This window comes from Bufo gargarizans, chromosome 10 (assembly GCF_014858855.1).
Source record: "Bufo gargarizans isolate SCDJY-AF-19 chromosome 10, ASM1485885v1, whole genome shotgun sequence".
In the NCBI taxonomy this organism is placed as follows: domain Eukaryota; kingdom Metazoa; phylum Chordata; class Amphibia; order Anura; family Bufonidae; genus Bufo; species Bufo gargarizans.
In genome coordinates, this window is record NC_058089.1 from 94,545,884 (window position 1) to 94,617,972 (window position 72,089).

Sequence of the window (72,089 nt, forward strand, 5' to 3'; positions counted from 1 at the left end):
CTTCTATTGGAGGTGAAAACTTGGTCAGGACTCTACCCTCTAAAGGAACAACTTTTAGCAAATGAAGCAGTGGAAAAATGGCCCAAGAGTCATTGAAAAGGGTTTAGGGGGGGGGGGGCTGGCTTGATTCTTACTATGGGGCTCTTACTTCTCTATGTACGCCACTAACGGTACACATTCAGATTGGGTCACTGTCACTAGTGGGGTACCACAGGGGTCAGTGTTGGGCCCTATCCTCTTCAATATTAATGATCTTGTAAAAGGCTTGCACAGTAAAAAATGTATATTTGCAGATTACACTAATACAAACATCTGCATCCGTTATGAACAGATCCGGTTATATTATCTTTAACATATGTACCCAAGACGGATCCGTCATGAACTCCATTGAAAGTCAATGGAGGACGGATCCGTTTTCTATTGTGGCAGATTGTGGCAGAGAAAACGGATCCGTCCTCATTGACTTGCATTGGGGGTCATGCCGGATTCGTCTTGCTCCGCATCCCAGGACAGAAAGCAAACTACTACATGTTGCGGTTTGCTCTCCGGTCTGGGAACACAACTAAAACAGAACGGAATGCTCCAAAATGCATTCCGTTCCGTTCAGTTTTATCCCCACTGACAATGAGTGGGGACAAAACTGAAGCGTTTTTTCCGATATTGAGCCCCTATGACGGATCTCAATACCGGAAAACTAAAACGCTAGTGTGAAAGTAGCCTAACACTGACAAATGTAAGGTTATGCACATGAGAAGGAATAATGCAAGTCACCCGTACATACTAAATTGTAAAACACTGGGTGACACTGACATGGAAAAGGCCCAAGGAATTTTAGTGAACAGCAAACTAAGCTGCAAAAACCAGTGTCAGGCAGCTGCTGCCAAAGCCAAAAAGATAATGGGTTGCATCAAAAGGGGCATAGATGCCCGTGATGAGAACATAGTCCTACCACTTTACAAATCACTGGTCAGACCACACATGGAGTACTGTGTACAGTTCTGGGCTCCTGTGAACAAGGCAGACAGCAGAACTCATCTATTTATCCCCAGGACTGTGACTGTGACGAGGGGACATCCTCTGCGTCTGGAGGAAAGAAGGTTTGTACACAAACATAGAAGAGGATTCTTTACGGTAAGAGCAGTGAGACTATGGAACTCTCTGCCTGAGGAGGTGGTGATGGTGAGTACAATAAAGGAATTCAGGAGGGGCCTGTATTTCTGGAATGTAATAATATTACAGGTTAGGGTGGGATGACATCATGTTTTATGCCTGTTTTATGTATACAGTAGGTTACAAAAAAAAGGGATACAAAAGTGCAGCGCACCACGTTCTTGTATCCTGCCCAGTCCAGTAAAAAAAGTCAACTTTTTTTTTTTTTTTTTACAATGTAACTCTATGGTGAATGGATGCCACTGTATGGCATCAGTCTGAGGCATCAGTTTAAGATATACTTTTTTTGTATATGTTAAAAGAATAGGAAAAACGTGATGTGAACCGAACCTTACAGTTACTAGAATTCAGGCCTCATGCACATGGCCGTGCGGCGGCTGGGACGGATCGAGACCCATTCAACTTGAATGAGTCCGTGATCCGTCCATACCGCAAAAAAACAGAACATGTATTTTTTTTTACGGTGCGGAGGCACGGAATGAAACACCACGAAGCACTCTGTAGTGTTTCCGTATGGTTCCGTGCCTCCGTTCCGCATCGCAGCTCTGGATTGCGGGCCCATTCAAGTGAATGGGTCAGCATACGTGATGCAGGGAGCACACGGCCGGTGCCCACATACTGCAGACTCGCTGTTTACGGGCCGGGCAATGGCCGTGTGCATGAGGTCTCAGGAGAAAGGTCGTTGATCCAGGGAGTTATTCTGATCGCCTGATTGGAGTCTGGAAGGAATTTTTTTCCCCTTAAGTGGTGAAAATTGGCTTCTATCTCACAGTTTTCTTGTTTGCCTTCCTCTGGATCAACCTGCAGGATAACAGGCCGAACTGGATGGACAAATGTATTTTTTTGGCCTTATACACTCACCTAAAGAGTTATTACGAACACCATACTAATACGGTGTTGGACCCCCTTTTGCCTTCAGAACTGCCTCAATTCTACGTGGCATTGATTCAACAAGGTGCTGATAGCATTCTTTAGAAATGTTGCCCCATATTGATAGGATAGCATCTTGCAGTTGATGGAGATTTGAGGGATGCACATCCAGGGCACGAAGCTCCCGTTCCACCACATCCCAAAGATGCTCTATTGGGTTGAGATCTGGTGACTGTGGGGCCATTTTAGTACAGTGAACTCATTGTCCTGTTCAAGAAACCAATTTAAAATGATTCGAGCTTTGTGACATGGTGCATTATCCTGCTGGAAGTAGCCATCAGAGGATGGGTACATGGTGGTCATGAAGGGATGGACATGGTCAGAAACAATGCTCAGGTAGCCCGTGGCATTTAAACTATGGCCAATTGGCACTAAGGGGCCTAAAGTGTGCCCAGAAAACATCCCCCTCACCATTACACCACCACCACCAGCCTGCACAGTGGTAACAAGGCATGATGGATACATGTTCTCATTCTGTTTACGCCAAATTCGGACTCTACCATTTGAATGTCTCAACAGAAATTGAGACTCATCAGATCAGGCAACATTTTTCCAGTCTTCAACAGTCCAATTTTGGTGAGCTCGTGAAAATTGTAGCCTCCTTTTCCTATTTGTAGTGGAGATGTTGAGTGGTACCCGGTGGGGTCTTCTGCTGTTGTAGCCCACCTTTCTTTCCCATTCTGACATTCAGTTTGGAGTTCAGGAGATTGTCTTGACCAGGACCACAACCCTACATGCATTGAAGCAACTGCCATGTGATTGGTTGACTAGATAATCCCGTTAATGAGAAAAAGGACAGGTGTTCCTAATAATTCTTTAGGTGAGTGTATATTATGTTACCTCTACAGCCCTGTATCCCTCAGTGGACATTACAGCCACCATAGAAAGAGGACTATGGCCGCCATAGATTCTACTGGAGAAGACTTGAGAGAGAGAAGGCCATCACTCTCATCCTTGCCTGAATCCATCCTTATCTATGACTGCTATAGCTGTAGATGTACTACAACTCCCATTTTGCACTACAGTAAAGAGAGACCCTTATTCTTCTGTCTCTGGCCTGGTTACTGACTCCTGCACCATATGCCCGCCTTTGCACTCTACAACCCCTGCCTTGCACCCATACAAACACTTAAAGGGGTTGTCTGGGTTCAGAGGTGAACCTGGACATATACCCATTTTTACCCAGGCAGCCCCCCTGATATGAGCATCGCAGCGTTTCATGCTCCGATGCTCTCCCTTTCCCTGCGCTGAATGTTTTACACTGCTAGGCAGACGCTTCCTCCTAGCAGTGTTCCCGGTGACGTCACAGGCTCAGAGGGATCGGGCTTTAGCGCTGCCCTAGCCGTTTTACAGGCTAGCATGCTCCGATGCTCTCCTTTGCCCTGCGCTGAATCGCACATGGCAATGACACTTTTTGGAGATCCGGTGACCAGGGCCGGTGCAAGGATTTTTGCCGCCCTAGGCAAGATAAAAATTGACGCCCCCCCTATCAGATCCGGAATTGCGGACCCGGATCTGCAATTCCGATCCTGAAAAAAATAGTACATGTCCTATTCTTGTCCCCAATAGCGGACAAGAATAGGCATATTCTCTTAGTGCCGGCAATGTGGGGGTCCACAAAATGCGGAACGCACATTGCCGCTGTCCGTGTTTTGTGGATCTGCAAAACACACACGGATGTGTGAATGGACCCTAAATGTGAGGTAAATTAGTTTCCAATGTAGTATTAATAATTAAACAATTACATAATAAACACATTGCATTGTCTACTTACTACCAGGACAATAAGATGATCTGGTCTCTGGCTGCAGTCTGGCTCTTGGTCTGTCTCTGGGGACTCCCTTGTCACTCTCCCCCCCCCCCCCTCCCTTGTCACTCTCTTCCCCCCCCCTCGTCACTCTCTTCCCCCCCCCCTCCCTTGTCACTCTCTTCTCCCCCCTCCCTTGTCACTCTCTTCTCCCCCCCTCCCTTGTCACTCTCTTCTCTCCCCCCTCCCTTGTGTCTCTCTTCTCCCCCCCCTCCCTTGTCACTCTCATTCTACTCCCCCCTTGTCACTCTCATTCTACTCCCCCCCTTGTCACTCTCATTCTACTCCCCCCTTGTCACTCTCTTCTCCCCCCCCTCTCTTGTCACTCTCATTCTACTCCCCTCTTGTCACTCTCATTCTACTCCCCCCTCCCTTGTCACTCTCATTCTACTCCCCCCTCCCTTGTCACTCTCATTCTACTCCCCCTCCCTTGTCACTCTCATTCTACTCCCCCCCTCCTTGTCACTCTCATTCTACTCCCCCCCCCCTGTCACTCTCATTTCCTCCCCCTTGTCACCTCTAATGTAGCGTGGCCAAGCTCTGTTCGGTCCGCGGTACAGGAGCTTTTGTTTCCTGTACCCGGCCGGACTGACAGGAAGTGCTCACTTAGTGTGCACTTCCTGTCAGTCCGGCCGGGTACAGGAAACAAATGCTCCTGTACCGCGGACCGAACAGAGCTCGGCCACGCTACATTAACAACACAGCAGTCAGCAGGCGCAGGCTCTCCATAGGGTAATCTAGGTGGAGGCTTCGGCCTAGCAGTGAGCTCGGTGATGTTATCAGTGTAAAAAAAATACAGCGCAGGGAAAGGGGGAGCATCAGAGCAAGAAATTCTCCAATGCTCATGTCAGGGGGGCTGGCTGGGTGAAAATATGTCTGGCTTCAGCTCTGAACCCGGACAACCTCTTTAAACAACACGGGCACGCCAACTACCATCAGACAGAAGCCCCATAACCAGGGTGTGCCCTCCTATCACTGCACAGCCCAGTGCTAGTGCCACTGCTATCCTCCTCTCCAGCTCCTCCTGGGCTCGCTGGCTGCAAAAAAAAAAAAAAAACATGTGGAAAAAAAATCTAAAAATAGCAGATTTTCCATCAGATTTTTTCCAGCCATACGCTGAATTTAAAGGGGGATTCCCATGGCGTCTTTTCATACTTACCTGCTGCCAGCGTGCCGTTCACTTCCTGGATTCTGGCTGGGGGCGGGCTTCATCTTGATTGACGTCTTCTCCCGGCCGGGCCGGCCGCTGGACTGAACGCGCACGCGCCATGGTGACTTATCCCTGGCCAGTATAGTACAGAGGCGGCGTGCTCGTTCGTGGCTCTGTACTATTCTGGCCAGGAAGAAGTCCCCCATGGCGCGTGCGCGTTCAGGACAGCGAGCGGCCCGGCCGGGAGAAAAGAAGGAGTCTTCTGCGCAAGTGTGGCCACAGGGATTCTGGAGAAGAGCGGTGGCCGTAACCAGGGGAGACCGAATGACAACAACGAGGTAAGTGGGGATGAATTTTCTCCTAAAGGGTGGGAATTGGGTAATCAAATATATTCACAAAAATGATCACTGTCAAATGATTAAAAGATTTAACAGTGATGATTATAATGGGAATACCCCTTTAATTCCGCAGCTTGTGCAATGTGTTGCATTAATGACAAGGGTTTCACCCCCTACAATAAAAAACGTCAATAAAAAAAAAATCCGCAGCAATATGTGTGAAAAAACCTGCATGAAGCAGGTGCAAAATCTGTTGCGTGCTTTGCCCATAAAGCGCAGCTGTCATGGGACTGAAGCTCCTGTGTATTGTGATGGCACGTTACAGTAATAATAGCGGTCAGCACACTGAAGAATCCGCAGAATGCAGGCTACACCCTGGCTTCGCTATGACTACACACCGCCTTCGCGGCCGCACTTGTTTGGTCCTCCGCCGCCGCCGTACAGCTGTAACGTATTGGCTGCACACAGCGGATCAGCACTGCTATAGTGACCCCGTTCTGTACACAGTCGCTCAGGTAACCGGGGGCGCGAGTGACGGGGGCTCCGGGGCTGGGACGACGGGTGAGTAAAGTGACTGCGACTTGTGGTTATCGCATCGGACGGAAGCTGTGTCCGTAACTAGTGCCAAGGGAACCTGGCGCAGTTGCCCATGGCAACCAATCACTTGACTGCGCTTTAGCTCACAGAGTGCTGGCAGTCTGGTCGGTTGCTATGGACAACTGCTCTATTCCCCTCAGTGTGAGACTGGTGGCCGGTCCCTAATACTGGGAATCCTAATGTGGAGTCAGAAACTACAATTTGTACGGTTTATTCCATCTTTTACTGCGGCCTTGACCATTTGTGGCAAAGCGGTGGTGATAGGAGGATATATTGAGGAACACGGCTGTTTTATGTTGTGTTTTTTTTTACCTTTAAGGTATATGTATTTCACAGAAATGCGTTCACGTGTTGCAGAAACCGCCTCAGTCACGTGTACGGAATTACAGGCCTCATTCACACGGCTGGGTCCATATTTCGGTCCGCAAACCACGGATGAACAAAATACGGATACCTTCCCCGTGCATGATTCCGTATTTTGCTCGCTTCGATCAATGGAAAGGACCGTTCTCATCCGCTATACGCACAAGACTAGGACGACCGATGTTTTATCATTTGTGGAATGGACAGACGGATTTGGAAGAAATACGGATGTGTGCCCGGCCCCGTAGAAATGAATACGTCAGCGGATAGCACGTGGGTGATAAATACCGCTGTGTGCATGAGGCCTTGGCGTATGTTCACACCACGTTAGGAGCGCTCCCCGATCAATATGTCAGCCATTGGCCTTAGGGGTTGTCAGGGAATATCTAACATTTAGATGATACCTGCCTCTGCTTTTGAAAGGGTCACCCTTAGCCGCTCTGGTGTACTGGCCATGGGTTCGCCTTCCGGGGTCCAGCTTGCTTACTGCCTCCCCAGCATGGGTATGGGCCTCACTGTAACCAACCACTGGCCTCAGGGGTGGCGCTGACTGGTGGTGCCGGTGGTTTGCAGGCTGAGGAGGAAGTAAACGAGCCTCACACCAGAAGATGGACACACGGGCGTGCAGGACTGAGCTGGCAGGAGCCGGCGGCGGGCATCACCTGAATGTTAGGTGTTCCTGGAGAACCCCTCCAATGCAGAATAAAGTATACAACACGATATATCTTTTATGTGGCACAATAGGACACGGCCGGAAAGTGCATGCCTGGCTCCAGCTCTGAATCAACATTTTCATAGGATCAGCAGTTTGGATACAGGGTGGATATAGTATGGATAAGGGGTGGGTACAGTGTGGGTACAATGTGGATAAAGTATGGGTACCGGGGGGATACAAGATACAGTGTGGATACAGGATACTTTATGGATACAGGGTGGATACACTATGGGTATAGGATATAGTATGGGTATAGGATACAGTATGGGTATAGGATACGGGGTGGATATAGTGTGGATACAGTATGGGTACAGGTGGATACAGGGCACCTGAAGACTGACTCGGACGAGGTTGCAGGTGATGGGAACCCGTCAGGAGGTTGGTGCCACCCGATCCGCAGTCTCACACTTACAAACAGCTGTTTTATCCTGAAATGTTAGTTTGGAAAATGAGGCTGGAAAGGGGAGAATAGTCATGGGGGTGACCCCCGCACGGTTTGGCTTGGTTCAGATGTCCCTCCCTATATTTGTATCGGCAGAGACTCGTCGGTCCAGCTGAGGGCCCCCAGGTGACTATTCTTCCTAGTCTCGCTCATCTGGGTACAGCCCGGCTGTTTGTATCCGGGGGTCCTGCCGGGATTTCGTGCTGCTTGTGGACAGGATTTCCTGGCATGTAGTGAATGATGACAAGGTTCAGCGACGTCCGTTTAGGCCTCATGGCGGTATTACAAATGGATCCCTAATCCAGCACCCGGAGATTGCTAAGGGACCATAATGCGTCTCTGATTTTATATGGGGTACCTGGAACAGAGCGGCGGTGTGGTCACAACACGAAATCTACCAGTACAAGAAATGCTCGTCACTTTTGAAAACCGCCATGTGTTCTAGATGCATTTTAAAACTACAGGAGATCCTGTGTGGCCCAGTAGTCGCCTCCACAGATGGTTCTCCAGCCACCAACAAGTTTTGGGGATGACACTGTAAGGCTCCATTCACACGTCCGTGGTGTGTTGCGGATCCGCAACACAGCCGCCCGGAACCCCTATAGAAATGCCTATTCTTGTCCGCAGCCGCGGACAAGAATAGGACATGTTCTATCTTTTGCGGAGCTGCAGACCCGAAGATTGGGGCCACGCTCCGCAATTGCAGATGCAGACAGCACACTGTGTGCTGTCCACATCCATTCCGTCCCCATAGAGAATGAATGGGTCCGCACCCGTTCCGCAAAATTGCGTAACGGATGCAGACCCATTTTGCGGACGTGTGAATGAAGCCTAAGGGAATAGGGATGTGTTTAGCCTGGGTGACAATCTTATGGCGGCATGCCCTAGTTATACGGGGTAACAGCGTATGTCAGGGCGGTAATCCGTGTTTTTTATGTGTTGTTTCCTGCACGTGTAGTCCGTATCTTCTCAGTAAAGGGCCTGGGAAGTCTCCAGGGCCACCCACTGCAAACACAAATGGACCAGTTTCCAAACTGGTTTCCTCCAGGTCTCTAAGAGACCGTACACAGAAATGTCCTGACCTCGGAGCAGAGATCACGTTTAATAAAGGGAGTGGAGAAGAAGTCGGCGTACAGGACGAGTCCTCCTACCCCGGCACGTATGGATTGTCCTCCTGTCCTCAATATTGCTCCACTGAGATCATGGTGGGTCAGTCATGGGGATTGAGGAAAGTTTAGAGCGATGTTTGGGAAATACACCTCGTGGGACAGGCGCGTTTCTTGGACTGACGGCTACCTATGTAGCCACAGGGTTTGTCTAGCACAGCAGCCCCTGCTGGCTATGCTGCGCTTTCTTACCTGACCTACTGTCCCTGACCCGTGTGAGTCTCGTAATGCCCAGGTTATAGCACCGTGTAAGGCCTTGGCTGCGCAGAGGGGTCATTTATTAAGACCTTCCTTTTTGACAGTCCTTTTACTAACATGTACAATGGCGTTACCACCTGAAGAGTCACCTAATTTAGGACGGCACGTGCGCCTCATTGTAAATTAGGCGCATCTTTGATGGTCCATGTGTATGCTGGAAAATCAGGGGCTGGCATCGTTTTTTTTATTTTTTTATTTATTTATTTATTTATTTATTATTTTTTTTATCAACTTTTTTGCACCCTTTTCTGGTGTAAAATAAGTAAATTTGCCTGACCCCAACTCCCTCGACACTCCTTTGTGTTAAACGTGACAAAAAAAGCCTCAAAAAGGGGTAGTGTGCAAACTTGACACCAAAAGAAGGCGTAAAGCTGTTAGCAAATGACCCCCAGGGACTTTTTGTAACCGCACTCATTGATTTTTAACTACTGAGTGGCCGCTGCAGTCCAGAGATTACATGCAACCCGATGCAGTCTCTTGAACCGCAGCCGCGGCTCGATAGTTAAAGAGTTTGTGCCACGTCTTCACAGGATGAGAGATAACTAACTGATCAGTGGGGGTCCCATTCCCCCGTCCGGATGGAGCAGTAGGCCGAGTATGCACCCTGCAATTCCACTCATTCTCTATGGGACCGCTGGAAGTAGCGGAGCGCTGTAGTCCGCTGTCTTCAACAGTCCCATAGAGCATAAATGGAGCGGCAGGGTGCATGCTCGGCCCTGTTCTCAGGATGATGGGGGTCCTAACGTTGGACCCCCATTAGTCAGTTAGTTAGCCCCTATCCTGTGTATAGGGAATAACCTGAAAACTTGGCACAACCACTTTAAAAATCAGTCCGTGGCGCTACAAAATTTTGCAGTTTAGTCCTAGCCTCCAGAGCCTATAGATACATTGAGGTAAAGGTGATGTATGTATTTTGAGGTCCCGAAAACGTGGATCCGCAAAAAATACGTATGACGTCTGTGACAACCATGTTGCATCCGCAAAGCCCACAAGAATAGGACATGTTCTATCTTTTTTGTGGGACTGCAGAACAGACATGCTGCCTTTTTTTCCGCACTGAATCCGGACCCATTCGATCCAATGGGGCTGTGCAGATGAGCGATGTTTTTCACGCATGACTTGTGCGTTGCGTGAAAATCGCAGCAAGCTCTATATTCTGCGTTTTTCACGCAGCGCAGGCCCCATAGAAATGAATGGGGATGCGGTGCGATTTTCACGTGTGGTTGCTAGGAGATGAAAGCAACCCCGGACCCCATTAAAGTCAATTTACTGTATTATTTTCCCTTATAACATGGTTATAAGGGAAAATAATAGCATTCTTAATACAGAATGCATAGTAAAATGTCGATTGAGGGGTTAAAAAAAGAAATAAACATTAACTTGCCTTATCCGCTTGTTCACGCAGCCGACATCGTCTTCTTTTTTCCACAACCTTTGATGCAACCCGCTGATCGCCCCCGCTGATCCTTCTTCCAGAGGAAGCCTTGGCCTGGGAAATGTAGTATTTACATCAGGGATGCACAACCCTTTCTGGTTGGGGGCCACGTTGTGAGCCTGAACCAATTCCAAGGGCCGAAAATAAAACTTAAAGGGGTGATGCCAACTGAAATACTATTTTTATGGCATATTGAACATACAGTATATATCATAAATGTCTAGTTACACTTCTAGTACTCCCATCTAATGGGAAAATACATGAAAGATACATGTGAGCAGCCACAAGACATAGACATACATGTCTGTTACCAGATGATTGGGGGCCGCACAGAATGGTATCGAGGGCCGCAGGTTGTGCACCCCTGATTTACATGGTTGGCCATTTATGTCCTACAATCAAGGTGGATTTGATTTAAATCATAGTTGTCTACATAAAGACTAATTCTTGCTGGTATAACTTATAATATGCAAGTAGATGAAGATTTTTAAAAAATATACACTTTTTATATTAGTTTGATTAGGTTGATTCTGCATTCATAGGTTTGTAGAAGTTAGGATTAAGGTCTTGTTCTCAACTCTGTTCATGTTATAACATTTGTGCTGTGAAGAAGAGGCCTGTGATCTCTGCTGAGTCCAATTCAGTTTTGAGAACTGCAGAAGTAAACCAAGCATCTGTGATAATATCTTGTAGGCAGAGAAACTGCCCAATAATCTTACAAAAACCTCTGGAAGAGCATGACATTGTGAATGGATTAATGGAATTTATTTACCAAAAAAATTACACACATAGAAACATAGAATGTGTCGGCAGATAAGAACCATTTGGCCCATCTAGTCTGCCCAATATACTGAATACTATGGATAGCCCCTGGCCCTATCTTATATGAAGGATAGCCTTATGCCTATCCCATGCATGCTTAAACTCCTCCACTGTATTTGCAGCTGCCACTTCTGCAGGAAGGCTATTCCATGCATCCACTACTCTCTCAGTAAGGCTACTTTCACACTTGCGTTCAGAGCGGATCCGTCTCAGACGGATCCGCTCATATAATGCAGACGGTGGCTCCGTTCAGAACGGATCCGTCTGCATTATATTGTTAAAATATTTCTAAGTGTGAAAATAGCCTCAGACGGATCCGTCCAGACTTTCAATGTAAAGTCAATGGGGGACGGATCCGTTTGAAGATTGAGCCATAGTGTGTCATCTTCAAACGGATCCGTCCCCATTGACTTACATTGTAAGTCTGGACGGATCCGCACGCCTCCGCACGGCCAGGCGGACATCCGAACACTGCAAGCAGCGTTCAGGTGTCCGCCTGCTGAGCGGAGCGGAGGTTGAACGCTGCCAGACTGATGCATTCTGAGCGGATCCGCGTCCACTCAGAATGCATTAGTGCTGGACGGAAGCGTTCGGGTCCGCTTGTGAGCCCCTTCAAACAGAGCTCACAAGCGGACACCCGAACGCTAGTGTGAAAGTAGCCTAAAGTAATACTTCCTGATATTACTTTTAAACCTTTGCCCCTCTGATTTAAAACTATGTCCTCTTGTAGCAGTTTTTCTTCTTTTAAATATTCTCTCCTCTTTTACCTTGTTGATTCCCTTTATGTATTTAGCAGTTTCTATCATATCCCCTCTGTCTCGTCTTTCTTCCAAGCTATACATGTTAAGGTCCTTTAATATTTCCTGGTAAGTTTTATCCTGCAATCCATGTACCAGTTTAGTAGCTCTTCTCTCAACTCTCTCCAAAGTATCAATATCCTTCTGGAGATATGGTCTCCAGTACTGAGCACAATACTCCAAATGAGGTCTCACTAGTGCTCTGTAGAGCGGCATAAGCACTTCACTCTTTCTATTGGTAATTCCTCTCCCTATACACCCGAGCATTCTGCTAGCATTTCCTGCTGCTCTGTGACATTGTCTGCCTACCTTTAAGTCTTCTGAAATAATTACTCCTAAATCCCTTTCCTCAGATACTGAGGTTAGGACTGTATCACTAATTGTATATTCTGCTCTTGGGTTTTTACGCCCCAGGTGCATTATCTTGCACTTATCAACATTAAATTTTAGTTGCCAGATTTTTGACCATTCCTCTAGTTTTCCTAAATCCTTTTCCATTTGGCGTTTCCCTCCAGGAACATCAACCCAGTTACAAATCTTTGTGTCATCAGCAAAAAGACACACCTTACCATCGAGGCCTTCTGCAATTTCGCTGATAAAGATGTTAAACAATATGGGTCCCAGAACAGATCCCTGAGGTACCCCACTGGTAACAAGACCCTGGTCTGAATATACTCCATTGACTACAACCCTCTGTTGTCTGTCCCTCAGCCACTGCCTAATCCATACAACAATATGGGAGTCCACGTACAGCCTTATTCTACATAATTAAAAAACTAATCTTTATTTCATGATGGAATAACCTTTGGATGGTAATATATTTTCCTCAAAAAGCATTTTATATAATAAAAAAAAATCTGATTTAAATAAAAATATATTTTTTAATTTATTATTATTATTATAATATATATTTTTTTAAATCATTTGATTTTTATCCACCCTGTCTACAATGGTGTATCGGGCCAGAACGGGGGTCACTTGTATAGGGCGGCTCTCTTTTGTGGTTCATAATGGGGGGGGGGGGGTTAGCAGGGGAGCCCTGTGTTGTCCATCTATGAAAAATTCTGCCATTCTTGCTTTTCTGTCTGGTAGTATGTGCCCATTCTGATCCTTTCTATTCTGTCATATCTGCAGATGTTCAGAAGATGACGCCGAGCTGTGAATAGAAGTGGAGGATCTGGAGCCCAGGATGGGACCCGGGGGAAACGCCTTGCTGTTTGCGGTCTGGGCCAGAGCAAGCACTTTCATCTGCGCAGGATTAGCCCTGTACTGAGCATCATGGACGCCTACCAGTGATTTTTATACCCACTATTATAAATTACATATACTATAAACTGTTGCTGCTACGGATATTCATGAATCATTATATCCAGAAAGGTCCTGATGCTTGTAAGCCAGAACACTCCGTTCTGGAGGAAATATCAGTAACTTGTCTTCAGGTCACTAGGCTCTCGCAGGCCCCCAACCAAGTCCATTCTGGTACGTTCTTTTTAGATAGCGTTGTGTGAGCTTATTACAGTGGAAATCCAATGGGGTCCAATATGAATATCATGAACGGAAATGTCTGACTGTTACTAAGGCGACTTTCACATCTGCTCTCAAAAACACAGCGCAATTCATTGTCAATGAGCGCACCAGAATACATTCCGTTCTGGTTTGTTGTATTCCCATGCCTGACACATAACCACTGCATGCCGCGTTTTTGTGTGCGGCATGGGAAACGGAAGAAGCCGCATCCAGCACCAAAAATCATGTAAGTCAATGGTTCCGCATCAGTTTTTTTCAGGACATGACCGGCTGCGTCCATTCTGAATGGATCTGAACGTATTATATTGAAAATAAAGAAACCGGACCCGGCACTAAAACCATTGTAAGTCAATGGCGTCAGATCCAGTTTCTTCATTTTTAATATAATACAATCCGATCCGTTCACAATGGGCGCAGCCAGCTGTATTATAAAAACGTGAAGTGTTTTGCTGTGGTTTTGAGATCCGAAAACCGGATAGCAAAAGCGCAGATGTGAAAGTAACAGAAGTGCTCGTGTTAGAAGCTACACTCATCCAAACCGACAGCAGTGCAGCCTGTAATGTCTGAAGGGTTCTCCGGGACTAGAAAAATAAAGCTGCTTTCTTCCAAAAGCAGCCCCACCTATTGACCTATCCTCAGGACATGTTACCAATATCAGCTTGGCGAGGGTCCGACAAACCCACTGATCAGCTGTTTGAAGGGTTAGCGCTGCTTCCTCTTCAAAACTGCCTGCACGTCATCTCGCTTGTAGAGGCGGCGCAGTGTAATTACAGCTGCTCGTCTTATTCAAGTGACTTGAACAAGCAGTTGTAATTACGCTGCGCCGCCTCTACAAGCGAGACGGTGCGCAGGTAATTTTGAAGCTAAAAATACGCAGAGCGCCGCCACCCCTTCCCACAGCTGATTGGCGGTGGTGCTGGGAGTCGGACTTCTGCACCATACTCCTTACAGTGCACTATGAAGTAACTGTATGTCATGGTGCATGTAAGGGTTAAAGGGGTTGTGCAGTGCTAAAATATTGATGGCCTATCCTTAGGATAGATGCCCTTTACCCTAAGTTCAGACCTGAGCGTTTTACAGCGCGTTCCTACGCGCTGTAAAACGCTCAACACGGAGAAACCAATGATTCCCTATGGGAATGGTTCTCATCTGGGCGTTTTACAGCGCGTACGATCGCGCTGTAAAACGCCCGACGCTCAAACAAGTTCTTGAGCTTTTTTTGGGGCGTTTGTCGCGCGTTCCCGCACATAGATATTCGGGAACGCGCGACAATGTGTGCACGCCTGTCTCTGTATGCGCAATTGTAAACGCCCGTACAATCGCGCATACAGAGCGCTCGTTTCAGAACGCTCAGGTCTGAACCCCCTGTAAAGGCGCCAAGAGTTCTTGTATTGGGAATTGTCAATTTACATCTTAAAGGGCAGCTGTCAGCAGTTTTGTACCTATGACACTGACTGACCTGTTACATGTGCACTTGGCAGCTGAAGGCATCTGTGTTGGTCCCATGTTTATATTAGGTGAGACAACAGGGGCGTTGCCGTTACACCTAGAGGCTCTGCTCTCTATGCAACTGCGGCGCACTTACTTTCTGTATATGGTCAATGCCATTTGCTGAGGTGAGACAACCCCTTTAATTCCAATCCAAGCAGTTGTGTCAGGAGCTCAGCCCTGTCTGCCCTGATCGGTCAGGTACAATGGCAGTGCCCGCAGGATCACTATCACATATGACATTGTGGGGGCTCAGATGATACAGTAACCACAACTGTTTATGTACGTGAATGGAGGAAAAAAAACACTTTTATGTGAAATGTTGTTAGAAGCTAATTGGCAGGCGTTTCAGCCATGATTGTTTGTCATCTGTGCACAGAATAGGGGATACACGTGGGTCTGACCGCCGGGACCCCCACGATCACTAGCTCTGATGACTGTGTACTCTGCATAGAAAATGGTCATCGTATGGATTAAGAACCTTTTATCGTGTCGTAGATGGTCTCATATTGTCCTGGTAACTGGAGATTGAAAGGCAGAAATCGATGGCCGTTTAGTAAGAGACGTCCTTCGGTTTCCGTGGGGGCTCTCATTCACTTGCTACTGAAACGTAATTGCATATGGCGGACATAACGTGACGAAAATCATAATTTTTTTTTTATATGTATGCTTCGTTAAAGTAACAGCACCTGTCCTTTCACCTAGATGACCATCTGCAAGAAGCCGTCTGGTAAGACCGTGCCGGTCAAGGAGGGGGAGGACGCCGGGACCGAGCCCCCTCAGCATTCCCGGAGAAATGGCTGGAGTTGGCCTCCACACCCCTTGCAGTTTGTGGCCTGGTTCACTTTCCTTCTGTTCACCATCATCGGATTTGGCATTCTTGTCCCCCTTTTGCCTCGGCATTGGGTAGCCGCTGGTTATGTTGTATCCTTTAACTACAGATGCCTAGGATGGCTTTTATATCTGCAAAAAAAAAGATGATGAGGTTAAACAAGTCGAATTTAGTTGGGGGACGCAGAGGTAAGGTCAGAAGTTCTGCCGGAAGTGTGCCTACAGTAACATTCAGGACTGTCCTGGGACTGCTTATTCCCTGCGAGGCCTTCAGCAGGTTTTATGACCTCGTGTTCTCTGGAATCTAGGCTGCTGTAAATGGCAGTTTATAGTCTGCGGACAGATCCGTAAGTCTCCCTGTTATTATCAGGAAGCTAAATGCTGTGCCTCAGTTAAAGGGGTTATTATGCCATGACTGATGATAAAAAAAAAGATCCGACATATAGTACGTCTTAACAAAGCTAGAACCAGCCCTGTACGTGACATGGATCCAGAGATCGCCACATTCATTGCTCCAATACCTCTGCTAGATTATCTTTAGCCTGGCAGCTCGGGGGGGGGGTCCTCTCTGCTGCAAAGAAAGGCTACTTTCACACTTGACATAACTGAACGGAGTGCACAAGAATGCATTCCGCTCCATTTGGTTGCGTCCCCATCGCTTCAGGCAGCGTTTTTCTGTACGGCATGGGGTGCGGAACAAGGCTGATCAATCCTGACGCACAATGTAAGTCAATGGTGTTGGATCAGTTTTTTCGGACACAAAAGAAAACTGATCCAGTCCCTCATTGACTCACAATGGTTTTAGTGAGGGATCCGTCATGGCTATTTTATGGATAATACAATTGGATCACTGACATATGAAAGGGGCCTTATAGTCGCCCACCACCGTTTCTTAAAAAAAAAAAAAAAAAGTGTGAACCCCCACATAACATACATCGCTGTGACATTATTCTTCCTTAGTCCTCTTCATCCAGTTTATGGGAGTGCTGTTCATGTTACATTTAATTGTCCATTTTCTGGCTGTTACCATTGACCCAGCAGATGAGCACGTACGTGCCAAGGGCTCCCCTGGTCCGCTACCTGTATTCGATAGGACCAAGCATGCTCATGTCATTGAAAACATGCATTGTTACATCTGTGAGGTGGATGTGTAAGTAGAAGTTCTCGTGTCTTGTACGTGTACTGGTCTTACAGGCGAGATGGACTGCGCACAGCATTGCACCTTACTTTGGTGAGTTGTACAGCGCCTTGCGAAAGTCTTCACCCCCTTTTTTCTGTTTTGTTGCATTATGACCCAGATTTAAAATGTCATTTTTGAAGCGTTTGCACCATTTGATTTACACAGCATGCCTATCTCTTTGAACATGCAAAATATTTTTTGCTGTGACACAAACAATAATTAAAGGATAACTGTCATATATATTTTTTATTTTTATTTGCTAGTTATTAGAGCTAGGCATGTATACCTGAGTTAGTCTGTCAATGATTGTCAAAAGATCTGTAATTACCTTATAATAACAGCTTTCATTAATGTCCCGTGTCCCTTTCCACTGCTCCCTTAAAAGACCGTTGCTAGGGCTTTTCTGTCTTCCCTTTTAGTATAAACAGAAGACGGAGGGGCGGTCCTTCACACTGCATGCCTGCATTAGGCTTCAGAGTGAGGAGGCGTGTCTCTCAGTAATCCAATCTGATTGGCTGACAGGGAGCTGCTGGCTACAGCAAGTGTGTATGGGAAGTTAGGGAAAGCAGTTTTGGCCTCAGAGAACTGACAGAGGAGCCAATTCGAGAAGATCCTCATATTGTAAATGTTTAAACAGCCAACTAAGGGAAAAACTCAAGGAAAACAGTGGTAGGCCGAATGCACACGGCCGAGAGCGGTCCGTAGGTATGCCGGGATGGATTCCTGTTCAGAGCAGGCAGCGCACAGCGTCATTGGTTGCTATGACGCCGTACGCTTCATGCCGCCGCTGCTGTACAGTAATACACTCGTATAGTGTATTACTGTACAGCAGCGGCGGCATAAAGCGCACGGCATCATAGCAACCAATGACGCTGTGCGTGCCTGCTCTGAACAGGAATCCAGCCCGGCATACCATGGACCGCTCTCGGCTGCGGAACACTGCCGTGTGCATTCGGCTGGATGTGAAGATGTGAAGAAACTAAAGATTGCTGTATGCATAATGCTGCTGCTGCAGCAGTAGCCTATGCTGAAATAGATTATTTTTTTTGAATGAAAACATGACAGTTACACTTTAAGACCAATACATTGAATGTGCATATATATATTCACCCCCCCCCCCCCCATCAATACTTTGTGGAGCCACCTCTTGCCACAGTACAGATGGAAGTCTCTCCAGGTATGTTGCTAGTAGCTTTTTAAATCCAGGTGTTAATGCAACAAAACAGGAAAAATGCTAAGGGGAGTGAATACTTTTGCAAGGCATTCATCACAATAAAAACGCCTGAACTAGCAGGTTTATCGCACTTGTCATGTGATGACGTTATTATTGTGGAATGTTTGTCCCAGATTTCCTAACTCTCCATGACTTCTGTTGTACGTTATGGGGGTTTATTGGCAATATTAGTGCCTGAGAGAGCAGGGAAATCTGTATCTAAAGCTGGCTAAAGGTTTAAAGGGTTTGTCCAGCCCTTACTAAGTAGTGGCTTAGCCCCCCCTCCCCGAGGATGTCACTAGCGGATCGGTGGGTGTCTGATATCCTGAACCCCTGCCGGTTAGATGCTCGGGTGTAGCTTTGCCGTCGAAAGTACAGAGCCCCATCAACTTTGCAGTGGAGGTTGCTCGTTACTACAGCTCTGCCCCTTTGAAGTCAGAACCCTAGCGATCTGCTGGGATCACCTATCCAGAGGATAGGCCATCATTTAGAAAAGGCTGGACAACCCCTTTAAAGGTGTGATCATGATTTGTAAGGAAGAGTCCACACGTAAGATTTTTAGTATTGTGCGAAATATAGTTTACCCCTATGCATTTTCATGGTTTATAATGTCTATGGATACAGACCCAGAAACATTATGCAGCCAGTTATTTTATCAGAATTGTTCACTTTTGCTTCAGTAGACACAATGAATATCATTAAAGGTTATGTACATGTTGGGTGGGGCGGGCAATTGTTTTAATGATTGCATTTTATTAATTTTGGGAGAAAAATTATTATTTCAATTGGTCTTTAAATTTAATTTTTGAGCTGTTCTGTTCTGTCAAATGGTTTATCTAGCTGTTCAAATCGTACTTTCTTTTTGTGCTGGTCTTCTAATAACCCTCATCTCTAAAGTCCTGAAAGATCATATTGAATTGAACCATAATGAGTGTTTATAAGATAAAAAGCCATCAGTTGAGCTGCCTGATGAAACAGAGTGAAAATTCAGGACCTGCTACTAGAGAAACCCGAGGCTGCACAAAGGCAAGGGTTCCACATTTTTAATAAAGGCCAATTAAAAACCTGTTTATTTTTATTATTTTTTTGTTTTTTTACTCAAAATGAGTACAATGCAATAATAAAAAAGAAATTGCCCCCAAAGGTGTACATAGCTTTTAACTATCCGAAATGGCTACAGCCAGCTTAAGAAATGGCTGCTCAATGCTCTCTCTTGACTCCTGTCCATTTTATTTTGCCCTATCTGAAGGCTGCAAAAACTGGTGATAGATTCCCTGATGACACCGCTGGGTCACTTGCATGAATGGACCCGGTCACTTTGGTGAAATGAATATTGAGCAGGATAGAAGAAGGGTAACACAGCTAAAGTTTAAAAAAACAAAGTAGAAGATAGTATTTGCCGTGTATTCTTGATCGTTGGGTTGCTGTATTATTCCTGTTAATGAGTCGATCGGAAATACGTCCGTCTACACAGAACTCCTTTTGTTTTTTGTTGATGTGCATGAGCTGTATGTCTCTCTGTAAATTTGTTAATTCATACTTCCGGTTATTCACATTTTCCTATTTTTACTCCACAGAGGCGACAAGTCAAAGCACTGCAGTTTATGCAATAAGTGTGTCAGTAATTTTGATCACCACTGCAAATGGCTCAATAACTGTGTGGGAGGAAAAAATTACTGGTAAGATGACCATCATGCCTCTAATGGAATATGTAGATAGCTGAGCAAACTCTGACCACTCCTCAGGAGATGCAGTTTGGGGATATAGGGGCAAATCCATCACTCCCCCTACATGTGTTTTTAATGTAAAAGTGACTTTTCCAATGCAATTGTGATTGCTTTGTTTTAGTCATAGCTGTCATTTTACACCGCCTTTGCCAGGCTTACGAAAAAGGGAAGTGATGAGCACAGGGCCATCATCCCCTCCACATTTCTCATTAAACCCCCTGCTCTCAGCACTGTACGCTGGAGCGATAGGCAAGCATGGCTGGTGCAGCGGGCACCATGGCCTGCGGGTTTCCGCTGTTTCAAACAGCAGAGACCTACGGCTAATGACCACGACCGGCAATAATGCCGACCGTGGTAATTTAAACCCTTTAGATGCCACGTGATAAAGAAGCTTGCTCTTCTGGGCTTCTTACTGGCATCCTCTGCGAAAAATTAGGATGCTGGTAATTGATTATAAATATGCTGGTTCTCTCTGAAGAGACCCAGGGTATTGAAGCTGCAGTTCTTATTTTGGCCAGCAGGTCAGGCAGGGCAACATAAGAAATGAGCAATTCTGTACCAATATGGATATATAATAAAAATATTGGTACAGAGTTAAAAGAAAAAAATACAGCGTATTGTAGCCTCAAACACTAGCAGCAAAACCATAAAACGGTAAACAACAACTTTTAAATATATAAAAAATTATAAAAGTGTAAATCGCCCCCCCTTTCTGTAGAATAAATAACAAAAAATAAACATCATTGGCATCACCGCATCCGAAAAATATTTTTTCCAATACCTCGAATGGCTTAATTAAAAAAGGGGTTAAAATGGCAGATTTGCCATTTTTTCAATGCTTCTCTTACCCCAATTTTTTTTTTTTAGAAAATGTGATTAAAAAGTCACACACACTCCAAAATGGTATTAATTTAAACTATAAAAAACGTAGTGGTCAGAATAGGGGTCAAAAGTTTAAATTTTGACACTATTTAGACATATAAAACATATACATATGTGGTATCATTGTAATCGTACTGACCCAGAGAATGAAGGGCACGGGTCAGTTTTGCAGCAATGAGAACGCCATAGGGACAAAACCCGTAAAATGATGGAGAAGTTGTTGTTTTTTTTCCCCGCTTCCCACTGCCTTGTATGCCATATTAAATGGTGCCATTAGAAAGTACAATTTGTCCTGCAAAATATAAGCCCTCATACGACTATGTGAACGGAAAAATAAAAAAGTTATGGCTCAAGGAAGATCAAGGCAGGACAGCTCAATGGCAATGTGTCATCAGAAAATGACCCATTATTTAAATAATGTTTTTATGTTAAATATTTATCTATTTTTATGTAATTAAAAAAAAAAAATCCTAAAATCCTGCAGTTTTTGCACTGGCCACTAGGCAAAAGGCTGCATTCACATGAGAAAAACGTCCGTCGCACTTCCGAGAGGACGGGCAGTGTAACAAAGAGGAAGTAGCGCTCGCATGGAGCGCCGCCTCCTCTTCAAATAGCTGATTGGCATCTGAGGCTGCTACTGTCATGTGCATGTCTCTGCACCGCTGGCATGGATGGCTTTCTGCATCCTGCCTTGATGCCAGCTAACACTTTAAAGTGTCTCACATCTAAACACTCGGGGCTGGAGGGATCTGTGACATACAGTAATGATATACAGTATATCCTATGGGGTTGGCATCTGCTGTATAGAGCATCTACCATATTATTTTCAAACCCTATGAAGCATCCTTATGTTACTTGGATTAGAAGGTAAACCATAAGCATGCAGGTTTTGCCATGTCTAGTTGTGGTAGTGGTACCGGCTCCTGCAGTGATTGCAGATATTTCTTGGGTGTAATTAGAAGACTTTACAAATGCTCTTGTTCCTTCCACTTTTTAGGCTGTTTTTCAACTGTCTTATATCTGCTTTTCTGGGCACTGTGGTGCTGAGCACAATTTCATCCTATGTATTTGTTGTATACTTCGTTGACCCGGCAGCGTTAAGGAGCGACCAGCATTTCGAAGGTGATTATTTACATTATTTTTTCTTTTTTTTTTCTTTAATTTGTAACTGTAATAAAAGACTTGTAAATTAAAGACATTCGAAATGTAAGGATATATATATCTCTATTATTTTATATATGTATCTCTATTATTTTATATATATATTTTTTTTTAAGTGGTTCTCTGAGCCTTTAATATTGATGTTGTCTCTCTTCCTGCTCGCTGCTTCTATGTCAACGGCGAGAAGGGCAGCGGCCTCCTCGCTTCAAGTCAAGGTAACCACGCCCTCTCTTGCCTTTGAGTGACAGCCCACAATTCGGCTTCGCTTTCCGAAGTCTCGTGCATGCGCGGTGCCCTCTATTTTACTGCGCGATCCCATGCCCTGATATGTGCGAGACTTTGGAAAGCGAAGCCGAATTGTGGGCTGTCACTCAAAGGCAAGAGGGGGCGTGGTTACCTTGACTTGAAGCGAGGAGGCCGCTGCCCCCTTGACTTCGAGTTGACAAACATACTGCCCAAACACCGAAGTGACGCCTATGTGTCAGTAAGGAATAACATTATCTCATGTGGTAGGCAGAAGAAAATCTGAAAATAAGAGCCTGGAGCCAGCGCGCGACTACCAGTCTCTTACCACACGTATTATAGTACCAAGTATAACGACACTAGGAATAAAAAGGCGACAACTGATCATTTTAACAATAGCAATTTAATGGTCAATGAAGGGACTTAATAATAGTTACATTACAAGAGGGAATGAAGGCATATGTTAAAATTAGGCAATTAGTAGTCAGTTAGGCTGATTGGAAAATGATGGCATTAGTGATCACTCCTCCCCATACTGTAGAGGAGATCGCTGTATGTAATAACAGCGGTTTCATCCACTGAGGGGCAGGCGATTGTTGAAGGAACACTTCCCGACAATCATCTGCCTGATCACCTAAAGGCTATAAACATTCAGCTCCTAAGGGTACTTTCACACTTGCGTTTTTCTTTTCCGGCATAGAGTTCCGTCACAGGGGCTCTATACCGGAAAATAACTGATCAGGCATATCCCCATGCATTCTGAATGGAGAGTAATCCGTTCAGTTTGCATCAGGATGTCTTCAGTTCAGTTGTTTTGACTGATCAGGCAAAAGAGAAAACCGTAGCATGCTACGGTTTTATCTCCGGCGAAAAAAAACTGAAGACTTGCCTGAATGCCTGATCAGGCATTTTTTTCCATAGGAATGCATTAGTGCCGGATCAGGCATTCAAAATACCGGAATGCCGGATCCGTCATTCCGGTCTGCGCATGCGCAGACCTTTAAAAATGAAAAAAAAAAAAAAAAACGGATCCGTTTTGCCTGATGACACCGGAAAAACGGATCCGGTATTGCAATGCATTTTTCTGACTGATCAGGCATTTTTCTGACTGATCAGGATCCTGATCAGTCAGAAAAATGCCTGATCAGTCAGAAAAAATGACATCCGTTTGCATACAGTTTGCCTGATCAGGCAGTCAGTTCAGGCAACGGAACTGCCTGCCGGAATCAAACAACGCAAGTGTGAAAGTACCCTAACAAAGTCATTGCTTTCCGCCCTCCTGACGTTGAATGGAGCTGAACAGATGCATGCGCGCTGCCCCTCCAATCAAACAGGAGAACATAGAGCCCCTATTCAGCAGGAATCCCATCAGTCGGACTCCTACCAGTTAGACCCTTATTCCCCCTACCCTGTGGTTAGGGGGATAAGGATTTTCAATGGGACAACCAAATTAAAGTGCAGTTTTTTTTTTCTGCAAACCACTAAAGTGTTCCGTGGCATCCATTTAGATTTGCAAGACCAGCAGTTTAGGCAGGGTGCTCCTTACGGAGACCAGTCCTGTATGGAGACCTTTTGGAAATGCTCCATGGGAAAACGAATACGCAAAGAGGCATCTCCCAAGAAAGAGAACCATCCAGCCAGTGCCGCCTATTGGAAATGTCTCCCTATGAGTGAAGATCCAACTTTCCAACAAGCCTTGGGATTTGACAAGGGAAACTAGCCAGACCAGTATCCATCCATAGACGGCTGTTTCCCTTGTAAAGACCAGATGTAGAAGACACATTGGAAATAATCTAATTTTAATCGTCTCATCTTAACAATATTACAATGCAGTTACTTTTTTGGGGCTCAGTTGTTTTCTTAAAATCCCCGATTAGAAGCTCTAGGAGGACCGGTGCGCTGGAGTCCTGATCTGCGGCCCCCTCCACCCTCCGGCGTATATTTGACAGCCTTCTAACTATACAGTGTATAGGGAGGAAGCTGCCGATTTACGTAGGGAAAGCCAGGAGCTTATCAGTACAGTGACTCCTGAGAACGTGCCTTACCCACTGGAGCGGCTCGTATAGGTATTAGTAAGGGACCTAGCATTCGCATCAGGGTCTCTGTCACTAGTGTATGGGGCTCCATAACGCTGGCACAGAAAGCTGGCAGTAAGATGCGGGCTCTGCTGCCCTTCTATGCCCATAGGTAGGTGAGAAGATAGACTGTGCTTTTACCGCTAGGTTTTCGGTCACGATGTGCATGACAACCCTGTGTCCTATGCACGTCCGATTTATAAAGTGTGAGCTACTGGATCTAGTTGTGTTTGCAGATGGTAACCTCGATCATTCATGTTTTGCAGCCATCCAGAACCTGTCAGACACGTGGTACGTGTTCCTTCCCGCAGCCCCGGTGGAGACTCAAGCGTCTGTCATTTTGGGCCTAGCAGCTCTCGTTTCCGTGATGGGACTCATTACTATACTGCTGATAGGGCAGCTGCTCTGCTTTCACATCTACCTCTGTACGTATCCGTCTTTTAAGACTCTACACCCGTCAGGATTGTTTTCTGTAACAAAAAGCAAGATTTCATATTAACTAAATAATACATATCAAAATCGCTTTCTTTTTCGTGTCGGGGTGCACTCAAACACATCCACATCCTGAGTATACCCCGTGTATCATTTTATAATCCGCCAACATTTCCTTCGCCTCTAGATAAATGTCCACTAGCAAAATAAGGTACTTTGGGGGTCACTTACTATCCAGATCCCGGTAAATGGAACAGGAGTTTCCCACAGCTTTTGAAGGGGGTTGTCTCACTTCAGCAAAACGCATTTATCATGTAGAGAAGGTTAAATGGGTTATCCCATGAAGAATGAAAAAAAAAAAAAAAAAGTTATATCCTATAGTCTATGACAATAGCTTTCTAACAAAGCTAGAACCAGCCCTGTACCTCACATGGGTCCAGAGATCTCCCCGTTCACTGGTCCAATTGTTCGACTACGTTTATTTCAAGCTGGGCGTGCGTTTTCTCAAGGAGGGTGTCCTTTCTGCAACAGCTGATGGCAGTTGAAGGATGGAACTGAACAGCAGGTGGCGCTATACAGATTGATTTCAGTGAATAACTCAGTGGCTATGCTACATTTTTAATTACATGCAATTACAAAAGTATTCAGATCCAGGTACTGGTTTGAAAAATTTAAATTATTTTTTGTGGGACAACCCCTTTAACACAAGGCACTTACTAATGTATTGTGATTGTCCATATTGCATACTTTGCTGGCTGGACTCATTTTTCCATCACATTATACACTGCTCGTTTCCATGGTTACGACCACCCTGTAATCTGTCAGCGTTGGTCTTTTTTGCACACTATAGGAAAAAGCACCGGCCTCTCTGGTGGCCAGGATTGCAGGAGTGCAATTGCGCTTTTTCCTTTAGTATACAAGACGGCCATCGCTGATGGACTGCACGGTGGTCTGAACCCCTGGATACAAGCTGTGTATAATGTGATGGAAAAAATGAATCCAATCACAGTACAGTAACTTGCATCAACTTTCTCTACCTGATAAATGCCACTTGCTGAAGTGAGACAAGCCCTTTAATGGTTAAAGAGGACCTGTCACCGCTCCTGACATCCCTGTTTTAATAGCTTCATGCGTTCCCCATGTACTAACCATTCTGGAGCATCTATTCTTATGGCTCTGTTGTGCCATTCCTTTATTATTTCTACTAGAAGTTATGACTGAATTGCTATTCGCCTTCAGTAAGGGTACAGAGGGGGGTAACCAGTTGAGGGGGTGTACCTGCACAGTCTCACTCTATCCAATCAGTGCTGCCCCTTACTGAAGGCTAATAGCAATGAATTCATAACTTCGAGTAGAAATAATAAATGAATGGCACAACATACAGATATAAGAACAGATGCTCCAGAATTGTTACTACATGGGGAACGTATGAAGCTATTAAAACAGACATGTCAGGAGCGGTGACAGGTGCTCTTTAAAGAAGGCCTGTACAGATACAAAACTCCATATCTTACATATGTATCCCTGGAGTATTCTGGTGGGTTGTTTTTGGTAATGATGTGATCTCCCTCTCCTAAGTCTTCACCTTTGAATCCACTCTTGGCTTTGGCTTCAAGAACTGCATAGAATTTCTGAATGTAGAGACCCAGTCCTACAGCATACACGCCCTAAAAAGTCACTTTTGCTGCCCGCCACTTGATTGGTAATACCATATGGCACGCGCTGCTATCCAATTTAAACTGTAACCTCTTACATACCATTATCCATTGTTTATTAAAAGTAGGCTAGATGTATTACATTGTGCATGCATATTATAAAAGACAAACATATTGTGGAATTAGTATTATTTATCACCTATTATGAAGTAGAGATTAACCCTTTCGCTACCAGCGATGTGCGAACATGGCGCCCGCTCGCACGTGCAGAGACCTGCTGCTAATTACTGTGACCAGCGATAATGCCGATTGTGGTAGTTACAGGCTTTAGATGCCGTGATCAAGTGAGATCACTGCATCTAAATGCCCTGCTGCCAATATGGGCTGTCGGTAGTTGCTCTTGAATACTAAGAGCAGGCATCCTTAAACTGCGGCCCTCCAGCTGTTGCAAAACTACAACTCCCAGCATGCCTGAACAGCCTACCGGTCTCAGCCTACAGCAGGGCATTGCGGGAGTTGTAGTTTTACAACAGCTGGAGGGCCGCAGTTTGAGGATGCCTGCTAAGAGCCCCCTGCTGCAATAATTATTTTGGCCACTAGATGGCAAATAAGAAATTAGCAATTGACAGTCATAAAATCATTTAAAAAATCCCTGATTGTACAAAATGAAAAATTAAAGAACTGAATTTATAGGCTCGTATATGAGCTTTAAAATCATTATAAATGTATATAAAAGTTTAAATCGCCCCCCTTTCCATACAATGAAAAAATACCTAAATAACCTAATTGCCTGAAGTCTTGAACTCATGGACATCACCGGACACTGTGTTTCCTCCTTTTTAATGCTCTGCCAGGTAGAGTTGTTTCGATACCAAAATTTGGTTTCGGTTTCTATACCATAAAAAAGTTTTGCAATATTTGATACCATGCAAAAAAATCAAACGCCAAAAAAAGCCACGTGCACTCCGCGTTTTATGGAACATCCGGCCCATAATCGCAAATTGCGAATCGCACAGTTTTTCTTTTTTCTTTTACGGTGTTCACCGCATAGGAGATATTTTGTAATAGTTTGGACTTTTCCGATGTAGCGATATGTAATACGTTTATTTATTGTTTATATATTTTATATGTAAAATTGGGAAAGGGGGGATTTATACTTAAAGGAACCTGTCACCGGGATTTGATGTATAGAGCTGAGGACATGGGCTGCTAGATCGCCGTTAGCACATCCACAATACCCAGTCCCTATAGCTCTGTGTGCTTTTATTGTGGAAAAAAACTATTTGATCCAAATGCAAATTACCCTGAGAGGATTCCTGTACGTGAGACGAGTCCAGCGTGAAGGAGCGCAGCACCGCCCCGCATCCTCAGAATCTCCTCCTTGCTCCCCAACGTCAGACAGCCAGAGCGCTGTAATCTCGCAATGCGTGAGCTAGCGCATGCGCATTTCCTTTTCTTAGGCTGGTGCCAGCACAGGGATGGAACACTATGAGGACACTGTGCATGCGCTAGCTCGCGCATTGCGAGATTACGGCGCTCTGGCGTCAGGGAGCAAGGAGGAGATTCTGAGGATGCGGGGTGGTGCTGGGCTCCTTCACGCTGGACTCGTCTCACGTACAGGACACATCTCAGGGTAATTTGCATATGGATCAAATTTTTTTTCCCCCCACATTAAAGGCACACAGAGCTATGGGGACTGGGTATTGTGGTTGTGCTAGCGGCCATCTAGAAACCCATGTCCTCAGCTCTATACGTCAAATCTCAATGACAGGTTCCCTTTAATATTTTGGTGTGGTTTTTTTTTTTTTTTTGTTTTTCAGTTTATTTACTATTTCCCCCCTTAGGGGCTAGAACCTAGGATCTTTTAATCCCTTGTCTATTCACCGTGATAGAGCTCTATTAGGGCTGTTTCACACGAGCGGATGCCGTGCGTGACATCCTCTCCGTGAATGACAGCCAAGACCCGATGCAGACTGCAGAAGCACGGAGCAGTAACATGATTGATAATGCTCCGTGCCTCTCTGTGATCTCTTTACTACGAAATCACTATGACAACTTTATCTCGCTGTGATTTCGTAGTAAAGAGATCACAGAGAGGCACGGAGCATTATCAATCATGTTAATGCTCCGTGCCTCTGCAGTCTGCATCGGGTCTTGGCTGTCATTCACGGAGCGGATGTCACGCACGGCATCCGCTCGTGTGAAACAGCCCATAGGGTGAATAGGACTTCACACTCTCTCTGCTGCCCTGTGCATAGTACACGCAGCAGCAGGGAGGTTACCATGGACGGCTTCAGTAGCGTCCTGGCTGCCATGGTAACCGATCGGAGCCCCAGGATTACACTGCTGGGGCTCCGATCAGAAGCTGCTACTGTACCACCAATGAGAGGAGGTGAGGGTACTCTGTGGCCAACGCCACCAATGATTTTATTACTGGGGGGGGGGGGGGGGCACACTGCACCTCCAATGATAATTAATGTTTAATATACAAATACAGCCGGTGGCAGAAACACATTGCCGACACCCTGCATCTGACAGTGCGCTGCAGTTAACCCCTGGTGCATTTGGCTGGATTTGAGCACACAGTATGTCACTGAAAACCCCAGAATTCATCCGGCTGCTTCTGTCCTGTGTCACATCATCAATAGACACTAGGGACCCAGTGCCACTGGCAGCCATGCATGCCCAAGCCATCACTCTGCCTCTGCCATGTTTTACGGATGTGGTATGCTTTGGATCATGAGCTGTACCATGCCTTCACCATACTTTTCTTTCCATCATTCTGGTAGAGGTTGATCTTGGATTTATCTGTCCAAAGAATGTTCTTGCAGAAGTGTGCTGTTTTTTTTATATATATATATTTTTTTTAGCAAAGTCCAATTTAGCCTTCCTGTTCTTGAGGGTTATGAGTGGCTTGCACCGTGTAGTGAACCCTCTGTATTTACTTTCATGCAGTCTTCTCTTTATGGTAGATTTGGATATTGATATGCCTATATCCTGGAGAGTGTTGTTTACTTGATTGGCTGTTGTGAAGGGGTTTCTCTTCACCATGGTAATTATTTATGCGATTGTGTTTTCTTCATTTATCCCAGTGTGGAATAAGCTTAGCACCTATGAGTATATAATGCACCAGCGGCAGAAGCAGGAAATGAAGTCGAACAGCAGGGAACCGGAGGCTGGAGGAACACCCCCCACAATCCAGGAGCAGGTAAATTATTTAAAATGTTTAATACTGATGATCTATCCTCAGGATAGGTTGTCAGTATCAGATCGTGGGGTCCGACTACCAGCACACCTGCCGATCAGCTGTTTGAAGATACCGCAACATCTCCAGTCTTTTCCTAGGCCAGTGACGTCACATTCATCGGTCATATGGCCTATGGGCAGCTCAGTCCCATTCAAGTAATTGATTGGGCCTGGGCTACAATACAAAGGACAGCGCTGTCCTTGGTAAACTGTGAGGAGACAGTGCCGCTCACTACAGCTGATGGGCAGGGGTGCCGAAAGTCAAACCATGACCAATCGGATACTGATGAACTATCCTCAGGATAGGTTATCAGCAGTGGGGGGATTCACATTTTTAACAGGTTCCCTACTCAATAGCAGACACACTACATCACGACACATGTTTACGTATACATACATCATATATATGCAACATACATACACATTATTTATATATATATATATATATATATATATATATATATATATATATATATATATATATATATATATATATATATATATATACACACGCATAACACTGATCTAAGGAGCTAAACTATCAGCGGTGCGCGAAGCAATGGAAGTGAACATCTCTAGCTGTCCTGCGTGCACCAGAGCACCGGATCGTGGTTCTTTTGATCCAGTTTTAATTTTAACAACCGGATCTGGAGAACTGGAGGGAACTGGCTGAATCCCATGCCTGGTTATCAGTATTAAATACTCCAAAAAGCTTTTTAATTGCATAATTTATGAATAGGAGCAAATAGGGAACTGAAATGTTGCTTCCCTGGTGCTGTTAGGTGGTACAGAGAGCGCGGACAATGAGATGGCGTAAATGATGCCTGATTTCTAACTGCACCAAAATTAATTTAATTTCCGTTTTTATCTAGTTTCTCTCCCTTTTTGTGCCCTGTGTCATCAAGTTATCTTCCTGCTTTTCTCCTCAGAATGAAAACTATGGTGGAAGCCTCGTTTACACAAATCCAGATGTTCTAATTGAAGGCCCCTCATCTGGATCTCTGAATACAGAGTGAGTATACTGAACCCTTTTATTTCTTTATACAGTGGGTCTGACAGATAATTCACTATGTGGTCGCTCACTAGGTTGAAGGTACTTTTCCATAGGAAGAGTGGCACCACTAAGAAGATTAAAGAAAATGTGGGTTGTCTATCTTGCCTGTATGTATCATTAAGATGCCAAGGTTTTTATTTTATTTTTTATTGAGAATTGTAAATTCTTAACTTAAAGGGGTTGTCCAGGTTCAGAGCTGAAACCGGACATGCCCACATTTTCACCCAGGCTGCCCCCCCTAATATGAGCATCAGAGCATCTATGCGGCTAGGGCAGCGCTAAAGCCCGTCCATCAGAGCCAGTGATGTCACTGGGCAGAAGCCTCCACCTGGCAGTGTAAAAACATAAACAAAAAAGCTCTTGTCCTGCGTGATCCAGCGCGGGGCAAGAGAAAGCATCAGGGCATGAAATGCTCTAATGCTAATATCGGGGGGGGGGCTGCCTGGGTGAAAATGGGGGTATTTAAAGGGACTGTCCCACAGGATAGGTGATAAATGTCCGAGTCCTAAGGCCCTCATGATTTTTAGAACTTGGATCTCAATCCGCCCTTTACTCCTCACTGCACGACTGTAGTTAGGAGTAGTGGTCACTTATGGGCCCTGCCGCACCAGCCGGTGTGTATGAGGCCAATGGAAATGGCAGTGTGCTTATTAGCAACCAAGATCTAATAAAGTTCCAATAACAGACGTCTAAGGCTACTTTTACATCTGCGGTTTTGTGTTCCAGTTTTGAGATCTGGCAGAGGATCTCAAAACCAGAGCGAAATGCTTCAGTTTTGTCACCATCACACTAATTCGAGAGACAATACAAATATAGGGTAAGGAACAGTTCCCCAACACCACCAATTTTCCAATCTTTGCCCCAAAAATGTATTAAAACATTTTTGGGAAATATTTTTCCAAAGGTTTTTTTCCCCAAAAAATCCTACCACCACATGTTTCAACTATCTTTTAAATACAGTCCACACTCAGCACCTGGAAAATACCACTATTTATCCTATGCCCCCACTATTTAAAAAAAAATCTCACATTCACCACATAACGCACCGCACCGCACCGCACCATCCCGAATTATATATATGATGGAGATGACAACCTCATGAAAAGCTCATTGAATGCACACTTGCTCACCCCCTGGCACACACGGAGAAGCTGACACACACTGATAAATGAACATATAAAAACATGGAATACCATATCCTGCAAACAGCAGCATCCACTCCATGTTTTTACTGCCACTCTCTTCTACTTTTTCCCAATTGGTAACGCCCCGCCCCCCCCTGGGGTGAAGTATCTCTCCTTTTAAAAGCCAGGACATACCACTTTGCTGCAGGCCACTGAGGAAGAAGCATTGTGCTTCGAAACGTGTCTGGTTTCCTACAGCATCGCAAACACAGAACTTGGAGACAAGGATAAACAGACACCTGCCGATCTCTCTAACCCTGGGTTCACACCTGAGCGTTTTACAGCGCATTCAAACGCGCTGTAAAACGCTCAAGACATGAAAACCAATGCTTCCCTATGGGAATGGTTCACACCTGGGCGTTTTACAGCGCGTACGAACGCGCTGTAAAACGCCCGACGCTCAAACAAGTACTTGAGCTTCTTTGGGGCGTTTTGACGCGCGTTTGTGGCCATAGGACACTGCAGTCAATGACACAAACGCGCGTCAAACGCGCGTTTACTATTACAAAAAACGCGCATAAAAACGCGCGACAAAAACGCGCGTAAAACGCGCGTTTGAGAAACGCTCAGGTGTGAACCCAGCGTAAGGCAGTGTTTCCCAACCAGTGTGCCTCCAGCTGCTGCAAAACTACAACTCCCAGCATGCCCGGACAGCCTTTGGTTGTGCGGGCATGCTGGGAGTTGTAGTTTTGCAACAGCTGGAGGCACACTGGTTGGGAAACACTGCTCTAAGGAACGCATCAACCCCAGGACTCGCATTGAACCCGCTCTTTTTTATTTATTAATTTTTTTACTCCAAGCCGCCGCTCCCGCCCACGTGGGACACCACGTCACGGGCAAACAGGGCCGGCGAACAACACCGCAGCAGAACGGGTAACATAACATCAATAGGGTGCATCTGCATCAAGCACCTGTCTGCGCTCCTCCTTTATTAATGTTTGCAACATATTTTATTCTATCAGCATAGCTTCATGCAGGAGTGAACACCACAACCTGTATTGCCACAAAGTTACAAATATAGGGGTAGTTCATTTGTTTATCCTGCTACGTATGTACTTACACTTTACCCCCAGCAAATCCGGCACATCAATTGTTTCCGGCTGCAATCATCTTCAGCTGTAACTATCTTTAGCTACAACAGCTCCCCCTACTGGACAACAACATTAAACCAAAGACTCTAGCAGCATTGACTATGTGAACTTTGTCCTAGTACACTTTTATTTCTCACCTCACATCAAGTGGACCTAAGATAATTTTTTTCCCCCTTTTGTTATATATATTATAAATTTATTTTAATTTTTCTTATTTATATATACCTTTTTTTTTTTCAACAACAATTTCATAAATATCAATAAATTAATTAATTTTTAATAGCAACAATTATGATGTGATCATTATATACTAATTCAAGGGCACAACCCACACCTAAAATACAATCTTACTACCAACCCCTCCAACGGTATAGTCATCAGGTAGTGCACCTACCCAAATTCATCAGTACGGTACAACTACCATCTCTGCCAACCAGCGCATATTTAACCCCCCACATCTATATTTTTGCAGTTTTGTCACCATGCATTCTGAATGGCGAAAAAACCCATTCAGGATGCATCAGTTCTGGTTCATTCAGTATTGTGCACCGGACACAATACCGCAGCAAGCTGCGGTTTTGTGTCCGGTCGGCGAAATGGAACAAACTGGATCCGGCACCAAAAACAATGTAAGTCAATGGTGCCGGATCCATTTGACTTAAAATGATTTTAATGCCAGGTCCGATTTGTTCCGTTTTGATTTAATACAACCGCATCCTAACGGAACGGATGCATCCTGGTGCATTAAATCAAACAGAACCATTTTGCTCCGGTTTTGAGATCCTCTGCCGGATATCAGAACCGGAATACAAAACCACAGATGTGAGAGCAGCCTAACGCAACATCCGCGAAAGGTTGGGGCAAAAAAGGTGTGAATGAGATGAGACAAAAAAAGTTACATCCTTTACATCTTTAGAGGGGTTAAAGTTGGGGCAGACTTTGCAAGATGCAGAGATGCATTCATTACCTATGTCTTCTAGGCAGCATTTTTATGCTGTGTGATAGTATATTATATGCAGTCCTGTGTAATCATGTATCTTGCTAAACGACAGTCTCTGCTCTGTTACATCTGATGCCTCAGAGAGAAATCCTTGTAATAGGATGATCTTCCGTTATTGATGAAGGTGCTGCTGCTTGTGCCTACAACTAATAGTCATTTTGCTGACTGGATGCCAGTATTATTGAACGTGATGGGTGGCGATAATAGGAAATATGTTATATTCTGACAGCTGTGCATCTGAAGTAAAAATGTGTCCAATTAAGGGGTTCTCGGGGTATTTCATAAAATCCCAGTGCTGTGTAGGAAAGATGGTTTTGTCAGCACAGTCTGCCGCTGTATCCACTATGCTCAGCTCGGCTGTGGGCTGTTCAGCTGCAGCTGGATGTGTTCCCAAGTCTTCCTGTTTAAGCTGCAGCTGGATGTGTTCCCTAGTCTTCCTGTTCAGCTGCAGATGGATGTGTTCCCTAGTCTTCCTGTTCAGCTGTGGCTGGATGTGTTCCCAAGTCTTCCTGTTTAAGCTGCAGATTGATGTGTTCCCAAGTCTTCCTGTTCAGCTGCAGATGGATGTGTTCCCAAGTCTTCCTGTTCAGCTGCAGATAGATGTGTTCCCAAGTCTTCCTGTTCAGCTGCAGCTGGATGTGTTCCCTAGTCTTCCTGTTCAGCTGCAGATGGATGTGTTCCCTAGTCTTCCTGTTCAGCTGCAGATGGATGTGTTCCCTGTCTTCCTGTTCAGCTGCAGATGGATGTGTTCCCTAGTCTTCCTGTTCAGCTGCAGATGGATGTGTTCCCTAGTCTTCCTGTTCAGCTGCAGCTGGATGTGTTCCCTAGTCTCCTGTTCAGCTGCAGCTGGATGTGTTCCTAGTCTTCCTGTTCAGCTGCAGCTGGATGTGTTCCCTAGTCTTCCTGTTCAGCTGCAGCTGGATGTGTTCCCTAGTCTTCCTGTTCAGCTGCAGCTGGATGTTGTCCCGAGTCTTCCTGTCAGCTGCAGCGGATGTGTTCCCGAGTCTTCCTGTTCAGCTGCAGCTGGATGTGTTCCCGAGTCTTCCTGTTCAGCTGCAGCTGGATGTGTTCCCGAGTCTTCCTGTTCAGCTGCAGCTGGATGTGTTCCCGAGTCTTCCTGTTCAGCTGCAGCTGGATGTGTTCCCGAGTCTTCCTGTTCAGCTGCAGCTGGATGTGTTCCCGAGTCTTCCTGTTCAGCTGCAGCTGGATGTGTTCCCTAGTCTTCCTGTTCAGCTGCAGCTGGATGTGTTCCCGGGGCTTCCTGTTCAGCTGCAGCTGTGTACTGGAAGACTCTGGGACACATTCAGTCAGGACCTGAGCAGAAGAGCCCGCAGCCATTCTGAGTGCTGTGGAGACAGCGGCATAACGGATGGGTAAGTACTGGCGAAACCTAACCAAACGTTCATTGCCTTTCATTTATACAAGTGCATTTTTTGTATAGTTGCATCTATGGCATTTCCAACAATATTCTGTTTTTGCAGCTCACCAGTGCCCATGAACGCTAATCACTGGAGACCCTGAATTTGACTTGAAGACATCTCCAGCAGAACAGAAGAAGCCAAAGAAGGTTGACACCAATTTTTATTTCTCTGTGCAATTGATCATGTTGAACCTATAATTGAGCTCTATATGAAATTTAGGGCTGGTTAATTTATTTTAATTTTATTTTTTTAACCTTCACTTTAGAAGAGTTAACACTATGGCCATGACCCAGTCGTACATCATTATGATGGCGCAGGCACAGAAACCGTTCTGTACCTGTGTGATTAACAGAAGGAGCCTGACCGTGATTGATGGCTGGTTTCTTGCTGTAATGGATATAATCAAAGAAATATCTGATCCTGGTTGTCTTTTAATCTCTTAGATGCCACATTCAATAGCAACCGTGGTATCTAAGGAGCTTAAAAAAAAGGGTGGGACTAATTAGACCAATTACCCCAGCGCCAGCGGCCTTCTCACTGTTTACCGCAGGACCCAGTGACGTCACGACTAGTATCACTGGCCTGGGCGGGGCTAAGCTGTGTTCACCTGAATGTAGCTTAGCCCTGCCCCGGCCAGTTGATACTAGTCGTGATGTCACTGGGCCTGCGGTAAACAGTGAGAAGGCCGCGGCGCTGCTGGAGCGCCACTGCCTTCTCAAACAGCTGATCGGTGGGGGTCCTGGGTGTCGGACCCCCGCCGATCAAATGCTGATGATCTATCTAGAGGATAGATCACTTTAAACAAAGTGCATATCCCCTTTAATAAATTAGGCGCATCTCACGCCAATGCACTCTTGATAAATGTCTCTATCTGCTCAGCAGTGGGATAATATTCCTGACATATTGTATATGAGAATCGCTATGTCACGATGGCACAGCACACGTTTTGATAGCTAGGCTTCATTACACCCTCTCTAATCATTGCAAAATGAAATGGCTTAAATATCTACTATACACAAAATGTAAAATTATTGAGGGTACGGCAATCCATTTACAGTATATTGGCGGTGTCTAAAATTGGTACTTAATTTAGAAGTTCAGCTGGATCCAGTCTTAAGTACCCTTAGTGACACCTCCAAGATAAAAGGGAAAAAAAGATCATATACGTATGATTTATGAGAAATATTTTTGCTGAATTTGTTTTGCCGTGAAAGAGCCCATTCTTTAATGGGGTGGAAACGGCGGGTTAACAAAAATATGATGTGTGAGAACTACTTTTATCAAGAAGACAAATTTTATAGTGTTTTCCCCGTCGCCTCCACAACGGCACTTACAGAAGGGTCTCCCTGCCCCCAGGACAGGAAACAACGCAGGAGCACATGATTTAAAAAGACCTCCTCTCCTTACCTATTCAGTCATTGTTTCCTGTCCTCGGGATGCGTGGGAGACTCCCCTGGAGTGCCAGTAATGTACTTTTATTCGCCCAGCCTTAGCTCTTTTCCCCACAGATTGTGGGAGGGCTGGTGCAGGGAACGGGTACCCCGGAGATGCACTGCCTCCCTTACGCGTTCCTTGGAGTAAGAGTCCATTCACACGACCGTTTTGCTGTTCCGCATCCGTTCCGATTAAAAACGGAACGTTATGCGGATCCATTCATTTTTAATGGAATCAGCAAATAATCGGACAGCACTCATGGTGCTCTCCGATTCCGTGATTCCGTTCCGTGGGTTCCGTTATTCGGATCCTGTCCTACTATTTGTCCGATTTTGCGTTCCGTCATCCCATTCTAGTCAATGGATCCGTCGAAAATCTGGAAGAGCTGCTAAAAGCATCCTCATGTCATCCAGATTTTCGGATCCGCAAAAAACAGGAATGTTTATCTGGAAAGGTAAAAATACTGACGTGTGAATGGACCCTAAGCCCTGCGTGCAGGCCTCCCCGGGCTCGCAATATTCCCAGGTAAGGGGAAATCGTGCAGGATTTGACACGTCACCAGGCGAGGTTCTCCTTGGGCAAGAGAATCTCGCGATAATGCTGCTGCTTCCTGGGGGAATAAGATCGCGACTGCAGCAAAATTTAAATGCAATGGAGCTTGCTGAACAAGTGTAGCGCTCACCGGCTGCAGTCATGCTTGCCCCGGTGACACTGACGCCGCAGGAAAGCCTGAAGATCCCGCTGCCTCTGCCCTCAGCCCAGTAAGCCTCCTCCCCAGTGGGACTTATTTATATCCCTTCTTTATTGTGTGCTTATAATCTGCACTGCAGATCCTTGGGTTGTATTTATTGGTGGCAGTACATTTCCACCCTGGTGAAGGTGGTGGTCTTTTAAATTTTCGTGGCCCTATAGTCCTTTTTTCATTTAATTCTTAGGGCCGAAAAAGTGGTTACAGAGGAGTCTCCTTCCTTACTTGATTCCATGAGAGCTATGATTGAGGAAGTTAATGCGGCAGTGGACTTGAGAATTGCACCACAATCCCCACGTCCATCCACGTCTCAAAGATCCCATACGTTTGATTCGGCATTTGATCTGGATGAGGGGGAGCTAGTATCTGATCTGGACTCTGCTTCCTCAGATAACGGCTCGGGTAGACCTTTGTTTCTCCCGGAAGAAACAGACTGTCTTCTAAAGACAATTAGAGCCACTATGGATATTGAAGAAGTGAAGGAAGCCCACTCCATTCAAGATCAAATGTTCAAGGGACTGGGAAAAAGAAGGGTCTTCCCTATCCATAATAACATTAAACCGTGATGTCCAAAGAATGGAGGGATCCTGAAAGGAGAACGGCTGTAACAAACTCCTTTAAAAGAAAATATCCTTTTGCAAAGATTAAGTCTAATCTGTGGGACTAAAACGCCAAAAATGTATGCCCCAGTTGCCTGCATTTCTAAAAAAAAAAAACTCTCTCCCGTTTGAGGATATGGGTCTCTTACGAGATCCCATGGACAAAAAATGTGAAAGTTTATTAAAAAAAGGCCTGGGAGACAAATACGGCTATGTGGCGCCCTAGTATCTAGCTGTACAGCCAGAACACTATCTGGCTTAATAATTTTTTTTTAGCTGATGCGTCTGCTGACTTAGTCAGATTTTCCACCTGGTCAGCCGCTCTGTCTAATGCGACTCGTAGAGCGATCTGGCTTCGGTCATGGTCGGGTGACGCAAGTTCAAAAAGCCGCCTGTGCTCAATTCCCTGTGAGGGAGCGAGATTGTTTGGCTCAGGATTAGATGATATCCTAGAGAAGGCCTCGGATAAGAAAAAAGCCCTCCCCCTTGAGAGACGTTATTTTCATCAGAGGGGATCCTTTCAGAACCAGAAAAAAAACAAGGCTGGATCGGAAGAAGAAATAAGGATCAAGGAAGTGGAAGCCTAAAAGCTCCTCCTGCCACACTCAATGACGCCCGGAGTCATGTAGGAGGTAGGTTAACATACTTCACCTCGGCCTGGGAACAAATAGGCCTCCCCGGGGGTATTAACTACTCTAAGAGGAGTTTTTATCCCCTCCTCCAGATCGATTTCTAATGAACAGGAAGCTGCCTCTAAAAGAAAGACAGTTGTGTCTAGAATCAGAAATCTCTTCCCTGGTAGAAAAAAAGAGTTCTCCTTCCAGTCCCAGAAGATCAATATGGCAAAGGTTTCTATTCTCCGATAATTCTAGTACAAAAGACAAACTGATCTTTCCATTTGATAATAAATTTCAAATCCCTGAACAAATCCATCATCTACAAGAAGTTCAAGATGGAAACTATAAAATCGACCATCAACTTACTCCCGCAGAATTGTTACATGGTAACGATGGATCTCCAGGATGCTTACTATCATGTTCCGGTATGTCCAGGTCATCAGAAATATTTGAGAATCGCTGTCTTCATAGGTGATTTATTATCTAAGCCATTTTCAGTTCAGAGCTCTTCCATTCGGACTCTCCTCAGCCCCAAGTATATTTTCAAAGATAATGTCAGAAGTCACAAAATACTTACATCTGAAAGAGATTCTAATTGTACCATATCTGGACGACTTCCTAATCGCTTCATCCTGCGATCCCACCTCTCTCTGGTTCAGAAATGCTTTACCATTCTGGGCTGGATTATAAACTTCAAGAAGTCAAACCCCAGACAGAAGAAAAATCTTCCTGGGAGTACTCTTAGACTCTGGTCTACTAATGTCCTTTTTACCCATAGAGAAGAGGAACAATCTACTTCAAAAAGTCTCTTGCTTCTGCAGCCAAAGGACTTCCTCCATCAGGAATATCATGACTGTCTTGGGCCTTCTGACGGCTGTGATCCCGTTGGTCAGATGGGCTTAGTCACACAAGGATCCTTCAGGCCTTCATCTTATCCTCCTGGGATGGAACAAATTCCGCCCTAGAAAATCGTGTTTACATTCCCAATACCGTAAAAAAGTCCTTGATGTGGGGGAGAATGGGAAAGAACTTGCAGACCAGGGTTAATTGGCGACAGGGGAGACAAATGATGATAACCACAGACCCCAGCAGCTCAGGATCATGCAGAGGGAAAGATAGTTCAGGGCCGATGGGGAGAAGACATGTTACAGGCTTCCTCCAATCTAAAAGTAACTCTGCCATCTACAAAGTTATCACTTCCCTTCACACTCCCTCATCTCCAAAACATATAAAGGTGGTATAAGACAACACCACAGCTGTTGCTTACCTGAACAAGGGGGGGGGGGGGGGGAGCTACTCTCTGGGGTCAGTGTCTTGGGACATTTTTCTTTGGGCAGAAAGAAATCTTATATCCATGTCAAAGGAGAAAACAAGCAGACTTCCTCAGCCGCAGAACTTTGAAGGAGGGAGAATGGTCCCTAAATTCTCATATATTTCAGCTGCTCTATTAGAAATGGGGAGTACCAGACCTAGATCTATTCGCCACAAGGGACAACAGACAGACCAAGAGATTTTGCTCCCTCTCCTGTCAAGACAAGCCTTTATGGATAGATGCTGTATCCCAGCCATGGCCGAATACTCTACTATATGCGTTCCCTCCCTTCATTTTGATTCCAAGAACTCTAATGAAGGTGGAGGAGGAAGGGGCTCAAGTAATTTTCATTGCTCCATTTTGGCCAAGAAGGTCTTGGTTCCCCCTGCTGCTCCTGCTGTCTGCGGGAATATTCTGGACCTTTTACTTCGATCCCGGACCTTTGCCATCAGGGTCCGGTATTTCATCCAAAGATAAACCAGCTCAACCTGGCAGCTGAACGCCTCGCCTTGAAGAAAAAAGGGTTGTCTGATGAGGTCATTGCCACATTGATATTGAGTTGTAAGCCTATAACATCCAGAATTTATTTAAGAACCTGGAACACTTTTCTATCATTCTTAAGGCTGGGTTCACACATGAGCGTTTTACAGCGCGTTCCTACGCGCTGTTAAACTCTCAACAGGCAAGAACCAATGATTCCCTATGGGCATGGTTCTCACCTGAGCGTTTTACAGCGCGTATGAACACTCTGTAAAACACCCTACGCCCCAAGAAGTACAGGAGCTTCTTTGGGGCGTAATGTCGCACGTTCCCGCACATAGACTTCCGGGAACGCGCGACAATGGGCGTTTGCTTGTTTCCGGAGCCGCGTATGTAAACGCCCGATAAAATCGCGCATACAGAGTATGCTCAGGTGTGAACCCAGCATTAATAATAGCCTTTATCTAGACATTCCTCAGATTCTTAGTTTCTTGCAGGCAGGATTGGATAAAGGTCTCAGGCCCACTATACTCAGAGTACAGATATCAGCCTTAAGTGCTTTCCTAGATAAAAAAAAACTGGCAGACTCCCCACTTATTAAACGTTTTTTTAAAAAGGGCTACGAGAAGGTTGCCTACCTGTCCATTCCGTCATTCCACCCTGGGACCTAAACTTGGTCCTCGCAGTCCTGATGGAGCCTCCATTTGAACCAGTGGATCGGATCCCGTTAAAACTACTCACCTAGAAAACTGTTTTTCTTGTAGCAATAACAACCGCAAGAAGGATTGGGGAAATCCATATCTTAAGTCCTGGACGATAACATAATTCTTAGGCATTGTCCTTCCTTTCCAAGGTTGTCTCCAGGTTTCATTAGGAACAGGAAGTATCGTTGCCTTCCTTCTGTCAATTTCCGACTACTTAAAGAGATACAAAGTTCCACAATCTGGATGTTAGAAGAAGCGTGTTATCCTACCTGGATGCCACAAATAGTTTCAGACAGTCAGATCATCTCTTCCTCTAATACCAGGGTCCTAACAGGGGACAGGCGGCCAGCAAGTCATCCATAGCAAGATGGATCAGGGATGTTATTACCTATCTCCAGAAAGATCTTCATCCCCCTGGCGGAATAAGAGCTCACTCAACTAGGGCTGTGTCATCCTCCTGGGCCGAGTCGGCTTCAGCTTCTCTAGACCAGATCTGCAGAGCAGCCACGTGGGCAAGACCTATGAGTGCCGACCTCACTGAGGGCAGGATAAAATGGTGACAGAAATGCTGATTTTAGCGCTGTGTCACTCATGATCTAAAAGCAAGTGGTTGATGAGAACCAGCATTATAATAATTGCAGCCCAGACCTTGAAAAGAGTCCAATCTACCTGAGAAGAGTCAGCATTATTCATAATCCCCTGCTCTCCCATCCATCTGCTGATGATTGTCAGTTCTCTCCTAAAGAGATAGGGAGAAAACTAGGTAGAAGACTGTCAGTCATCAGCAGGAATTCATGAATAACCAGGACTCTTCTCAGGAGGCCGTGACTCTTTTCCAGGCACAGTCTGCAAGGATTCTGATGTTGGATCTCTGCAACCACTTACTTTTAACTTTTAAATGACAGACCGCTGAAATCAACTTGCCCGTCTCTACTTTATACTGCTGTTTGTACAGGCTGCATAAAGTTGATGACAGGTTCCCTTTAAGAACCAGGACTCGTCTTTTGGTCGTAGAATCCTTTCTGCTGTTGTCCCTCCCTAGAGCTCATTACTCTGTTAATCCTCCTGCAAGTGCCGTTGTGGAGACGCCGGGGAAAAGGGTTAATTACTCTTACCAGTAATTGGTTTTTCCGAACGGCCTTCACAACGGCACTGAGTTTTTCCCTCCCCTTTTTTTTTTTCTTCTGTTTTGTCAAATTATGTAATTTGATGTTTAATACATTATTTTTTGTTCTTGCATCACTTCCGTGTCCTCTCTTATTGACTGAATAGGTAAGGGGAGGAGGCCTTTTTAAATCATGTGCTCCTGCGTTGTTTCCTGTCCTGGGGGCAGGGACACCCTCCTGTGAGTGCCGTTGTGGAGGCGCCGGGGAAAACCAATTACCGGTAAGAGTAATTAACCCTTTTATGGTTTGATTCAGATTCCAAAGAACAAAACTGCTATTTCGTTCCAGGAGAATATTGATAGTGAACTGAATCTGGGGAGAGTAAGGGAAGAGAAAAATGGGAATATAATAAACAGATATGGATATATGCCTTTTTAGTTTTTTTTTTTTTTTTCTTATTTTAGTCATATGTGATTTATCTCCCACAGAAGAAGAAAAAGAAAAGGACAAAAGGAAACAGAATCTCTCCAGAAGACTCAAATAAACCTTCTGGTGACATACCAAGCCTCCATGCCCTTCCTCTATCCAATGGAGAAAATGGTGAGGCATAAAAGTATACATTCCTGGTATATTTATTATTTATAAAGTAAATGTATGAGGCTGCAGCAAAAACTTATTCATGTCTAGTGTGATTTAGTAGCTAGTTTAGGCTATGCACACCTTTTTGGGGCAATTTTTTTTTTTTTATGATCACGTTTTACTCATTTTAACTTTTGAGCTAAATTTTTTTTTTATTTTTATTGTTCTTTATTAAAAATGCTAAGCCATTTCTGAGATACAAGGGTTAAAAATCAGTCTGTTTTTCAGCTTTCACAGTCTTTTTTTTTTTTTCTTTGAATCCCGTCATCTGAAAGCTCTTATCTCTGATCTCCTGACCTTATAAACGCTCATTATAGCTCAGCTCATTATATCTCAGTTTTTATTAAACTGATAAGAATATGGTTTAGGCCTCTTTCACACTACCTTTTTTTTTCCGTTTTGCGTTCCGTATACGGAACCATTCATTTCCGTATGCATTCCATTTCTGTTTTTCCGTTCTGTTGAAAGATAGAACATGTCCTATTATTGCCCGCAAATCGCGTTCTGTGGCTCCATTCAAGTTAATAGGTCCGCAAAAAAAAACGGAACACATACGGAAATGTCTTCCGTATCCGTTCTGTTTTTGCGGAACCATCTATTGAAAATGTTATGCCTAGCCCAATTTTTTCTATGTAATTACTGTATACTGTATATGCCGAACGGAAACAAAAAAACGGAACAACGGGTCCGTGAAAAAAAACGGACCGCAAAACACTGAAATAGCCATACGGTAGTGTGAAAGAGGCCTTAGGCTGGGTTCACATCTGTGGTTTTGTCTCCATCAGGCCTCATGCACACGACCGTTGTGGGCATCCGCGGCCGTTGCTCCGTTTTTTTTTTTTCGCGGATCCCTTGACTTGGAAAAATCGTGAAATTGCACCGTTTGGCATCCGCGTCCGTGATCCGTGTTTCCAGTCCGTGAAAAAAAACAAATGACCTGTCCTATTTTTTTTTTTTCACGGACCTATTCAAGTCAATGGGTCCGTGAAAAATCACGGATGCACACAAGATTGTCATCCGCCTCCGTGATCAGTGTCCGTTTTTTCCTATCATTTCAAAGGCAAACTTGACTTAGATTTTTTTTTTCACTTTTCATGTCCGTGGATCCTCCAAAAATCAAGGAAGACCCACGAAAAAAAAAACGGCCACGGATCACGGAACAACGGAAACAGTTTTTGCGGACCGCAAAAAAAAACGTCCGTGTGCATGAGGCCTGAGTCTGTTCCGCCGGAGGAACAGACTGCCAGAGTTTACCCTATCCGGCTATGCCTGATACCACCGTGCACCGCACTGTAATAGAATCCGGTGGCAGTTCAGCTGCTTACTGATATATGTGCCAGCTTTTGGCCGGACAAAAAATGCTGCGTGTAGCATTTGTAGCCTGGCCAAATTCCGGCAGTCTGTTCCCTCGATGGAACAGACTGCCGGAATTAAGGATGCAGATGTCAACCCAGCCTTAAATAGGTGTTTGAGGTCAGGGAATAAGAGCTACACATCAGATGTCATGATAAAAACAGACTGTAACACTGATTTTTAACCCTTGTAACTCAGAAACAGCTGAACCTTTTTAATACAGACCAATTGAAAAAAAAAAATTTTGCCCAAAATGAGTAAAATGCAATCATAAAAAAGGACCCAAAGGTATCCATAGCCTTTAAAGACGCACTCCATCAAAAACTTTTCATCACTGCATAGACCTAGAAGACTGCACTGAGAGAGTATGGTGGAGTCGTTCTGGCTGGTGGGGTCCTATGCGTAGCTTGTGCACACCTACTCCTTGACGTCACAGACAGCGGTTCGACGTATCAGAGAGGACAAGTGGTGCTCTTCTTCAGGGATAGTCAAGCCCCTCATATTCAGAAGATATGTGCACTGGCCTGCTCTCATTAACTCAAATGGCAACTCCAATGGAAACAAATGTGACGAATAAGGGATGGCAAAGACCTATAGGCCTGTTTCTAATGGATATAGTAATACACAGTGGTCGTAAAACGCAAAGAGGCACTACTAATCTATTGACGCCACGCTTGTGGTGTAACTAGGTTGTAAATTTTGGAACACACCATTGTGCAGGAAAATATGTGACTTTTCCCCACTCGTGCCACTTTCCCAAAGTGGCGAGAAAAGGGTGTGTGGGCAGCGCAGCCCGGCTCATTTATCATTTTCCACGTCTGTTTTTAGTGTGGAAAATGGCTGCGACCTACGTCAACAAGAGGGCTGGCATAGAGTTAAGTCTGTTGCACGGCATGTCGGACGAAGCACCAAACTTATGTGGAAGCCCGCGCCCCTTCATAACTTTGGTGCTTTCTCCTGCAGATAAGAGGGACTTGAGACCGGCATGGAAAACACTGGTCTTAATAAATGTCTTTTATTTATACTAAATATAAAATAAATCACATATTCTAAAGTCCTATAATGATTAGGATAGATAGATAGCATAAGATGGATGGATGGATGGATGGATAGATAGATTTGGATATATATGATGGATAGTTTAGGCGGATAGGATAGCTGGAGTAGATAATTAGATAGACAGACCTCCCAGTCCTATTTATGCTGTAGATGGGACCTCACCATCTTGAATTTAGATTTCACCCTGCTTTGTCTTCCTCTGTGCTCTGCCACAAACCCCATTATGCCCCAGTACGGCAGCACGTGGCCAGCTAGAGTCGGTGCCACCTATGCCTGTTGGGAGGACAGTGTAATTATCCTCTAACGTCAAGGGAATCTGTCAGTTTTATCTGACATTGGCCCCTTTCAGATAAGCGAGTCCCACGCATCAGACTCGCAGCAGGAGTATGCAGCAGCTCCCGGCACTGACTGGGTTGCATAGCATTATATTGATTTATGATGCTAGGTAACCCTTACAGTTCTGGAATGTATAGGATAACACTGACAGCATTATGTCAGTGTTATCCAATACATTCCCGACCTCTAAGGGTTACATAGCATCATAAATCAATAACCTATCAGTGCTGAAAGGGGCCATATTTTTTTTTCCCCACGTTTCTGTGGCTCTGATGGAAAAGAGAAACTGATACATTTACAATAATGTGAACACAGCATTATTACAGACACACAAATACATATTAAGCCTGGCTATGAGCTGTGCGCTGCGATTGGCCAGTGCTGCAGCAAGGGACACGCCTCCTACAAAAAATCAGTCCAATACAACAGACGAAGCTGAGACACCGGAGCCTATACCGGGCGAACGGAGCGGCGCCCAGGCATACTAGTAAGTGCAGGGGGATCCCTGGGCGCCGCTCTGCCCACAGATAGAGTTAGTTTTTAGTTTGTATACGAGTGAAAGGTCCTCTTTAAGTCTGTACTGTAACCTATTGATGTGCAGCCATTCCCTGCATTGATTCTCTGCCTTATTACCTTGATAAAACCCCTGAAACCGTATCCACACCCGGGGAGCCCCTTTCCTCATTCAACCATCAAAGAAAATGTATGTTGGCAGTAAAACATTATTTCTATATTCTTGTATGGATTTTTATGCTGCCTTTCCTGTGCCTGCGCCAGGTTTCCATGAGCAGACCGAAACCAGATTGGCATCCCAAAAGAAAAATGGACAGGCGCTTCCAGGAACCCTGGATGGGAAGCAGTGCAGTATTGTGTATTTTATGCTTTAAACAGGTTTTCCCATCTCTAGAACTGCTTCCCTAACCCCAGACACCCCCCTGATACCTGTATACTCTAATATACAAAATAGGAGAGCCTGATGGATGCCTCTTGACTCTTCCCCCAACTGCAGAAGTCGGGCAGTTGGATTTGCACAGTGGGCATGTGGGGGGTCACGGGAGGAGATAGCTGTTGGCTGAACAAGCTCATTGACGCTCATTAAGGGGTTTTGCTTGGGAGTTCAATAGTAATGGCCTATCCTCAGGAGAGGACATCAGTATCTGATTAGTGGGAGCACAACTCCTGGCACCCGGTTGATCGTCTGTCTGAAGAGATCATGGCACGGTGGTAAACATCCTTACAACATGCCGAGCACAGCGCCATACATTGTATAGTGGCAGTGCTTGGTGTTGCAGCCCAGACCCATTCATTTGAACTGAGCTGCAAAATATGTGACCAATGAAAGTGACGTCAATGGCCTAGGATAAGATCTGGGCGCTCACTTGAGCACCATGGCCTCTTCAAACAGCTGATCATGGTGGTGCTGAGAATCGGACCCCCAGGATCATTATATTAATGACCTATCCTGAGGATAGGCCATCAGTGTCGAACTCCCACAAGACCCATTTAATGGCATAAAGGGAAGAACCCATCAGCAATGGAAACCTCAAGCAAGGGTCGTGTGAACAGTGGTTTAATTTACCTTTGTCCTCACAGGACTTCTGTGTCATAAAGTGACATTGTGGTGCAGCAGTGATGTGGCTGCATGCTCCATGGTCTGAAGACATGACCTAATATTAATACATTCTGAAAATAATCCTACAAAATATTTTTTGATGTATCACCAGTTTTAGTACGTGCACGTATAGCAATGTTATTGGCCACTCAGTCTAGATATGTAAAGGGGCATCCCGTCTGAGTGCAAGGGACCTTTGCTTTGGATGACCTGTCCATAATGCCACCCCCCAGGGCTTTGCAGGGGAGACGCATGGCTGACTACGACCTGCCACAATGATAACCTATGTGGGAGCTTAGATGATAGTTCTGCCGTAATTGTAATGTGATACTTCTGACAACAGAGTGCTGTCCGTTTCCAAGAGCAATAAAAAAAAAAAAAATGCTTGAAATAACTCAGAATCTGTGCAAAACTAAATTCCTTGAAGTTATTAATCTTTTTTCGAAATTTTTAAACTGTGAAATTTTAGCATGAAATATGACATTTTAGTTATTCTGTTTTCTAGAAGTTCCAGTGTCCCTGGCACCTCCAGGTCTGGACATCCATTCTCCCAATTTCCCATCGAGGTCTTTACCTGTATTGGCTCCCATTAACATGTGTCCAGTGCAGGCTGCGGGGCCACCTGCAGAGTATCACTCTGATTCTGCTGAGTCCATGGAAGAGATTCCAGTAGCCCAGACACATCTAGGCAGCTCTTCCATGAGCGAAAACCTGTTTCTCACACCAAGGAACCCCAAAGTCACAGCGAGCGAGCGCGAGCATGGGCCGAGACCAAGTTACTTCTGGCCGGGCACACTGCAAAAGTTTGAACTGCTCCCAAAGACTCCGTCTGTATTTGTCAGTGACAGCAGTGGAAAACCTCTACCCAATGGACTTGCCGAGGAAGCCAAAGCACAGGACAGTCACGAGACACGTTACAAGAAGATGTGGGTGGCAAAGGGCATGGAAGGAGAGCAGGTTCTTTCCATCTCTAATGCAGACGTTTTGCCCTCCATCAGTGCGAATAAGTAGCTATAACTTTTTTTTTTTTTTTGTTGTTTTTTTATGACCACTTATAATCATTGATTCTTAATAAATTCTTTTTATATTTTATAGTATTGCGTTTTGCTCTTTATTTTGTAGTTTGTGGCTATATAACGTAGCTGTTTATAACACCATTAGCTGTTTATAATTGTATGTCATGGGTGCAGTCCATGCCTCTCATCCAGTTTAGTTTGAAATTATGAATATGCTTTAAAGGGGTATTCTGAGATTTTATTTGTGTTCATTTCATGCCCCATCCTTGTTAAGACTAGCATTTTTTGCATTGATACTTATTAAAAGTTGCCTACCGGGCCAGCGCTGTGCTCCTGGTGAAATGATATGTTCCTGGATCACATGCCGTACATTGTGCACGTGAACCCTAACTCGATTACAACCCACAGTACACATGTCAGTCATCACTCACGACACGTTCATGGCCTGCCCCCTGCGCTCCATCACCATAATACATGCGTGAGAATGAATCTATCGCTAGCCCTGTAGAGCATATAATACTATCCCCATCCCTAACCAGGCCAGCTGCGCCTGCGCAGTCAGGCAGCCTCAAGCGCTGACTTGCATGATGTCACGAACATGTTGACAGTGATGACTGACAAATAGGTTGTAACTGGGCTAGGATCATGTGCACATTGTAAGCACCAGGAGCATCATTTGACTGGGGAGTGCAGCGCTGGACCGATAGGCAACTTTTAATGATCATCAGTGGAACAGTTGTTATTCAAATTGGGGGGATGGAGATCATGAGATAAAAAAAAAAAAATCATGGAATACCCCTTTAAAGAGGTATTCCAATCTTGGACATTGGGGGCATATCACTAGGTGCAGGTCCCATCTATGGAGCCTGCAAAGTGCCAGAGCGCACACCTCGCATGCATGGCCACGCTCCATTCATTTCCATGGGACTGGCTCGGCTATTTCTGTAAGCCCATAGAAGTGAATGGAGCGGAGGCCACGCATGTGCGGTTGCGCTTCCCATTTATTTCGTGCCGCTCAGCTATTTTCGGCAATCCCATAGAAATTAATGGAGGGCAGCCGCAGATGCACCGCCCTCCAGCACTTTGCAGGCTCCGTCCTAAGTATAGGTTCGGGTCCCAGAGGTGGTACCCACACCTATCAGACATTCGGTAATATGCCCCCAATGTCCAAGAGGGGAATAACCCTTTAACTCCAGAAGGGAGGGGCACTACCTACTGATATGTTCTCCCACATTTGGGAGCCCTGCACCCTATTCCATACCCTACAGTTTTGTTCCTGCTTCTAATGAACCATCAGGGGTTTCTAATCAGTTGTCTAGTTAAAGGGGTATTCCTGGACTCGGATGCTCAGCCAAATGTAGTGAGACCAACATAACTATTGAAAAAAAAAGGTGTGGGAACCACACCTATATCGAGAACGTAGCGGGGAGCGCTGTGGCTGGAAGACAGATTTCCCAGGGTCCGTCCACCACCAAGCGCTAATCCCTGCCTCTCCCATTGAAGTGAATGGGAGCGTGCTGCGCATGCGTGGCCCATGCTCCCATTCATTTCTATGGGGCAGACGGCAATAGCCGAGCCAGTGCTCGGCTATTTTCGGCGGCCCATAGAAATGAATGGAGGGTGCATGCGCAGTGCTCTCTCCTTCACTTTCGGGGCTCCGTTCTCGAATATAGGTGCAGGTCCCACAACGGAAACAAAAAACAGAACAACGGATCTGGAAAAAACGGCCCGCAAAACACTGAAAAAGCCATACAGTCGTGAAAGAGGCCTAAGTCAATGGGGACGGATCCGTTTTCACTGACACAATCTGGCACTATAGAAAATGGATCCGTCCCCCATTGACTTTCAATGGTGTCCAAGACTGATCCGTCTTGGCTATGTTAAAGATAATACAAACGGATCCGTTCTGAACGGATGCCGACTGTTGTGTTATCTGAACGGATCCATCTGTGCAGATCCATGATGGATCTGCACCAAACGCGGATGTGAAAGTAGCCTAAGAAGCTTGTTCATGGTTATAGGAAGCAATTGATTTCAGTTATTTCTTCCAAAGGGTGTACAACCAAATATTAAGTTGAGGGTGGCAGTAAATTTGTCCCATATTTTGAGTTTTGCGTGAAATTATATAATGTTTGGCTTTTTTTCTCTTTTTTTTTTTTGTGTTGTTCCAATACACACAAAGGAAATAAACGTGTATAACAAGACGTGTAATGGAAAATAATTTTCGGGGAGAAATACAAACCGGATTCCAAAAAAGTTGGGACACTAAACGAATTGTGAATAAAAACTGAATGCAATGATGTGGAGATGGCAAATGGCAATATTTTATTTGTAATAGAACGTAGATGACAGATCAAACGTTTAATCTGAGTAAATGTATCATTTTAAAGGAAAAATACGTTGATTCAAATTTTCACGGTGTCAACAAATCCCCAAAAAGTTGGGACAAGTAGCAATAAGAGGCTGGAAAAAGTAAATTTGAGCGTAACGAAGAGCTGGAAGACCAATTAACACTAATTAGGTCAATTGGCAACATGATTGGGTATAAAAAGAGCTTCTCAGAGTGGCAGTGTCTCTCAGAAGCCAAGATGGGTAGAGGATCACCAATTCCCACAATGTTGCGCAGAAAGATAGTGGAGCAATATCAGAAAGGTGTTACCCAGCGAAAAATTGCAAAGACTTTGCATCTATCATCATCAACTGTGCATAACATCATCCGAAGATTCAGAGAATCTGGAACAATCTCTGTGCGTAAGGGTCAAGGCCGTAAAACCATACTGGATGCCCGTGATCTCCGGGCCCTTAAACGACACTGCACCACAAACAGGAATGCTACTGTAAAGGAAATCACAGAATGGGCTCAGGAATACTTCCAGAAACCATTGTCAGTGAACACAATCCACCGTGCCATCCGCCGTTGCCAGCTGAAACTCTACAGTGCAAAGAAGAAGCCATTTCTAAGCAAGATCCACAAGCTCAGGCGTTTTCACTGGGCCAGGGATCATTTAAAATGGAGTGTGGCAAAATGGAAGACTGTTCTGTGGTCAGACGAGCCACGATTCGAAGTTCTTTTTGGAAATCTGGGACGCCATGTCATCCGGACCAAAGAGGACAAGGACAACCCAAGTTGTTATCAACGCTCAGTTCAGAAGCCTGCATCTCTGATGGTATGGGGTTGCATGAGTGCGTGTGGCATGGGCAGCTTGCATGTCTGGAAAGGCACCATCAATGCAGAAAAATATATTCAGGTTCTAGAACAACATATGCTCCCATCCAGACGTCATCTCCTTCAGGGAAGACCCTGCATTTTTCAACAAGATAATGCCAGACCACATTCTGCATCAATCACAACATCATGGCTGCGTAGGAGAAGGATCCGGGTACTGAAATGGCCAGTCTGCAGTCCAGATCTTTCACCTATAGAGAACATTTGGCGCATCATAAAGAGGAAGGTGCAACAAAGAAGGCCCAAGACGATGGAACAGTTAGAGGCCTGTATTAGACAAGAATGGGAGAGCATTCCTATTTCTAAACTTGAGAAACTGGTCTCCTCGGTCCCCAGACGTCTGTTGAGTGTTGTAAGAAGGGGAGATGCCACACGGTGGTGAAAATGGCCTTGTCCCAACTTTTTGGGGATTTGTTGACACCATGAAATTCTGATTCAACATATTTTGCCCTTAAAATGGTACATTTTCTCAGTTTAAACTTTTGTTCCGTGATTTATGTTCTATTCTGAATAAAATATTAGAAGTTGGCACCTCCACATCATTGCATTCAGTTTTTATTCACGATTTGTATAGTGTCCCAACTTTTTTGGAATCCGGTTTGTAACTAAAAAAAATAAAAATTCAGGGGCGCCAACACTTACAGCCATGACTGTATATACGGCTATGAATTTCGAAGTAAGGATGAATCAATGAAAGGTGTCTGGCTTGCTTCACTATGAGATCACTACACTGGCACTGAAGGGATGGGAGCAGAGAAGATACTGAGCATGTATGTCCACCTCTGAATGCAGAAGAAGGTGGACCAGAAGGATAAACAGCTGAGGGCGCTATCCTAACAATATTTGTATTGCATGTATAATGCAGTAATACTTCATTTCCAATAGTCCCGTTCATTGCATAGTGATACTTTAGTGACATAACCTTTTAAATAAACTCCCCTCATTGTGACTCAACATTTGAGGCACAAAGGGGGTATTTGGTGGGGCACTATTATTTTGGGCAGTATTACTTTGTTGGGGGTACAAAGAGGGATTATTACTTTGGCCTCGTAGAGTTCTGTTCTTACAAATGTTAGCGCTGAGGGACGTCTGTTCTTGTGATCTCGATGGGTCCATGCTGTCAGACCCCCAGTGATCAGATCCTTATCAGCTATCCTGTGGGGTAAGTATTGTTAGTTGGAAAAACCCTTTAGGCCCCTTTCACACGGGCGAGATTTCCGCACGGGTGCAATGCGTGAGTTGAACGCATTGCACCCGCACTGAATCCGGACCCATTCATTTCTATGGGGCTGTGCACATGAGCAGTGGTTTTCACGCATCACTTGTGCGTTGCGTGAAAATCGCAGCATGCTCCTTAATCCACTTGTTCGCGCAGCTGGCATCTCTTCTGTCCTCTCTTGTGAGGAATAGGACCTTTGATGACATCACTACGCTCATCACATGGTCCGTCACATGATCTATTACCATGGTGATGGATCATGTGACGGACCATCTGATGAACGTAGTGACGTCATCAAAGGTCCTATTCCTCACAGATGAAGACAGAAGAGATGCCGGCTGCGCGAACAAGTGGATTGAGGTGAGTTAATTATTATTTTTAACCCCCTCCAGCCCTATTATACTATGCATTCTGTATTCAGAATGATATTATTCTCCCTTATAACCATGTTATAAGGGGAAATAATACAATCTACACAACCTTGAACCAAAACCTGAACTTCTGTGAAGAAGTTCGGGTCTGGGTACCACAGTCAGTTTTTTGCAATTGCGGGTTTGCCGCAATGCACCAGGATGCATCCGGACCTAATCCGGACACGTTCGTGTGAAAGAGGCCTAAGGCGTGACTAATTAGGTCCGGGTGCGTTCTGGAAAACTCGCACCACTTTGCAAGCAAGTTCAGTCAGTTTTGTCTGCAATTACATTCAGTTTTTTCCGCGCGGGTGCAATGCGTTTTGATGCGTTTTTCATGCGCGTGATAAAAAACTGAAAGTTTACAAACAACATCTCTTAGCAACCATCAGTGAAAAACCCATTGCATCAGCACTTGCTTGCGGATGCACTGCGATTTTCACGCAACGGAGAACTGATGCGTGAAAAACAACGCTCATGTACACAGACCCATAGAAATTAATGGATCAGGATTCAGTGCGGGTGCAATGCGTTCACCTCCCGCATTGCATCTACGCGGAAAACGCGCTCGTGTGAAAGAGGCTTAAATTGAAACTGGTTTCTAACATTTCCTGTGTCCATAAGGTTTGTTCCTATGCATTCTGACATCATAAGGGCTCATGCACACGGCCATTGCCCGACCGTGCCTGTATTGCGGGCACCAACCGTGTGCACCCTGCATCACAGAGGCGGACCCAATCACTAGTGCATGCACTACTTTTTTGCAGTGCGGATCGCGGACCCCATTCAAGTGAATGGATCCGCGATCAGCATGCGGCGCCACGGTCGGTGCCCATGCATTGTGGACCGCAATTTTCAGTCCGCAGCATGGGCCCGGCCGACACACGTTCGTGTGCATGAGCCTAGTAGTGGTGTGCCACATGGCTAGTTACTGCGCACAGTATCGCATGCATTTACTATAGATCGCAGCAGTTTTCATAGGTAAAACATTTTTGGGAAATTGGACATATAAAACCACGTGGCCCAAAAAATTGCTTCACAAAAACGAATTTGCGCTAAAAATGCATGCTGTTTCACCATGCTGTAATTAGCCGCGCAGCACGTATGTGAACCCAGCCTAAGGCCTCTTGCACACGGGCGTCACGGGTTTGATCCGGATGCGTTGTGGGAAACCTGCGCGAGTGAGCACGCAATTTCAGTCAGTTTTGCATTGCGTTGTTTAGTTTTTTTCTGCGCGAGTGCAAAGTGTTTTAATGCGTTTTGCACGCGCGTGATCGTCCACTTGATCGCGCAGCTGTTATCGTCTTCTTTCTTCTTCTTGCAGGACCTGCAAAAGGACCTGCGCTGATGTCATCGCGCTCACCATGTTATAATGGAAAATAATAAAACCTACAGAACACCCAACCCAAACCCGAACTTCAGTGAAGAAGTCCGGGTTCAGGTCTGGGTACCACATTCAATTTTTTATCACGTGCGTGCAAAACACATTAAAACTCTTTGCACTCACGTGGAAAAAAACTGAACAACGCAATCGCAGACAAAACTGACTGAAATTGCATGCGCACTCGCGTGGGTTTTCTGCAATGCACACGCAACACATCCGGACCCAATCCGTGACGCCCATGTGCAAGAGGCCTTAGTGTGCGAGACTGAAGCCAGTTCTCTTATTTCATGCAAGTGAAATTAATACAATTTCCACTAGGTGGCAGTATTTAGCAAATTATAATTAACGTGTGTAAAGACGTACATTAAAACATACAGAATATTAAAGGATATATACAAACCGTTTCCTCAGTGCTTGTATTTTATAATGCAATCTATACACCTTATATACCGTAATTCTGTGTGTATGGGTTGGGTAACATCTGAACACCACTGGTTTCCAGAGACCCCACAGCATATCCCACAGACGTCTTGTGTTCTGGATCTGGCTCTACAACCACTGCAGCAGGAGTCTACAGCTAAAAGTCATTTAGTAGGGTCCTTGTACGCGGCATTCCTGTGTGACCCTCAACGCGGCACACAGTGCGTTCCCTACAGGAATTGGCGCATAACGACGAGACGCTATCATTTATGAGCCGGCTCAAATATCCAAGGAAGGGAGTACCAATATAAAACGTAACTTATAATAACAGTAATCACAACAATCATGGGCGTTCCAACTTAAATCTGGTGCGCCAAATATCTCAACAGACACAAATTTTTGTTTGTGTCCGTGCGACTTTTTTTGTGACCAGAAAAATGATTTTAAATAAATCGCTTTACCGGATCCGGTATTGTGCCGGACCTGCCAGTATTATCAATGGGGGGTCCTGGCGGGTAGACACGTAGTAGTGAGGTGGTCCTGGTGCTACCGCTTACAGGCAGTGGGTACAGTGGAGTTGTCCCTCGATAAGTCCTATTGAAAGTGACCAGGGACCTAGAACTCCCTACCTGTCCATACAGAGCACTCGCCCAGAAAGGGGCCACCCTGTCCAGAACCTGCCCTTCGAACTGCCTTGGCCCTATTCCAGCCCTATTGCACTGCCCGACGTGCCACGTTTCTGTCTTTGATGAGGAAGACTCATCAGGGGACATGAACCAAAATGTGGGGCAAACAAAGCTGCCGTTACAGATGAAAATAAGGAACAGCAGTACACCGATGTCAGCGATGAGTCCTACTAGCACTGACTGTATGAGTTAGGATAGCAGCGGGCCAGTGGGACGCTCCTGCTACTAAAAAGGGAGGCCAATAGCGGGGCTTACTCTGGTTGGTAGCCTACCAGTAAGCCAATAGTGGGGCTTACCAACCAGAGTAAGCCCCGCTATTGGCCTCCCTTTTTTTTTAGTAAAAAGGAGTTATTAGAACTGACTAGCTGGTTTCAAAAACTAATCCTAGTTGGAGACTGCTGATTGTTTTGGAGTAGTGGTCTCTTGTGTTGTCCTGCCGCTATAAGGTCCCATGTGTCACACCTGTCTGCCAGCGATAGTAATCAGGGGCGGATTGGCCATTTTAACCTTACAGGGAAATCTCCCGGTGGACCGATGCCCAGGGGGCTGCCTGAGCCCTCCTCACGGCCGTCCAGTAGAAGTTTTGGGGATGTATTTTGTGATGGACTGTGGTATTTGGCTTTGTTGGGCTGGTATAATGTGCCAGCATATGGTATTGCTGGGAGTGCCTTCCATCAATTTAGACCCGACTAAAAAACGGGGCCACTTTAAGTTCCCAGTCCTCCCCTGATGGTAATCTGTATGCCCTTGTGTGAGTCTACTAGAAGTAATAGAGAGACTGGCTTACAAAATTTGCTTTCTTTTTTATGTTTTTTGTAGTTTTTGTTTCCATTCTGTACCCCCCCCCCCCCTCTCTTTCCAACGTTTCTTCTTTCCTTTCTTTCCCTTTCCATCCTTTTTCTGTTCCACTTTCCCTTCCTGTCTTCCTACTTTTGCTTTTGACATTTCATGAGATCACCAGTTTACTTTGTCCCAGCTGTTTGATATTTGGATCAGTTGGAGACTTACATCTCTTAGGCCCCTTTCACACAGGCGTTGCGGGAAAAGGTGCGGGTGCGTTGCTGGAACATGCGCGCGAGTGCAAAACATTGTAATGCGTTTTGCACGCGCGTGATAAAAATTGGCATGTTTGGTACCCAAACTTCTTCACAGAAGTTCAGGCTTGGGATCGGTGTTCTGTAGATTCAACTCACGCATCGCATCCGCGCGGAATACTCGCCCGTGTGAAAGGGGCCTTACTCTTAGGCCCCTTTCACACGGGCGAGTATTCCGCGTGGATGCGATGCGTGAGTTGAACGCATTGCACCCGCACTGAATACCGACCCATTCATTTCTATGGGGCTGTGCACATGAGCGGTGATTTTCACGCATCACTTGTGCGTTGCGTGAAAATCGCAGCATGCTCCTCTTTGTGCGTTTTTCACGTAACGCAGGCCCCATAGAAATAAATGGGGTTGCGTGAAAATCACAAGCATCCGCAAGCAAGTGCAGATGCGGTGTGATTTTCACGCACGATTGCTAGGAGACGTTCGGGATGGAGACCTGATCATTATTATTTTCCCTTATAACATGGTTATAAGGGAAAATAATAGCATTCTGAATACAGAATGCATAGTACAGGGCTGGAGGGGTTAAAAAAATAATTTAACTCGCCTTAATCCACTTGATCGCGCAGCCCGGCTTCTCTTCTGTCTTCTTCTTTGCTGTGTGCAGGAAAAGGACCTGTGGTGACGTCACTCCGGTCATCACATGGTCCATCACCATGGTAAAAGATCATGTGACGGACCATGTGATGACCGGAGTGACGTCACCACAAGTCCTTTTCCTGCACACAGCAAAGAAGAAGACGACAGAAGAGAAGTCGGGCTGCGCGATCAAGTGGATTAAGGTGAGTTAAAAAATATATATTTAACCCCTCCAGCCCTGTACTATGCATTCTGTCTTCAGAATGCTATTATTTTCCCTTATAACCATGTTATAAGGGAAAATAATACAATCTACAGAACACCGATCCCAAGCCCGAACTTCTGTGAAGAAGTTCGGGTTTGCGTACCAAACATGCCGATTTTTCTCACGCGCGTGCAAAACGCATTACAATGTTTTGCACTCGCGCAGAAAAATAGCGCATGTTCCCGCAACGCACCCGCACATTTTCCCGCAACGCCTGTGTGAAAGGGGCCTTAGGCCCCATGTGAAAATCGCAGCATGTTCTATATTCTGCGTTTTTCACGCAGCCCTGGCCCCATAGAAGTGAATGGGGCTGCGTGAGAAACGCATTGCATCCACAAGCAAGTGCGGGTGCGATGCGTTTTTCACTGATGGTTGCTAAGAGATGTTGTTTGTAAACCTTCAGTTTTTTTATCACGCACGTGAAAAACGCATCAAAATGCATCGCACCCGCGCGGAAAAAACTGAACAACTGAACTTGCTTGCAAAATGGTGTGAGTTTCACTGAACGTACCCTGAATGCATCCGGACCTAATCCGTCACGCTCGTGTGAAAGAGGCTTTAGAGCCGTTGTGAGACCTTACTCTGGTGCATTTGACCTGGGTTCCTCCTCCTCATGTGTAGGTAGTACCAGGATAAGGAAGGCATTAAGGCCATTGACTGGTCCTCACATTCCCCAGTCCTGAATCCAATAGAGAGCCTCTGGGGCATTCTGTATCACTGCATCTGGAACCACCAAGTAGGACCACTGAATGTCCAAGAGATCACCGATACCTGATCCAGGTCTGGGAGGATATCCCCAGAACACCATCTGCTATCTCAGTGGTCAGCAACCTTCGCTTTGACACTCCAGATGTGGTGAAACTACAACTCCCAGCATGCTCCAGTCACTTCTATGGGGGTTCTGAAAACAGCTAAGCAAGTGTGCATGCTGGGAGTTGTAGTTTCACCACAGCTGGAGTGCTGAAGGTTGCTGATCCCTGTGCTATCTCATCGGAAGCATGCCTAGCCATTGTCAGGAATGCATACAAACCACATATTTGCAAAATACAGATACCTTATGTGTACATTCCACATTTTTCTCACTCCCATCAATAGAAATCCCTATCCATCTGCAAAACGGACCAGAATAGGACATGTTCTATAACTTGCGGAACGGCCACACAAATCCGCCAAAAATACGGATGTGTGTATGGCTCCATCAAAATGAATGGGTCTGTGTGCTGAAGAAAAATATGGTCATGTGCATGCAGTTCACATGGAGTTTTTTGGCGCGTTTCTGACTCAAAATTAGCTCCAAAACCTATTTTTTCGACGTGGAAAAAAGAAACAACATGTCCTATCTTGGGGCAGAATCTGTGCTACATCTCCCATTGAAATGAATGAGAAGCAAAAAAAACAGCTCCATGCATTTTCAACTCATTTTTGCCACAGATCCGCTCTGGAAAAAACCACATGTGGATTCCGCTCTGATTTTTTCAGTGTGTTAGTGTAAACATCTTCTTGGATTGATCTGTTTCAGTGGTGCGGCCAGTACAGCGGAAGGCTAGTTTCATCCTTCCATACCTAGTATAATGAGATCCGGCTGCTCCCCGGCAAATATTCCTGGATTCGGCTGGACAAAAGCCCATGTGTGCAGCAGTTTCTGTCTGACAAATCCCGGCATGTTTTCTGGGGAGCAGATAGATATTTTGTATCCCATTATTGTCAGTGGGGCCGGCAAGCATTCTGCTAACATCTGGCAATGCCGGAACCAGGGAGCTCCGGTACGCTGCCGGAACAGCCTACCGGAACTATGAACAGAAGTGTGAAAGAAGCCTTCCGGAGGAATGTCAAAGGAAATCTGTCACCTGGAATTTGGCAATAGAGCTGAGGACATGGGCTGCTAGATCAGCGCTAGCACGTCCACAGTATCCAGTCCCCATAGCTCTGTGTGCTTTTATTGTGTGAAAAGAAACAATTTGATCCATATGCAAATTAACCTGAGATGAGTCCAGCGTGAAGGAGCCCAGCACCGCCCCGCTTCGTCCGAATCTCCTCCTTGCTCCCCGACGTCACAAAGCTAGAGCGGAGTAATCTCGCGATGCGCGAGCTAGCGCATGCGCAGGTCGTTCCCTGAGGCTGATGCCAGCACAGGGAAGGAACACTATGCTGACACTGCGCATGCGCTAGCTCGCGAGATTACGGCGCTCTAGCTTTCTGACGTCGGGGAGCAAGGAGGAGATTCTGAGGATGCGGGGAGGTGCTGGGCTCCTTCACGCTGGACTCATCTCAGGTTAATTTGCATATCTATCAAATCAGTTTTTTTTTCATACAATAAAAGCACACAGAGCTATGGGGACTGGATATTGCGGATGTGCTAGCGGCCATCTAGCAGCCCATGTCCTTAGCTCTATTGCCAAATTCCAGGTGACAGGTTCCCTTTAAGCAAGGACTTTAGGACTATCCTTCTTCCCATGAGAGAATTAACCAGGTGCGGTTGTGTAATATACAATAATGTTATGAGTTATTATAATGCCAATTAGTTTATTAGATTATCCAGCTTCTGATGACTCCTGAGATGCCCTTTATATACTAAATTCAGCCTGATGGTCCTTCGCACAAACTCTCGATTAGTTCCTCCAATACATTGTAGTGATACCCAAAATACATAAATGGCCACGCAAATAAACATATTTTGACCATTTTCCCTGTTATAGAAAAATAAGTTTTGAAAATAAACTATTTTGCCTTTTTGAACATTTATCTTCTGATTCAAGATAAGCTAATAGTCAGATCAGCGATGAATCATCTGTGGTGTCCACCGCACATTTAGGAGCTCATCAAGTCCAATATGGGAAAGTTAAAAACAGCATCTGTTAATGTTTATGGCCTTGTAGAGGATCATACATCTCAGCATTTGCTTTCTATTATATTGATGTTATTCACCCTGTTTATCAAGTTTGTGACACCTTCTGCTCATTCTTCTAAGACTAAGGTCCAAGGAGTGCAGCAGCTTCAGAGGCAATCGGGTAGCCATGAGGTTATACTGCACACGCAGACATCCCCGCTGGAATAAATGGTAAAAAAATCCAATATATTCTTTGATCTCCTAGCGGTATTTAAAAATGACCCCCGTTCTATAATTGAAACAATCCCACCGCTGCTCAGTATTCTGCATTTACATGATGTGCCTGGCAGTACAGGCTTACAAATTGCCAACATCCCATAGGTCTGTGCAGGGTCCCTGTAGTTAAGAGGGTTGTGCCAAGTTCTAAAGTTAACCCCCTATCCACAGGACCGGAGATAACCACCTGATCGTGGGGGTATCATGAGTATAGGGGTCCCTTTCCCCCCAAAAAAGGAGCAGAAGGACACGCACGACTGTTGCCAGGTCATTTTCTCAGCATTTGCATCAGTGTAAGTCAAAACCTGGAAAAATACATTTTTGACCCCATAATGACAAGACCTGAAGGTGTTTTCCAGGATTACTGTGTTTTTTTTACACTCCCTGCTGGGGAGTGCATGGAGGATGGGAATGGTGGTTGTGGCCCTGACGGTGATAGTAGTACTCATTCGCAGTCTCCTCACTGACTCTTCCTGGGGCTGACTCATCCCTGCACGTTTGTTCACTTAAGCGGCTCCCAATAAAGGGACCTTTTTGTACCGGACATGCTGCCTCCATCTTCTTTTATGGGACTTATCATATAGGACAGGGATGTCAAACTCGTGGCCCTCCAGCTGTTGCAAAACTACAACTCCCATCATGCCTGGGCATACTGCAGCTATCAGGGAATGCTGGGAGTTGTAGTTTTGCAACATCTGGAGGGCCATGAGTTTGACATCCATGATATAGGAGCCCTGATGAATCTTGGACTCCAGGTAGGCTGTTGCATGCCGGGTGACCACGAGATCTGGTGAGTGCGATTCCACAAACAATTTTTGCTCTTCCTGGGGCTGGGCAGTGACTGGAGGGCACACTCTTTCTTCCTTTTGGGCACACCCTGGTGTTGGGTCTTCTGCCTGGTGGTGATTAGGCTTCCCTTGATATTAAGCAGGGTACAAGACAGGACTGTGGATACAGCGGCAGATGTATAGTGGGGTCAATACCCGGGTCAGTGGGTATCAATAAATAAGTCTCTCTTTACTAAAGTGCAGAATAGGAGTAGTAATCCATCCAGTAATAACAAGGGTAAATAACACGGTGCAATCCATCCCCAATAGAAGTGTATGGACAACAGCAATGAAGAGGGTTGTGGTGCTCCTTTTCTGTGTCTTTCTAAAGCCTCTCAACAGAACCTTCGGCTGGCAATGAGGTTTTTATTAAATGCTTCTACAAATTCCTGGACGGAGGGGGTGCAGATTTCAGATACAGCTGGCGAAGCCGTCTCCAAGTGTGGAAGGATATGTTAGCAATGTTCCCTCTCACAGCAGTAAGGTCTCTCTGCCATAAACGTGCACAATACCTTGCTGGTTGACTCCAGTGCACAGCCTTCTGGACCTTCTAAATTCCATTGGTTGTACAAGTCTCATAGATGGTGGTTCTCTGGGACTTGTCTGCAGAGCTTTCTCACAAACTATCTTCTTCTTCTGCTCAAGCTAAAATCCTCTGGGATGGACCCTGTACCATCTCCCCAGCAACTCAACCTGTAATTATCCATACAGTGTCAATAAGTACACAAAATAGAACATTTCACTTAGCAATATAGCATGACATCAGTTAACTCTTTGCAGTGACTCTGTTCTGGGGTTCTGCACAGGTACATCTTCCCCGTACTTTTTGGTTGGTTCCCATCCTGTAGGTAGCACTTCCTGTTCCTGTATCCAACCAAACCCATGATGCACTTCTTTCTCTGTCACAGCTCCAGTACCGCCCATTACAATGTCCAGCTAGTTTTTAGCCAAGGATCTTCATGGATATGCTTCTTTAATTCCAATTACATTTAACGCGTTTCGGGGATTAACCCCTTCTTCATACAAGAATGGACATAATGTTTATTTTCCCCCGGGGGGGGGGGGGGGGAGGGCGGTGAGTCATCGATGTGAAAGGAGATGTTGTTTTATCTGGCAAACGGAGATCTATTTTACGTCACTACCGTATTCTTGGCAATGATCTTTTTATATTCCGAGTGATAAATCGCTACATGATAACTTAGCATAATGAATTGACATCAGTATGAGTAAAAGAACAGTCACATGACAATATCCTTATGATACTGTATGGAAGTGAACTGTACCGTGGGATGCAGCACAACAGGCCTGGATTAGGAAAACGTAGGGGGAGAAGTGCTCAGCTTGGCACAGAGCCCCTTCAGCTTTTATCTCTGCTCTCCTCCTATAGCAGAGCATGCGGTGTATGGCTTCATAGAAAGCATACCCAACTATTAAAGGGGTTGTCCCACGAAAAATATTCTACAGTTTTCAAACCAGCACTTGGATCTGAATACTTTTATAATTGCATGTCATTAAAAATTTATTATACCTATTGCGCTATTCAATGAAATCTATCTGTATAGCGCCACCTGCTGTTTGATCTTTTTCTAATTTCTCTGTCCTGCTCATTGAAATGGAAGGTTGCATCCTTTAACTGCCACCAGCTGCTGCAGAAAGGACACATCCCTGAGAAAGGACGCACCCCCTAAGCTTTACATGAATCTAGAGGAACAACTGGAGCACTGAATGGGAAGACAACCCCCTTCAAAAGCTGTAGGAAGCTCCTGTTCCATTTAAAGGATTCTCAGCTGCAAAGGGGGTAATTATCTTGACGCCAGTCGCGGATCTGTCCTTCTCCGCGCCACATCGTGGACAGAAAAACGCTGCTTGGAACGCATTTTGGTGCATTCCGTTTGGTTCAGTTTTGTCCCAATTGACAATGAATGGGGACCAAACTGAAGCGTTTACTTCCGCTTTTGAGATCCTAACACATGGTAATAATGAACTATTCATTACTATAGTGAGACATCTTAGTTTACCAGGGGTACATTACTGAGCATTTATTATCCTCTACCATTTAACTTTTACACACTCAGTAAAATGGGGCTCGGTGCAATATGACTATGAAAATAGGTGTAAAGTGCACTCCAAGAATATTGCACTTTGTGTCATTGCATTGCAGTAAATCACTATTTTATCACCATATTGATCTCTCTGTAGAGGGAGATTTGGATTTTGCCACAATTAGTTCCTTCTGATTTACTTCTGGACTTTGAACCATGCAGGTCTTATAAATTAAAGGGCTTGTCCCATGAAAAATATTCTACAGTTTTCAAATCAGCACCTGGATCTAAATACTTTTGTAACTGCATGTAATTAAAAATTTAGCACAGCCACTGAGTTTTTCAATAAAATGTATCTGTATAGCGCCACCTGCTGTTTATTTTATTTTTTTATTTCTTTGTCCTGCTCGCTGAGATGGCTGCACATGCTCAGTTTCATCCTTCAACTGCCTCCTGAGCTGTGATAGAGAGAGCATGGACACGCCTCCTGAGCTGTGATAGGGAGAGCATGGACACGCCTCCTGAGCTGTGATAGGGAGAGCATGGACACGCCCCCTGAGCTGTGATAGGAAGAGCATGGGCACGCCCCCTGAGCTGTGATAGGGAGAGCATGGACACGCCTCCTGAGCTGCAGCAGAAAAGACACTCCCCTTGAGCTGTCAGCTTGATATAAATCCAGCAGAACAATGAATTAGATCTCTGGATCCATGTGAGGTACAGGGCTGGTTCTAGCTTTGTTAGAAAGAGATTGTCATGTATGATATGATGTCTGATTTACCTTTTTTTACATTAGTCATGGGATAACCCCTTTAAGAACAGACACAATTCTGCACTAGAAATAAAAGGAGGCCATATCAAACCAAACACATCCATCGGAGAGCAGTAGCTACATGCAGTCAATCAGAATGTAAGACAAGTCAAAGGAGACTGTGTAGAAGATTTCTATGGCCGAGCTGAAATATAGAACTGAATTATATTCACGAGGGAGCAGAAATATTCTTGTTAAAATGTCTGAATTCAGTTATATCATGAGAAGCATTAGGCCGCTGGCTTACTCCTAATCCCACTTAGCAACCAGATACAAACACCGTAAAAAAAAAATATAGAACCGTGCACGATGACTGCATTGAAATATGATGATTGCCTGCCTTTAATCTTTCACTTTAAAGTCCTAAATGACTGCAGGAAACCACAGGCAATTCAGAGGCGTCTATAGTATGAGGCAGAGTCAGCATGAGTACATCTGACCATTCGGTGGACCATCAGGAGACAACTCCATGGCTCTCGCTGGACAAAAATATCCCTGGAGATCTGTTGGCACAGATGTTCCTTTTAAACAGCCATCCAAAAATAGTACTAAAGTGAAATGCTGTAACCCAGTACCTATCTCATCTCTAGTATTTCTCACACTTGTTCATCATATGGAATACCTCTTCATAACGTACCGTGCAACGGCTATTACCAAGACTCCCCACTTGATATAGCTGACTCTTTCTGTAACTAATTTTTAGCAGCATCATATATTTTTTTATTACATCACATGGCTTGAAAACTGGAACAAATGTGAAAGCCACTGGTGTAACTAACAATATGGAGCCCGTGGTGGCACTGTCATGAGGAAACAGATGTTTCTTTCCCCCCTGCCTTCTCTGGCTGGTGGCATCAGTGGCAAACATTAGCAGTAAGTGAGTCTCAATCTTTCTTCTGAACATCCAGCTGATTCACAGGATCTCATCTTGAAATAAGTAATTGGAGTCTCTTTTTTCCCCCCTCTAAAATGATGCCACATTCTGCTGGAGTTAATCCTTTTCCCTGGTTCCCTGTCCATCTGCTGATAAAGGTGCTGATCAGCCTCCCTATTTAGTTGGGCTGCTTTTCCCAACCCCTTGCCTGAGCCTTGAGGTTTTTTAGTCTCTAGAAACCAGCGAAGGTGTGATCTCTTGTCTGACTACTTGTCTCTTGTCTGCACCTTGCCACCTGCCCCGACCTTGGAACTGCCATCTAAACTAAGCACATACTCAGCTTGCCCCGACCTTGGACCGTGTTCAGACTACACCTTTTGCCTTATTCCTGGTGATTTGCACCAGTTTCTCAGACTCCTGTGGGTCAGCAGCCAACTACACCAGGACTACTCCTGGTTGGTTCCCTGAAGTTAAGTCCAGATCCCTGTACAGGGGGTAAAGGGTGAATACCAGGGAACCGCCAAGACAACACCCTTAGGTTTAGCCCCAAGTCAAACTGGTTAGTTTGCACAGTGGGTCCACACACACTGTCTGTTACAAAATGTCGGATGGTTGAGACTCGTTCCACCTCTGGGTCCTGCTCCTATCTCAAGAACAGGTCCTTTTCATGAATGGAAACCACTTTGGGTCTTCTGAAAAGAGTCTCGCAAGCATTGATATGCCATAAATGTCCCAGATGGGAATACCCCTTAAACCAATTGTGCTACAGTAGTTCTCATGTAGGATCGAACAAGACAGGCTCGCCTTCACATCCCACGCATTTTAATGAGCCTTAGGCACCCAAGACCTTGTTGCTGGTTTACCAGTTATCATTACAGAGCTGAACTGTAAGCCCCACCGTAACTCTCCTCTTATTACCCTGGCCACAGCTCTAAACACCCCCTTACCCCGGTCATAAGCCCAAGATAATAGAGTGTTCTCAGCAAACTGTCAAGATCTAGTGATGCTCCTGAATCCTGCAAGTTACAGTGCCCCTAGAATGCAAAATACTTATCTTGTCCATGGTTCGGTATCGATCTTACTATATTAAAGTGTACCTGTCTTTTTATAAAACTTTTGACACATCATACTGAGATGTCCTAAGACTCATGACTCCCTGAAATGGAAGAATGATGGTACCCTGCTCCCCCATTCAGTACCCTAGAGAGAAAGAAAAGAGGTGGTCGCCTATGCACACAGGTGTCACCATTGTAGTTTATGGAAGTTACTGAAATGGATGAGGACTTCACAAATCCTACAGTATAAACAATAATGGAGAGAGCAGCACCACCTCTTCATCTAAACGCCACCTCTCTGGAATGCTAAACCTATCAGATATTCATGGTCTATCTATGGATAGGGATGTCCCAATACCAGTATCGGTATTGTGGCTGATACCGGACATTTGCATGAGTATGTGCAAATGTTGCTGATACCACAGCCGATACCTCATGGCCCAGATCAGCGGTGGCGGCATGTCCCATCTTCTTCCGGGCGGCGGCGTGGCCTTATCTTCTCTTCTGGGCGGCTGCGGTGGTGGTGGCGCTGCTCCCAGCCGATCAGCATGTGGACGGCAGCGTGTCCCAGCTGATCGGCTTGGGGGCGGGACTTCTGTGCGGTGGTGTTTCTAGTCCCATGCGGTTGCCTAGCACTGGAGAGGAAGTTAAAGCCACTTCCTCCCAGTACTCTGGAGCATCTGCATGGGAAAGGATTGCAGCAGGCCAGGTGGGTATGGTGGTGCATGAAATAGAGGAGAAATTCATAAAATTTCTCTCCATTTCATTTTAAAACAGACAAACAGTGAACAATAAAATAAGGTGGGGGGGGGGGGGAATAGGCATATAATAGTGATCCCCAACCAGTGTGCCTCCAGCTGTTAAAAGACTACACCTCCCAGCATGCCCGCAAAGGCTGTCCGGGCATTCTGGGAGTTGTAGTTTTGCAACAGCTAGAGGCACGCTGGTTAGGAAACACTGGCATATGCCCATTCTCCTCCTTATATGCCAGTGTTTCCAAACCAGTTTGCCTCCAGCTGTTGTAAAACTACATAAAACTGTTATAATTGGTATTGGTAATTGGTATCGGTGAGTACTTAAATAAAAATATCGGTACTCGTACTCAGCCTTAAAAAAATGTTATCGGGACATGCATATCTATTGATATGCCCAAAAATTTCTCAGATGGGAATATACCTCTGGGTCCTCATGCAGAAGTACACCGCAGGCTGTAGGTTCACCCTTGCTTTAGAAGTGGAGGTGCAGTAGACAGACACTTCACTTTCAGTCATGGATGTAGGGAAGCCGCAATGAATGCACAGAAGTCTGGGTGTAGTCTGGAAATCTCTGGGTGTGTGACTCATTTTAGTTGAAATTTTGCAATAATTTTATATGGTTTTGCAGATACTTAGTAACATCGTTAATAAATATTGAGAGACGAGAAGCTAGCACATAACACTGCATTTTCTTTCTGGCACTTGTTTTGAGCAATACTATTTCTTTTTGAGACATGGACAACGGTGGAAACTCGGTGCCAGCCCATTACATGTTCCATCATTTATTACAAGTTAACTTCACAGCCCATCATAAATGGCTTACTGTAGTTCTTGCCAAAGCATCATTTTGTGTATCTCCCTTTGTCCTTTTTTATAGAGGCAGCAGTGTTCTGAGGCAGTTTAATAGTTTCCCAAACAGAGAAGCTCCATTGATTGAATAAGTCGTGTCCGCCTCGGGGCATAATATTTGATCACTGTCCTTTAGGTATCTAAGGAGTGTGTCCTGTTTACACATCAAAGACCTACAAACATGGAGCTAGTTACTGATGTGCATACAGCTGCCTCTGCCCCACTTGTCGTGGAATTGTTTTTGAGATGGAGGAGCTCATTAACCCATTAAACAATGATTCTTGAGGCCTCTTCCACCCCATTAGCAGCAACGACCGCACCCCTATGAATTTTAATTGACAGAGCCAGGCTGTGAAAACATCATCATGCCTGGTCCTGACAATCAAAGTGGAGAGGATGCAGCAGTTGCAGAGAGTGCAGAGCCTCTAGGTGTAATGGCAACACCCCCATTGCTCCTAGAGGCTCATTTGCATATATTACAAGCATAATTTTTCTCAGCACTGCGGGCACATATGAACATGGGACCGACACAGATGTCTTCAGCTGCCAAGCGCACATGTAACAGGTCAGCCAGTGTCATAGGTAAAAATCTGCTGACAGATGCCCCTAAAAGCTTACGCTTTTCAAACCAATGTTCTTACTCCTAGCCTATGAATATGAATAAGCTTGGAAATTAAGGGGCATCTGTCAGCAGCTTTGTACCTATGACACTGGCTGACCTGTTACATGTGCGTTGGCAGCTGACGGCATCTGTGTTGGACAAACGATTATGTAAATATATAGAATTCTTGACCTCCAGATAGATCATTAGTATCTGATCGGTGGGGGTCCGAAAGGCACTGTGTCTGGTGAGCAGAGAGACAGCACCGGTGCCTTCTCAAACAGCTGACTGGCAGGGGTCCTGGATGTCGGATCCCCACCAATCAGATACTGGGGATCCTCTGGATAGGTCATCAGTTCAAAAGACGTGGAAAACCCCTTTAAATAGATCATAGGCCGTGGGCTGTTCCCAAATGTTGGACCCCTCCTCCCAACTCTCCACCTCCGTCCTGCCACACCGTGTCCATGGTCAATGCCATTGGCTTCCTGAGAAATGCTGATGAAAGATAATGGGAGCTAGAAAACACTTGAACATTACATTACACATCCGCAACTGTTTTGCAATCTGCAAATAGCGGATCCGCAAAGCTCTGACAACGGCCATGTGCATTCCGTATTTTGCGGACCGCACATGGCCGGCATCTAATATAGAAATGCCTTTTCTTGTCCGTGTCTGCGGACAAGAATAGGACATGTCCTATTTTTTTGCGGGGCCGCGGAACGGATGCGGACCCATTTTGCGGACGTGTGAATGGACCCCAGCAAATCAGTGGCAGAATTTCACATATGAAATGCTGTAAACTGACACCTGATTGGTTACTTTTGAGAACCAAGTTGCCTTTTCTCTATAGTAGGTTTGATACATAAGGGTTAATGTTCTGTCTTGCAATTTTAGTCTCATTGACCATTGGTCACTTGCTAACATCTGATAATTAGCCATCTGAGCTTGCTCAAAAGTAAAGGGTTTGTCTGAGACAGGGGCGTAGCTAGAGGGGAGCGGCTGCTTTGGGGCCTGACCTCAGAAGGGGCCCACCCAGGAGGAGAACTAAAAGATTTCATTGTCAGGGCCCCCCGCAATAGTATTATGCAAAGACATTATACACAGTGAGATGACATAAATACGTGTGCTGCCGGGCCTGGTCTGACAGTCACAGGAGTGAGGGTTGCACGGAAGTAGGGGGATGCAAAGAAGTTGCTGTCAGGTCCAGTCATTTCTAGTGACTGGTCTGAGATGATAAAAAATCTCAGACATCCCCTACAATGTCTTAAAAAAAAAAAGGTCATGCACTCACCCAGGTGTGTAGCTACAGGGGGTGCAGAGGTAGCAGTTGCTACCTGGTCCAGGAGTCTGGGGGGGGGGGGGAAGACCCTTGGACCACATAAGAAGACACTGGTATTAAAGGAAGTGCATTCTGGTCAAGTTACACCACTGGCTGGAGGGAAGGGGTCAGGTCAAGAATTTGGCATGGGGGGGGTGCCATTTAAATTTTTGCCTCTGGCAGCACGAAGGCTATGTGCTTCCTTCCCTGCCCCTGAGCACAAAGCACTGAGAGGAGGGGGGCCCAAGCTGAACTCTTGCACCAGGGCCCATAGCTACTTTCCTGCACTCACCCCTTTCTCCAGCAGAGATGACAGAATTCGGCACATGATCACTGCAGCCAATCACTGTCCTCAGAGGTCTTCAGCTGAGGACAGTGATTGGCTGCAGTGATCCAATGCCATAGCCTGCCATGTCACCCCTGCGGGAGTAGCAGAGAATCACAGCAGAGAACGGGGCTGAAGTTAGTGGTGATTCTGTGATTTTTATTTTATTTTAAGACATTGTAGACCACCCCTATAATATACAGTATATCTACTTAGAACCGGCAAAATAAATCAGATGATTCTTCTCCATAAATCTTCACTAATGGTAGCAACTTAATGTTTGTGTTCACGGATGACGTGCAGTTTATGGCCTATGGAGCCCAGGACGCTGTCAGTCTCTATGACAATCCTCCTGTAAACATACACAATCAGTAAAAGCCCTGCAGGATAGGCCGTCTGCAGACACCGAAAGCAAGCGTGTTTTGGAAGGCTACACACAAAGACCAATCTGTGTTTGACTGGAGTAAATGCTTAGTAATCTGCTGACTCCATCAGATGTTCAGGTTTAAAGGGATTGTCTAACTCCAGCAAATAGCAGTTATTATGTAGATAAAGTGAATACAAGGCACTTACTAATGTATTGTGATTTTCCATATTGCCTCCTTTGCTGGTTTAATTCATTATTACATCATATTATGAAAAGCGTTCAAAGAGCCCAGCTTCCAAAGGTAAAAATTCTGCCCTTTTTATTCCAAGACTTAAAATCCAAAGTAGCAAAAAGTCTACGGGTTTCGGGTCAAACAACGACCCTTAATCATGACTTTTTGTCATGATTACGTGTTATTTGACCTGAAACGCGTTGACTTTTTGCTACTTTGGATTTTAAGTCTTGGAAAGAAAAAAGGCTAGAATTTTTACCTTTGGAAGCTGGGCTCTTTGAACGCTTTTCATTGGGACTAGTGCCTTGTTCCTGGCACCGCCCGTGCATCCACTTTGGATTCAGGTGAGCGCAGCTACTACCTCTTTTTCCTAATTACCGTATTTTGGGGTTTTGGGGTTTTAGAGTAGAACAATAAGAAAAACAATAAGAAAAAAATATTTTGCATTAGCCCTCAGGTCAGACCAGCAGTCAGACAGTCAGAACCCCAATATTAATCATACCTCAGCTCACAGCCCCTATCAGACCCCCAATGTTAATAAGACCCCAGTAAGACCTCAGATCAGACGCCAATGTGAATGACCCCCAATCTGACCTCAGAGAAGAGCCCCATGCCTCTTAGCAGCCCCCATGCCTATTAGCAATCCCCATATGTACCCCCATGCCTCTTAGCAGCCCCCATACCTATGTGCCACCATATGTGCCCCCATGCCTATATGCAGCCACCATATGAGCCCCCATACCTATCTGCAGCCACCATATGTGCCCCCATGCCTATGTGCAGCACCTCTTAGTAGCCTCCATACAGTGCAGTTTCTAGGTAAAATTTATCTCAGGCCGAGTGTCAAACCCCCCCCCCCCCCCCCCTCAAAACTGCTCGATGAAATCATATCAGAAGAGTACTTGCAACTGTCTCACCATATATATATATTTTTATGCTTAAAACAAGATTTATTGAGAGAAAAAGAAAATCATAAATACTGCTTAAAAAAGTCGCAGGCAGAGTGGTAGAGGAGAACTGCAGTATAAAGGAAGGCAATACCCTTAGAATGAGTAGTCATGAAATACAATCATCAATAATGTGCAAAACCAAAAAACTGTCATGTTAGCATTTAATAACTAACTAAAACCCAATCAGAGCAGGTCTCAACTAGCACAAGCAAGTAAATGTACAAAAACCAAGTAACATATAAAACCCAATTCAATGCATAGATGGCAAGGCGG

The 72,089-nt window shown here is 45.2% G+C and overlaps 1 protein-coding gene across 1 annotated transcript; it reads left to right on the forward strand.

Annotated features, from left to right (window-relative positions):
- Window positions 1-5,841: 5,841 nt before the first annotated feature.
- ZDHHC1 (zinc finger DHHC-type containing 1) lies at window positions 5,842-48,475 on the forward strand. The gene is made up of 14 exons (XM_044269296.1): window positions 5,842-5,956; window positions 13,125-13,469; window positions 15,711-15,929; window positions 16,811-16,986; window positions 19,807-19,908; window positions 21,836-21,960; window positions 24,584-24,742; window positions 29,497-29,612; window positions 30,580-30,662; window positions 34,927-35,352; window positions 37,770-38,058; window positions 42,567-42,680; window positions 42,889-43,000; window positions 47,905-48,475. The coding sequence occupies exons 3-14, from the start codon at window positions 15,711-15,713 to the stop codon at window positions 48,408-48,410; spliced, it is 2,427 nt and encodes an 808-aa protein (XP_044125231.1). The 5' UTR covers window positions 5,842-5,956; window positions 13,125-13,469; the 3' UTR covers window positions 48,411-48,475.
- The last annotated feature ends 23,614 nt before the right edge of the window (window positions 48,476-72,089 follow it).

What these genes read in the sequence shown, in the direction of transcription:
- ZDHHC1 (XM_044269296.1), top strand. Translation starts at nt 15,711, where the DNA reads ATGACCATCTGCAAGAAGCCGTCTGGTAAGACCGTGCCGGTCAAGGAG. An exon ending in TCTGGATCTCTGAATACAGA is followed by an intron (nt 30,663 to 34,926) that starts GTGAGTATACTG and finishes CTTCCTGTTCAG; the next exon opens with CTGCAGCTGGATGTTGTCCC. An exon ending in GACAGCGGCATAACGGATGG is followed by an intron (nt 35,353 to 37,769) that starts GTAAGTACTGGC and finishes TTTAATTCTTAG; the next exon opens with GGCCGAAAAAGTGGTTACAG.